This window comes from Gambusia affinis, linkage group LG11 (genome assembly GCF_019740435.1).
Source record: "Gambusia affinis linkage group LG11, SWU_Gaff_1.0, whole genome shotgun sequence".
Taxonomy (NCBI): domain Eukaryota; kingdom Metazoa; phylum Chordata; class Actinopteri; order Cyprinodontiformes; family Poeciliidae; genus Gambusia; species Gambusia affinis.
The window spans coordinates 21,754,957-21,826,492 of NC_057878.1; the positions used below are offsets into that span (position 1 = coordinate 21,754,957).

General features: G+C 37.4%; 5 protein-coding genes across 8 annotated transcripts in view; 1 reads left to right on the top strand and 4 right to left on the bottom strand.

Moving 5' to 3' along the window:
* The window catches only part of gmppaa (GDP-mannose pyrophosphorylase Aa), a 16,145-nt gene extending 15,022 nt beyond the window's left edge, over positions 1-1,123 (bottom strand). For 2 of the 3 annotated variants that reach the window (XM_044131543.1, XM_044131542.1), the window contains exon 1: positions 983-1,122. In XM_044131543.1, the coding sequence (XP_043987478.1) occupies positions 983-1,022 (40 nt within the window). In that variant the 5' untranslated portion in view covers positions 1,023-1,122. Of the gene's footprint in view, positions 1-982 lie in introns of all 3 variants that reach the window. The other variant, XM_044131544.1, reaches the window with a different exon arrangement.
* A 3,049-nt stretch (positions 1,124-4,172) lies between these two features.
* pnkd (PNKD metallo-beta-lactamase domain containing) lies at positions 4,173-15,081 on the bottom strand. The gene is made up of 9 exons (XM_044131545.1): positions 14,883-15,081; positions 14,513-14,628; positions 13,249-13,361; positions 12,973-13,031; positions 12,727-12,819; positions 12,268-12,431; positions 10,643-10,729; positions 9,577-9,692; positions 4,173-6,729 (listed from the first exon to the last, which is right to left on the bottom strand). Exons 1-9 carry the CDS (start codon positions 15,038-15,040, stop codon positions 6,556-6,558), a joined length of 1,080 nt encoding a protein of 359 aa, XP_043987480.1. The 5' UTR covers positions 15,041-15,081; the 3' UTR covers positions 4,173-6,555.
* A 607-nt stretch (positions 15,082-15,688) lies between these two features.
* On the top strand, positions 15,689-21,240 carry LOC122839872 (protein lifeguard 3-like). 2 transcript variants are annotated; one of them, XM_044131877.1, is made up of 12 exons: positions 15,689-15,803; positions 16,763-16,986; positions 17,087-17,154; positions 17,264-17,328; positions 17,441-17,494; positions 17,628-17,678; positions 17,764-17,803; positions 17,944-17,981; positions 18,698-18,785; positions 19,144-19,239; positions 19,371-19,424; positions 20,511-21,240. In XM_044131877.1, the coding sequence occupies exons 2-12, from the start codon at positions 16,776-16,778 to the stop codon at positions 20,658-20,660; spliced, it is 915 nt and encodes a 304-aa protein (XP_043987812.1). In that variant the 5' UTR covers positions 15,689-15,803; positions 16,763-16,775; the 3' UTR covers positions 20,661-21,240. The 2 variants fall into 2 exon arrangements, with proteins under 2 accessions (XP_043987812.1, XP_043987813.1); XM_044131878.1 differs by lacking the exon at positions 15,689-15,803 and adding an exon at positions 16,612-16,675.
* Positions 21,003-60,093, bottom strand: dars1 (aspartyl-tRNA synthetase 1). Its single transcript, XM_044131876.1, has 18 exons — positions 59,880-60,093; positions 57,089-57,191; positions 52,977-53,006; positions 52,634-52,691; positions 50,563-50,655; positions 47,828-47,930; positions 41,327-41,429; positions 40,688-40,768; positions 37,561-37,620; positions 34,195-34,306; positions 28,215-28,349; positions 26,395-26,542; positions 23,753-23,899; positions 23,472-23,514; positions 23,067-23,147; positions 21,900-22,011; positions 21,640-21,711; positions 21,003-21,569 (listed from the first exon to the last, which is right to left on the bottom strand). Exons 1-18 carry the CDS (start codon positions 59,900-59,902, stop codon positions 21,478-21,480), a joined length of 1,596 nt encoding a protein of 531 aa, XP_043987811.1. The 5' UTR covers positions 59,903-60,093; the 3' UTR covers positions 21,003-21,477.
* Positions 60,094-64,329: 4,236 nt separating this feature from the next.
* On the bottom strand, positions 64,330-66,299 carry LOC122839569 (C-X-C chemokine receptor type 4-like). Its single transcript, XM_044131277.1, has 2 exons — positions 66,165-66,299; positions 64,330-65,949 (listed from the first exon to the last, which is right to left on the bottom strand). Exons 1-2 carry the CDS (start codon positions 66,171-66,173, stop codon positions 64,825-64,827), a joined length of 1,134 nt encoding a protein of 377 aa, XP_043987212.1. The 5' UTR covers positions 66,174-66,299; the 3' UTR covers positions 64,330-64,824.
* Positions 66,300-71,536: the final 5,237 nt, after the last annotated feature.

The following is a 71,536-nucleotide window of genomic DNA, read 5'->3' on the forward strand; positions in this document are numbered from 1 at the left end:
CTTTCTCAAATTACAATAAGTAATAAGAATAGCTACCATAAATACACAGATGATACACAGCTCTACTTTACGATGTCACCATTTGAACCCTTACAAGCATTCAACAGATGCACAAAAAGAAAAAAGAAAAAGTCAGTGTGTAAAAAAGTTAAAGTGCCACAGCTGTCTTCATCTGAAACTGAAGTTGTTACTTTTGGACATAAAGAGAAACAATATAGAGTCAGCATAAATATAGATATAGAGTCTGTGAGTACACAGATTCTGTTGTTATATCTAGAAATGAGTGATCAGCTGTGAAATCTGGTTGTACTGATGGATTCAGACCTGAACCTTCCGAGACACAAAGACAGTTACAAAGTTGGCCTTCCATCACCTGAAGAATATCTCCAGGGTTAAAGGACTAATGTCCCAACATGATTTTGAAAAGGTCATCCATGTGTTTATCTTTATTCACATTGATCACTGCAATAGTGTCTTCACCAGTCTGCCTACAATGTCAATCAGACATCTGCTGATCCAGAACTGTGTCTCTTCCTCGCTACGATTAGAAAGTTTACATCATCAGCTGTGCATTTCTTTTTATAACTACACAGTATTTATGCTGAAATGTTGCCCTTTTATTCTTCCTTCAGCTTTTATATATTTCTGCTTTTGAGTGAATACATTGCCTGTCATATTGCTGCTGTTGCACAGAAATTTCCCCATTGTGGGAGAATATAGGATATACTTATTCTGTTATAGTAGCAAAATAAATCTTGTACAAGTGTAACTACAATAGAGTTTCTCCTTCAGCTTTAAATAGGTTGAGAGCATAGACGTGTGGACATTAAACATTACTAGAAGATGTCTTGATTTGTGTGTCTTCGGATTAAGCCACGTCAGTCACATAAACAAGCTCAGCCAGTTTGTTAGCATTAGCAGCTTAGCTTCCCTTCAATAGTACCGAGACCACCGGCTATGGACAAGATGCAGGCGGACTCACCTTTTTGGGGACCTCCGATTAAAATGACCGCCTTCAGCATGTTGACCGAGGAGCTGTATTGTCCCAGAACACCTGCCTGATGTCAACCTGTAACAGCTGGCTGCTCACTTCCGGATCCACGTACTACTTGTGACGTTACGAGATTACCGCAAAAACCCGGAGCAGAGTATGTGACAGGACGGGATTTAAGAGGTGTTGTTCAGTTTCTAAACTACAAATCTTAAAAATATCTTAAGATTTAGTAAAACAGAACAGAATTTGAACGTTTGTTACTTTAAATGTTCGTCTATAACGCAGATCATTGGTAAATATCCAAGATAAAGAAAGATGGAATCATTTATTTCTTAGTATTTTGTTGCAAAACATGCAGAAATGAATACAAATCTTCAAAAATCAACATGTAATATTATTCTACACAACAAAACCGCACATACAGCCTAAACATTAATTAACCTTGACTGTAGAAACTTTTTGTGCCTTTCTTTAAACAATGGTTTTCTTGTTGCCACTGATTTAATACGGCCAGATTTGTGGCTTGCCCAAGTGTCCTATTAACAGCTTCTCTCATCTGAATTGTGGATGTCTGCAGTTCCAACAATTTCTCTATTAATGCTCTTCTTGCCTGTTGGTTAGGTGAACAACAAAGTCTTCATAGGTTGGCAGATGCTATATGCTCCTTCCACTTAGAGTAAATGCTCAGAAAAATGCTTTAAGGTTGGGATGTTGTTTAATTTACAACCTAAACATGCTGAAAATGTCCCCACATTTTTAATTCTGACCTGTCTGGTGTGTTTCTTGGCATTCGGCATTCACTCTGGACAACCAATACATTCTTTAAAATCCCACATAGAAACTCACTTTTACACTTGGGTTTTAGTTTGACTTCAATTTAAGTCCAATCAGCTTCTTTATGCTCCACTGTTTATAGTTTTAGTTACTTTTATCATTTAATTTTATTGTATTTATTAAACTAATTGAAAACATTTTGCAGAGGACACAGATAATTATATATTATGTGGTGCATCAATTCTTACTTAAAACTAAATTTCACCAAAACCAACAATTTTAGAAAGTAAAGTTCAGATTTTAGAAAAAGTCCAGTCCACCACCTTTAGATCTCATTAAAGGAGAACCAGTGGAGCAACTTATTAGTAAGAGAGAAATTAAGGATGAAGAAAAGAGTAAAAGTGTTTTGCAAAATTAATGGTACTGAATTACATTATTTATCAGAAAGATTTTTAAAGAGAGTCACACAAAAGGCAACATTTATTAGTCCCCTGATTTCACACATAATGATGAATTTGAGGCCTTAACATCTGGAAAGATATTCAGAAATGGACAAACTCTAACTCATCATTCCATTATTTAGATATCTGAAATGTGATTGAGTGTGATTACTTTGATATTTTAGCCTGATCTTTGATATTTGTAGATATTTCTATCTGAATTTTATTTTATTTCAATTCAATTTACTGGTAAATACGTAATTAATCCCAAAGCAAAATTAAATGTTATTTTAACTCATATTATTCAGCATAACACAAAGTGACTGTATTTGTGTTTTTTATGTTTTTCCCAGTAAGAAAATTTTCTATTTTCCTACTGGGACAACAACAAAGTAATACTGATTCTGATAGTCCAACATTTTGGTCAGCCTTGTTGTTTTTCATCACGTTGAAACACAAAAAGGCAAATAACATTAAGATATGCACATCAAGCCACTACATTAAAAACCAAGCTTTTAAATTGATTCAAGCCAAAAATAATTTAAGGTATTCACACTTTTGTAAGTTCTTTTAATAATAATAATAATAATAATAATAATAATAATAATAATTTTAAAAAAGCAAAACAAAAGCTTTGTTGTTGTGATGTAATTATGTTCAGTGTAACCAGACACCCATAAATGATACATACAACCTGGCAATGATACAAAATGCGAGTACATGATCCCAGATTTTGGCATAATATTTCATGACAACGCTGTCACCTGAAACTTCAGTTCATTGTCTTGTTTCTCAGAGTATCTTTTGCACCAACACAAAGTAGGTTAAGTTGTTATTTAAGAGTTATTGCAGAAAGCAAAAATAACTCAGCTGTCAGTTTGAAAGACTCACAAAGACAGCAAATAGTGTGCAGTCATCTCTAATAGAAGAGTCTGCTTTCATTCCTCCTCATTAAAACATAACCTGAAGTAAAACAGTCTCCTGAGTGGTGGTGTTCAGAACTCAAACATATGCAAATAAGGTGTGAGTTTCCATCAAACAAAATGCAATAACATTTCAGTCACCAAGGGGTGAAGGGGCTCTGGTGTAGGTAGAGGAATGTGAAGCACTTTCAAAATATCTAAAGTTTAAAGATTTATTTATTTTATTCACCTGCTTCTCCGCCTAAACAGATTGTTTTCTTTTATAGTGCTTCTAAACAATGTTTTTTATAGGTTGCTACATTTTTGGACAGTTTTTTTTTAACTAATCAGGATGCAAACTGTGAATAAATACAAAATTTTTAACATTCAGTTCCAGTGGTTCTGCCTGTTATTGAAGATTAATAACAGGCAGACTAATAACTGATCCAGTTATTAGTCTGTTCTGATATGGTGATTTTGGTTCTGAAAGCTGGCAGATCAAAGTTGGGTCTAAACTTTTCCCATCATATTTCTTTTTACCTGTCAGATTAATGAACTGACCCAAAATGAAGCCATAAAACCCATTTCCCTTCATTTCTGAGAGACTGACACAAATATTTTCAACATTTATTCCCTCATTAAAGAACATCTTTATATTTTGTAGTGGTAGACTAGAACTAGTGCTGCATCTTTATAATCTAAATTTCATTTTGATTGACAAGGAATATTTGGCTGATATTTATTCTTAATTCTGACCATCAGTTCCTCTATAAGCTTGGTAAAACTTTATTTGACGGGTTGTGAATAAGACATTGTCATAAACATGTCATAACACCTTGTCATGAACATGAGTAAGTCTTCATGAATATTTATGACTGCTGTCATAAAGTGTCATTCGGTAAATCATGACACTTGTAATACAAAGTTGACATTTTTCAAAATGTCTTTGTTATGCCAACTTGACATTAACCTAGACAAAAATGTCACTGTTATGACAAATATCTAATTGGAGTACCAGAAAACTCACAGAGATAAAAAAAAACACACACACACAGACAAACAGAAAGAAACAATAAAAATAATATTTATTGAACATTTCTCAAAGATTTGATAGTTTCACACTAGTAAATCACTATTGTGCTAACAGGGAGGTCGCTCATAAGTCAGCTCTTGTCACAGCATAATTTATCCCTTAAGGTATTTCATATTTAGGGTGAAGTGGTCATGAAAGCCAAAGATATGTACATAACTGTTTCTGGTTGAGTTTGGTTCAAATAACGGACAACAGTTACATTTCTTTTTTTTTTTTTTTAATGCAGTGGTTTTGCTTTGACTCACTTTAAACATAAAATAACCCTCATAAAGAAACACAGAAATATAAAATCAGCCCAAGCAGTGATAGGTCCCCAAAGTAGCAGACAAAGTCACTTTAACATAAAAAAAAAGAATAAAAATCGCATTCAAAAATGTTTGTTTTGACTTATTTGGCCTCAATATTATACAAATGAACATTCAGTACAAAACTGAATATTGTCTAATGCATAAGTGCAGCATAACAATAATTCAATGGCAACAGTTACTCAAGTGGTGTTACAGCAGATGGCGCTGTTCAAGAGCCATCAACAGAGGCGTTTATGTCAGCTGGTTCCAAACACCAGCATAAAATACTTATGAACTTGCTCTCAGGACATTTCTTTCCATACAGCATCACTCCTCATCCGCTGTCGTTATATCACTGAAAACTAATTCTGTAAACTGTTCATTAAAATCAAGAAACCTAGTCTTTAACTTGTACATCATTATTATCAGTCATTCCTGCATTGGTTTGGTGTGGAGTGCTTTACTCGCAGTTTAATCAACCCGAAAGTGATAAACGTTTATATCCATCTTCTTCTGGATAAGTGGTCAATATATATATTTTTTTATCTGACTTCATATAGCCACAAATTAAATCTGTACCGCAATGGTTCAGTACCAAAATATTTATCATTTTACCCTTATTTATTAACATGAATAAGTTTAGTATCTACAGTTTTAAACTGGTAAAACATTCCTTCAGTCGATTCAGTGAAGATTCATCTTTCAAAGAGAAACACTGATCACAATAACGTTTTTGTTTTTAACTCACTTGGAACATTTAACTGCAAATCCTGTTTGTTTTAACACCAGTCTTCATATTAAATGCAGTCTCAGTTCTACATGCTGCTGTGCAAAATGTTCCCTTCAATGATAGTTCAGTAGGAGGACAGAATTTAGATCACAATACCTTCACATATTTTTGTTCACATTCATAAAGTGAAGCATTTTAAGATCTAAAATATTACTTCTGTTTTCTTACAAGTGAGAAAAGGAAAAGTATTTACCTGCAGTTAACAGCGATCAGAGTAATGGGAGATCAGATGATACAGGTGGAAAATTTGTGTAGTATGCAAGTCAAGATCCAGCATGAGGACTCAAGTGTTCAACTGGTAAAAGTGAAATCACTATAAAGTTTCAGAAGAACTGAGCACATGCTACCACATGCTCCGCACTTATTGCCACCCCTGGCAAAAATATATACAAAACCTGGAGTCGAAGTCATCCTATATTACTGCAGCTCTTTAACCCCATCGCCTCTTGTGTCCTCATCCAGCTTATAGTTTACCCCATTTGTCACAGTTTCTTTGTGCTTCTCCACCCTGGGAAATTTCTGATTCCCGTCTACTGCAGATAAGACACTGACAACTTGGAAATATTTCACACATCCCCTTCTTAAAAAAAAACAAGCTTCCAACATGGACACAGCTGAAAAGCAAAAAGCAAATATTCACTGATGAGCACACAACAAAAAAACCTTTAGCAAGGAAATACTGGTTTTCCATTTGGCTCAAATCAAACTGTAGAAAAATCCAAACTATCACTATAAAAAGGGAAAAATACCAACAAAAAAACCCCATCACTGGATTTGTTAAATTAAATTCACCATTACCTTTGAAGTTTACATAAAAAAAGCACACATGCTAATTCCCAAACTTTTAACAGTCAGAAACACACTGCTGGACTGTTAAACAAGGTCTGTATGGACACTTGTGTATTTTGTTATTATTAGCAAAAAGTCCTAAGAGTTCTAACTATTTAACAATTCAAAACAGGCTAAACTACTTAAAGCAGAAAACTGATTGTACCTATTTGTAAAATGACCAAACATTATTCTTGAAGGTCTACATTTCGTGTATTATTATGTGTATGATAATATAAGAGGAAAGTGCAATACTCTAAACAGGAACAAATTTATCATTAGACTACAATCCTAGGAAAAAAGAACTAATATGTTACTATTAAATAATAAAGATGGACTTCTATTCCTATTGGTCACAGATTCAGCTCAAAATGCCTTAATGCCCATTCATAAATTTTCGAACCAAAAAACTGGTTTGTCCGTTATGTAGTGCAGTCCTCTGCTTTACTACTTCCTGTTGAAGAGGTCTTTCCGTTTCCGTAGCTCCTCTAAGACCCGCGCCCTGAACTGGGTCCAGTCTTCGTCCAGGAACTGCTGGATGCCCAGAGCCTGATGGAGCTCTGCAGAGTGGCTGCGGAGGAAAGGGTTGTACTGCTTCTCCTCCCCGATGGTGGAGGGGCTCTGACAATGAAGTGCATGACAAAAACAACTCCATGTCAGAAAGCTCCAATCACTTTGTTCTCTTTTTGGCAGAAAGGAAATGTATGCAGCAAAGGATTTCTGCAGCTGAAAATCAGCTCAGATTCACATTTGTGGATGTCTGACCCAATTCGAATACTGCTTTGTGTATTCATACATTTTTGCAGCTGAAATATTTGGACCCCAAAGTGACTTATGTAGCTGAAGAATATGTATCAAGGGTATTAAAAAATATTTCTGAATAATCATTACTTACCAGAATTCATTCATTCACCTCCTGGCAAAAGTATTCTTAATGATTTTGTAAAGGCAGAGCCACAACATTCAGTATATTTTAAAAGGATTCCATGTGAAAATCCAACGCAAAGTCATAAATAATTATGAAAATGAGAGGAAAAAAATACATAGTTTTCCATTTTACCCCCCCCCCCCAAAAAATGTGCATCTGTAGTCAGCATCCTTTGGTACCCCTTAATTAAATCCATTGCAATTCAGCAAATATGTGGAGGAATATGTCAAGGAAGCTGCTCAAAGGCTAAGATGAATAATATTATGATCTCTAGATGTGCAAAAGAGGCAGACACAAATCTAAATATTTGATGCAATGGAAGTGACAATTGTGTTCCAAAATTACTTGATGCTGGAGAACCTGAAGTATGCAAATCTTTTAAAAAAAACATGTACAAAGTGGGCCATAAGTTTACATACATAGGAGAATGTAAAATTTATATTTCTTTTATTTTTCAGATACCCAACAAGATGTGTTTGACAAAAGAGCAAAGAATTGAAATCATACTGATGGCTGGATTGGGAAGCAGTCTCATGGTTGCACAAAACTTTAACAGAAAACATGGAACAAGCATCACACACACACACACACACACACACACACACACACACACGACACTCTGGCAAAACTTATTTTCAAGTTTCAGAAAACAGGAAATGTTGTAGATCAACCATGCAGTGGTCCAAGACATGCAGCGATTACACAGAGTCCCACAAAAGTAAAAACGGTTGTCCAATATAAAATGCTTATTTTTTCTATGTATGGAAACTTACAGCCCATCTATGCTCAACTCTGTGTTTGTCTGTGACATAAAATTCCTCAAAAATACATTTAAGTTTGCAGTTTTAAAGTGAGAAAAGCTATGAATACATTTTGCATAACAGACATGCGGCTTCATGAAAATCAGCCACAAACAGAAAACATGAGCAGAGCCTGAATCTCATTAGGCTGCTTCAGTGTCAGAGTCCTGGCGCCGTTCGTACTGGTTCACCATTACACTGCCATGGCTTAGAGGACACATGGATACACTGGAGTCTATGCTAATCTTATTAGTAACACCTGGCCTTTCCCTTCCATGAAAAGCCAAAACGCCTGTCTGAAGTCAGATGCGACTTTCTTTTCCAAAAGAAATTCCCGAATCAGGAGCCAATAACACCTGGAACGGAATACGTTACCATGAAGCTGCTCTGTTTTGGGATTAGAAACGAGTGAACACTGTCCTCTGATGACAGGATCCAGCTGTAGCATAGTAGGGATTTTATTTCATGAACAGGAAAATAATGGGCCAATTAGCTTTCACACAATGTCACACCTATACCGTAATTAAATGTGTTCATGCTTTTCTCCAATAACAACTGCCCACTGTATAGACAATGTGAAATAGAAAATCTTTCCATGCGCTGCTTCTTAAAATATTCGTACGGTTTTATATTTTTTTGATAAATTTCTGTAATATTACCAACAAAAACTTAAAATTTTATTGAGCTCTTATGTTATACACAACAGAAATGATTGTTTTAAACGGGCCTTTCTACATAAAAACATGAAAACTGTGGCATGCATTTGTCCTCAGCCTCCTTCTACTCTGATTTAGGACTGGAATGATTCCTCGAGTGATTCGACTACCTCGATTCTTAAAATTCCTAAAGGAAAATTTATCTGCCTCGAAGCTTCGTTAAATTATGTTTCATTATGTCGCACATCGCGTTTCGGCCGGATCATTGTTTGTGTTGGGCAGCGCGCTCACTGTGTTCAGTGCTAGCTGCATAATGTCAAATTTTCCAAGTTTTTATCGATTTTTAGGGGACCAATAAGCATTCTTAAATCGACTGGTGTGATGCTTGGAGTACAGCAGCATTTCCCCTCCCAGAAAGAGAGAGAGAGCTTTGAAAAAAAGAAAGAGAGAGAGATTTTTTTTTCCCGATTACTCTATTAATCATAATAATAATCGATAGAGTATTCAAATAATAGAATATTCTTTTGCAACAGATTTTCCCGCAATAAAATTCAGTTGCTGATTGGATTTTCACTGGTAGCGCTCCACACAGATGTTTCCTTTTTGAGTCAATTTCCTGATCTGCGTCTGATTGGTTAAGTCGTTTTCATCCACCTTGCCCACATTAAAGAAAAATGAAGCAATATGGAATGCAGGTGATCAAATACACAAAAGTTCAAGAGGTGCAAACGCTTTTGCAACACGCTGTATTTTGGAAATGGAGGTTGACAAAACTCCGGGAGGTAAAAACTAATGGAACAGCCTCTGCAGTCATGCTGTATTGATAAGAGGTAAAAAGCAATCTAAATTCCAGGTAAGACCTGAACCGAGAGCCTTTGCCCAGCTGCAGAGAGCATCACAGATGAAGCGCTACAGTAAGCCTGGAAGGTTAGGGAGGAGGGGTGACGGGAGTGTGCAGACCAGGCTTTGACAGCATGTAAACCGTATGCAGCGATAAGCCTTGTTTCCCGGGTGCAGGACAACACGAGTCCTTTCCGGGAAGGCGGGCTTGAGGAGCATAACAATGGCAAAATATCATTCTCACCGAACAAAGCTTCTGGCCTCGCTGCTGCAGCACCCACTGATATTTGTTTTCTCTGGCAGCGTTGTGTGGCTCGACCTCAGCAGCAAACAGCAGGTTGTCCTCTGCATACTCATGACCTGCGGGGTCGTCAGAGGAAAATTCACTGCATGTAAATGAGACTTTAAAGCTTTTAGCCGTCAGGGGATTGATGCTGGGCAGTAAGAGGAGAAAACGTAAAGTAAACAATCAGGAACCAGACATTTACAGAGCTGAGAAGAACTATTTCCAACGTTTAGATTTCTTGTGTTTTGCTTTTTTACTCTCACAGTTCAAGGTTTTATTTAAAATGTGGTTATCAAAAATCATTATTAAGGAATATGTGATAAAGTCCTAAACCTAAGAACTAGCTGTTCCCATGGTAACAGCAACTGCTATCGAGTGTTTGTCGTAACATGACTCGACTAAAAAAAACATACTTTAATCAGAATAATTTAAATGGTTTACTGTTAAAAGCAGGACAAACTGTCTATAGTTTGCTTCACAAACACTTCTGAATGACAACATGAGGGAAATGAACGGATTAACTAAACAGTGTAACTTTAATCTGATCGGTTTTCAGCCAACAATTCAACACTTTTCTAGACTTCTCAACTCTTTATGTAATTTTAAGGATGGACAGAAGGAATCAAAGAAAAAACAAAGACAAAAAAGAAGGTAGGAAGAACACAAGGAAGGACATGAGAAGAAAAGAAGGAAAGACATGAGGAAGGAAGAATGGAAGGCCACAAAAGAGGTAAAAAAGAAAACATGAGGGAAAGAAGGAGAAAAAAAAGACACCAGGAGGAAAGGAAAAAAGGACAGAAGGAAGGGCAAAAAAGGAAGGAAATGAAAGAAGGACAGAAAGGACAATAAAAGGAAATAAAGTATGGAAAGAAATACATTTCTAAATATCTATTCAGACCTGGGAAAAGCTGAAATTTCCAAACAGTTTATGACTTTGTAAGAACTCTTGTTTCTATAGTTTACAATCTGAAGTTTGAAAAAAAAAAAAAGCTTTTCTGTCTGACAGTTGAAGCAGTTTGCATACCTGGCCACAGTAAAGTATCATCACTTAAGGAACCGACTGTGTCCAGAGAGGAGAGCATTGTTGTGGCACTGCCCTCGAACATCCTCCCTGAAAACATTAAGTTCAAATCATCATGTTAGAGTAAATGTATACAGAGTATTTATCAAAAAAATTATAGAAATGTCCTTTATTGTCTCTTTTAGAGGGAAAATTAATGTGTACAAAAGCAAATGGGACAGTAAAGACAATTTTTTCAACACCATAAGAAAAAAATACAGTACAGTTCAAAGAAATGTGCAAATGAAAAGGACAATCTGAAAAAAAAGATAAAAACATTGAACCTAATGGGTGCAACAAGTGGTATCGTTCAAAAATGACAGTAAAGTATTAAGAAATACAAAATCAAAGCCTACCATTTGCATTTTGTCACTTTTATTTCAACAGCTGGCCTGTTTCCAGTTGACCTAACTTGTTGTGAAATTGATGTTTTTCAGCATTGCACAATCTTCCCTGTTTTCCTTTGACCCATGTCTTAACTTGTTCAACACAAGTTGAGGAAATAATGATGAATATCACCCAAAGGCAAAAAGGAAACCAATAAAAGAGTATGCAGGTGAAAAAAAAGCTCTTCATTTGGTCCAGTTAAAGTCTTGTTAAAGTGTCGTTAACATTTGTACAGAAAACTGGCTGGTATGTAGAAAGCATCTAACGGTTTGCTACAGTTTTCCGACAGAGAGCCGTAGAGGTTTACTTCACCTCCATGTTTACTTCACAATGTGTGAGAGCAAGATAAATGTGACAACTGGTTTGTCACAGTTCCACTTGTTGTTTTAAAGTTTTAAATTATTGCTCCGACTCTAGATATAAACAAGTTTTGACAAGCAGCTACTTTCTGTAGCCAACTTGTGACTTATAAAGACTAACACATGTCTTTTCCATTTCTGAAAGTGTCTAACAGAAATGTGTTGCGTCGTATTTAAACCCCAGGGGAATGGCATGCATTGGATTACAAATTAAAAGTTTCAAGACACTCTGATGTAATTTAAGTCTAAATTTAAAAATAATTATTGACTTGCCAGAGTTTTTCAAGACTTTACATTAATTTACGCAAACAGAAGAAAAACAGAAAAATGAAACAAAGCAAGAAAGAAGCGAGAGGAAAGGATTGAGGAACCCAAGGACTTGAAGAAGGTAGGAAGGAAGGCCTCGAGAAAGGATCTGAGGAAGGACACAAGAAAATTAAGAAAAAAGGGAAGATAAGGAAAAAAAGACCACAAGGAAGAAAAGAAGGAAAAGAAGCAAGAACATAAGGGAGGGAGGAAAGAATGGAAGGAAAACAGCTTTTATGCAAAGGGATAGGAAATAAAGTCTGGAAAAACCATGTTTTTTCATACTCACCTTTTTTTAATACTTAAGCAGATCCATAAAATAATTAAATGTTTTACTTTTCAGACTATATTACAACCCTACTGTAAGGAATTATTCAGGGCCAAAAGGTTTGTCAGAACAACTGCAAAGAAACTAGAACTCAAGCCAATGTGCCACTGAAATAAAAGATAACAGATGATAAAAAAATAAATGTTAAGGCTTTGAACATCTTTAAACAGAAACTAGCAAGCATTTATTAAAAAAGACGTGAAACTGACCACATCCTGAGAGGAACACCAGATCCCCAGAGAAGAGGCTGGAGGGGGAACCGACTGCCGGCCCATCCAGGAGGTAGATCATGTGGCCCACGGTGTGTCCAGGGGTGAACAGGGCCTTAAAGTGCAACCGACCCACATTTACTGTGTCTCTGTGTGAGAGTGGGCTGGGAAGAACAAAAATAAATCAAACTGATGTCCACAAAACTAATCCTGATTACCGTTAACGTAATTAGAAAAAAGTAAAAGCTAGAAAAAGAAAACAGGAAGTCGTTCAGCACGACCTACGATTTCAAATAAACCCCCGCAAGACAAACAAGAACAGTTTATCGCTGCGTGATAATTTACTGTGAAGTCAGCTGCTGCTGCTGCGAGCGCTGACGGAGGGAACAAGACACGACTCATTACAGTAAAAGGCAAACTTTGAAAGTCTGTGTGCTGCCCGTGCAGGCTGGTACTTACTGTGTGAGGCCAGGAATGTTATCAGCTGCGCTTCCGTACACATGACAGGAGCTGTGAAGCCTTTTCAGACCTTTGTTGCCCCCGCTGTGGTCCCTGAAAATACAAGAGAAGATAAAGGCCTTTGGAAAACAGCCAGAACTCACACATCTGAAAAGTTATTTAATTTAGATTTATTTTGTTGCTGAAAATAAGTTTTAAATATATATATACTTAAACGTATGCTTACCAAAATTACCAGATACTTACCAGTGCTTGTGGGTACATAATATAGCTTCTAACATTACTCCCTCTTCTTCAAGCACTGCCTGAAAAGTTATTAAAAAAAACCCAACATCAACACAGTGTGCCATTTACATGTAAACTGGGAGAACTATCTAATAACAAATGCTTTTACTTTAGCATTTCATCACTGGAGATTTTACCAGGAACCTGACAAAGTATACTTCCCACATTTGTCGAGAACACAGCTTCAGGTGTCAAAACACTTCTGCATTAACAAGAAATGACAGCTGATGTGTTCACCTGAACTGTCTGAGGGTCTGCAGGGTCGACAGCAACTGCAACACTGGAGGCCGTGTCAATAATAAGGTAGCTGTAGTTGTCAGACAAAACTGAGACGGGAATTATTTTTATACCTGTGGACAAACAAGAAGAAGACAGATCAGAATACACACAAAATCCATAAATACGTGGAAAATAAGATGACTTCCCTGCTGAAGCTTACAGAACAATGTATACCAGCTGAACCTTTTGTAAACACAAACATTTACAACATTATTCTGAAGAATACAACATTTTGTTTTTGTTTGTTATTCTGATGGAAGGTGAACCTTTTTTTAAAGCATCACAGCAGGATGCTGCCATCATGTAGGTTCATGGTTATGTGCAATTATGTGTAACTTTGCAGCCACTCATATATGAGTATGCACAGGGATCTCTGCAACCTTTACAATTTGGCTATTTAAGCCCACAGTCAAGCTAAATAAAACTTGATTATTACTGCAAAGTTTTTTTCAGAACCTTTAGAAAAACCTTTAAAAAACTATTATGATTTGATGTCTACTAGAAAATTCAATTTGCGAGACTGTCATAGAAAAACAGAGTGACTTCAGTCAGAGGTTTCTTCAAATTTGTTGTAATACAGGCCGCTACAGGAGATTGTTCTACCCATAGCCATCACTACCCACAATAATTCCTTAATTAAATGAGTTATATCAACATTTAATTTAAACTTAAACACAGACAAACACAAAAGAAAAGAGGTTGGATGCCTCTTCTTTTATGGAGATGTTGATATTTATCAAAAATTATGTAACCACAGGCACATGGTTTCCAACCTAATGGCAAGAAAAATAGATCTAGAAATATTAAGTTACTTTAAGTGTCTATGAAAATACTGCTGTTATTATATCTACATATAAAAATACTTGTTGGTTATCATTTTTAGCCATTGGGGAAATGTCCAGAAGCTACTTAAAAACCCCTGGGGTAGCCTCTGAGTTTACATGAGCGGCCAGGTCTTCGTTCACAGTTGTGTTGAATTCTTTGTATTTTTGACTAGTGGGCTTTTCAAGTCACTCCAGAAGAATATTAATTGTTCTGGATTTTATTTAGAGGAGTCAGAGTAAAGTGAAAAAAATACAAATAGATGGAGCGCTTTTCAGATTTTTGCTAGGAAAATAATTTCTTTCATTTTATGTCAGTGTATCATATAAAATCCTATTAAAATACGCTGCAGTAGTGGTTGCATGTGAATAATCCCTGAATGTCCATCGGTGCTATGTACCATTGAGCTCCATAGGATGAGTTGTGGAATGCCCAGCAGGATAATTCTCCCTGGCTTTCCTCATTTGCCTCTTGTAGTACATATAACCCAGCCTGGTCCTTGTGTAGAGTGTATATCTGGGAAAAAAAGACAAAAACAATAACCCCAGCTTTTTATTTTTGTTACCATGCTCAAAGATAAACAAAATATGCGTATGTTTTTTTTGTTTGTTTTTTTTTACTTTGACAAACAGTTGATTCATTAGCACGTAAACAACGTTTTCGGCATCCCAAATTTAAATGAAAATGTAGGCTTGCTACCAACAGCAATCAAAACAATACATGTCGCTAAGCCACACGGACTGAAAACTGATAACTTAAGTTGTACTAACGCGATTCGGAACAGCGGCTTCTCTGTTCGAGCCATTATCCTGTTCAGTGGCTTCCTGAAAAACGCCAACGTGGTCCGTCTGTACCGAAAAAATAGACACAAGAAACAGAAAAAAGATGCAGCGACCAACGATGTTACTATCCAGTCAGGAAGCGCCATAGCCTGCTGTGCGTTGAACTCAACGTGATGACGTCAACGTGATGGGACAGCGTGCCTTTGGGGAATTTATGGGTAAAGCCCTCTGATATCGTATATGTAATTATTAACGTTCTATGTTGTTCATATGTTTTTTGTTTGCAATAAAAAAAATAAAAAAATAATTTGAATTTAGTTGTCTGATCAAAATAAGGCAGAGGAAATAAAAATAAGAAATGCTACTGTTAATTCTTGTTTTTACAGTTGAAATAATGAAAAAAAATGCATGTACATTTACATTCAACTATACTTAAATTTATAATTTAAGAATAATTGTGTATTTCCTCTGTTTTTGAAGTAACATAAGAGCTAGGGTTTTCTTTGCTTTTGTTATATTAAGTTACACGTCAATATGACAAAAATAAAAATAATAATAATAACAAAACAAATTCACACCCATCATGTGAGTATGTTTAAACTTTTGCCCAGAACAGAACTATAATTATGGGAAAAGAATAACAACGAAAACATTTTGGAAATAAAAGTTAAACTTGAGGTTCAAATTTTGTTCCTTTTTTAATTTTTGTCTTTACATTTCATTGCATTCTGATCAAGTAAACAATGGGGGTAATAGTTGTGTACCAGTTGGCATGCTTTCTCTGAAGCAGCAGTGTGAGTTTCAGTGAGCATATCCAGTTACACAGAAGACTTGTTCCAACAATGACAGTCATTAAGCAGAGAGGACGGAGGGGCATTCTGCTCCCATCACAGGCTGAGACCAAGAAAGGTAAGATTCTATTTTTCACATTTATTCAGGTATATTCAGACTAAACTAAGATACGCTGGGGAGTTTAATTAGAACCATGTTCTCAGATTACCTGTTCATTTTGTGATAATAATACTGGATTACTAGACTTTTAAAGTTAAGTCATCAATGCAAACTTTAGTTTAAACATTGTGGTGATATTACTGGCTATATATCGCTATCCTGTACTCCTAAAAAATAAAAAATGGAGTTACTTTAAAAGTCAGCAGCAAGAATCCTGAAAATGGTTAAGGTAATCAGAAGGTGAACTTTTGTTTTTTTGGAATCAATATTAAAGTTTTTCTATTAGTTTTTTCTTTTTTACTGCCAATGTCCTCAAGTTATCTGGAAAGAAGGTTTTCTTAATACAGCCAATAAGAACTAAAGTTCATCAATATCTTATTATTGCCCTCATCTTGGTTACAGCGTTCCTGGAGATCTGAGGGCATCTTAGTGTTAATGTTTTAAAAGCAAACTAAAACCTTTTCTCTGTGATATTTGTTATATTAATTAATTTATTAAATTAATTGTTTGTTTAATTAAGTTTTATGTTCTTATCTATTTAATTTTATTTGGCTTGCTGTTATTTTGGTTTTATAACAAATATTGTGACTAAAATTTATTTTCAAATCACTGTACAGTAATTTTTGTGTCATTTCTTCGTAACACAGTTAAGTTTCCATTGTTTTGACCTATCTAACAATAATAAGAAATAATTTATTTACTAAAGTAGACATTTTAAACTTTTTTTCTTATGTCAGTCTATGTGTTTTAGCATGTGCGATGCCGTTGCTATTCCACTTATTTATATGAGAATTGCTCTACATTACAAGCACACAGTAATCATTACCTTGGTACTCAGAGTATTCTCTGATCAGCATAAGTTACAGTCATTAGTGCATAAATGCATCTCATATAATTCTGTTAATTTTCTTTTTAAGGTGGTCCAGAGAAATGTCTTCTAAAACCGATTCTCCTCCATCCTATGAGGACTCCCTGAAGGATCCTAAGTTTAATAATTACCCCTTCCAGGCACAACATGGCGCCCCTCTTCCCCCTCCGCCGTCCTACAGCCCCAGTCCCGGCATGTGTCCAGGCCCCGGCTTCCCTCCGCCTGTCATGCCCATCCCCACTCTGTCAGCAGGACTGTCTGCGTCCAGCCCAGGTTCCCAGGAGCTTACACAGACTTTCATCACTCACCTCTACTGAATTCAGATTAACTTCTGAAGCTTAAATTGCCTTTTTTGCAATTCTCCATTCTGCAGGAGAAATGGATGACTTTTTCAGCGACCAGTGGGAAAGCACGTCCGTTCGACATGCCTTCATCAGAAAAGTAAGGACTTTCTTTTGTTCTCTTCGCCAAGGTCAGGGTCTCAAACTGTTCCTCTGTTGTTCAGTGTGTCAGTAATCACTGTTAATCTAACCTCCATGTCTGTGGACAGGTTTACTTGATTTTGACTGTGCAGCTTGCGTTCACCTTTGCAGTCGTTGGTGTCTTTACATTTGTGTAAGTCTCCCTGTTCAGTCCAATAGAATACCACTTTTATCTGTTTAGTGCGGCTGAATAAAAGAAAGCATTGCTGGGCTCTCTGGTGACCCTGTTGTCTATGGTTTCACAGTGACCCAGTGAAGATGTTTGTCACCCAATACCCAGCAATCTACTGGGCTTCTTTGTGAGTTTACTTTCCATCAACAGTAACTAAACTTTTAACAAAAATGTCAAATTTTATTGTAAAAAAAATGAAACTTTTATAACATTTGACAGTCAGCCAAACAGAACCACATTCCTGATTTATTTCTCCATAGTGCTGTTTTCTTTTTGGTGTATTGCATTCTCATATGCTGCAAAGAGCCAAGGTAAAACAAGGATCATGTCCAAATAATCAAAAATTATTATGTGTTTTGAAAGACATCACATTATTTTCTTTCATTTTCTGTGTAGGAGGCGTTTTCCATTGAATCTGGTGCTGCTGGGAATATTTGTAAGTATTTCTCCTCAATCTGAAGCCAAAACCTGGGTGAGGAGTTGGGGCTTGAGCCAAAGACTGGCAGCAAGTAAAGGTGAAAGAATAAGACAAGCTCTTAATTAACAAAAAACATCTTGTCGTGTTTTATCTTGCAGACTGTTGCCCTGTCTTATATGGCTGGAACAGTTTCAAGGTTTGTTTTTGAACACCTGAATTCACTGCACAAGACTTTTTTTTACATTCTGCCAGGTTATAGACACAAACTTCAATGTGTTTTATTAAAAAAAGATCAACACAAAGTAGAAGAAGTAAAAATCTTGGAAGTGTGCTGCGCCATGCAGTTTTTCTCAATCAGGCCTTTTAGGAACCACAGTTTTTTTTGCAATTACCATCCTTTGGGTGTATGTAATGCCAAATGTTGTTTTAAAAAATACTCAAGCTCAGTCAGACTGAATGGAGAAGTTCCCAGTGATTCCCTTTTGCATTATCTCATTTTAACACGTGGATTCATGTGCTGATCTAAATCATTCTGTTGTTGGTCAGGTTGGATCCTCCCAACCATGTCTGTGGTTGTTCCAGGATTGTCTTGAATTTATCTCCCTCCATCAACTGTGATTAGCTCTTTGAGTTTGAAAAGCATGCCCATATTATCATTCTGCCACTACCATGTTTCACAGTGATGTTGGTTCAGGCTGATGCAGTGTTTTGCATGTATGTTGAAAAGTTTCAGTTTCATTGGTTCCACTGGATTTTAGCTGAAGGCGTCAAATTTCTATTTGTAATAAAATTGGAAAGCAAATAATAATCTTCTGCTTTCTGTCACACAAAATCTACATAAAATGCCCTGAAGTTTGTGGTTGGAACGTGGCAAAATGTTATATTTAAATCTGTATATTTCTGTTTTTCCAGCTATTATGAAACCAAAGCAGTGATAATCGCCATGGGAATAACAGGAGTAGTGTGCATAGCCGTGACAGTGTTCTGCTTCCAGACGAAGGTATCTGAAAATGGTTTTTCTCCTGCAGCTCAGCAGTCAGTGGCTTGTCAGAGGATGTCTTTGTTGTCAGTGTAAAAGAACTCCTTTGTCTCACGTTACAATGGGGCACTGAGCTCCTTTAAATATTTATAACATTGATGTGAATCCCATCTGATGCAACTCCAGATACATAAGTTACATGTTTTGGACAGTACATGGCACATCGAGCCAACTTTTTCTTTCTTTTTTTTTTTTAATGTAACTTCACTCAGAAACCTAAAAAGAAAAGAGAAAATATATTTTCACTGCTCCTTTATGTGTGGCTTGAAGCATATTCTGCCTCCCTTTCATCCTTTTAACGACTTGTTTCTAATCACAGGTGGACTTCACCTCCTGCGGGGGATTTCTCTGCATAGCTGCTGTTTTGCTCATGATCATTGGGATTGTTACATCCATCGTCCTCTCCTTCCAATATGTGAGGACTCTTTGGTCAAGTCCTTTAATATATTCTTGCTTCTCTGTGTGAGCTTCTGCATCAGCTCAACAGGGGTGTACATGTGTGACCAATTTTCACATTTAGAGAGCCTTTCTTATGTCACTCAACAGGTCCCCTGGCTGCACATGCTCTATGCTGCAATCGGAGCCATCATTTACACTCTGGTGAGTGAATGCTGACATAATTTCAAATCATTTCAGCTTTGTGTTTCTGTATGGTTCGGTAACAAAAGGCAAATTGGTTTCAAGCTATATTGAGAAGAGGTAAATAGCACGTTTGTTGTTTTTATAGGAATTGCAGCACAGTGCAACTCTATTTTTATGCAATGTTTCATTTCCAAATAACCAGAATTTCTCACAGAATCAATGCTTATTGATGAAATTGGTGAACAGTGTTTAGAACTGTGCTTGAAAAGGATTTATGACTTGTGAAGTGTAAAGTTTAATATACTGGGATTCTGTGGGATAAAATAGCACAAAGTAGCAAAAGCTAAAATGTAAGTAAAGGGAATAATTTGTTTTAAAATGTATATCTTCCAGTCTGACAACGTTTAACCGTTTTCTCACCAAATCTCTATGACTGTAGTACATTCCTAAAGATAAACCCTGACACTTTATCTGAGATTTAGTTCCTCCAGCTAAGAGCTGTTTACTTCGGGACAAATTGTGACAAACCCACTGGACTGATTGACAGGTGGCATCAGGTCAACTGCTGCTACACATCTTTCAGGTTTTGCCCATTCTTCTTTGTAAAATACCTCAAACTCAGCGAGACTGGATGGACAGTGTCTGTGAAGAGTAAATTTTACATTCTATCAAATTTTCTGTTAAGTTTTGCTCTAGACTTTATCTGAGACATTCCAGCACCAGCATATCTAAACTGTTTCATTGTAGTTCTGTCTGTTTAGGGTTGTCGTCATGCCAACGTGTCATCTATTTTGGGGTTTTCTCTAGGATTTTCCTGTATTTAGCACCATCCATCTTCTCTGTCCAGTTTTAGAGAAAAGCAAAGTTACTGTGCTGAGAGTGAACCAGTTTTGCAGTCTACCTAAGTGCTTGTTCTCTGAAATGTTCAAAGCTAACCCTGCTTTAAATTTCTCCACAACTAAATGCCTGATCTGCCTGCTGTTTCTTGGTCTTCTTGTTCATTAAGCTTCCTTAAAACACGAGACGCCCACTGAAAAAAAAAAACGTTAACACTAAAACGTTTCAGATTCTTCATGTGAAACTTGTTTTCTGCTCTTTTCTTAGTTTTTAGTCTACAACACTCAGCTTCTCATCGGGAATCGGGAGCTGGCCATCAGCCCAGAGGAGTACATCTACGGAGCGCTCTCTCTCTACGTTGATATCGTTCACATCTTCCTCTTCATCCTGCAAGTCAGCGGAGCGGCAACCGAGTAAAGCAATCACCCAGCAACATTTTATCAGAAAATCCTGAATGTACAGAGTATTTTGGGGAACAAAGTCACATGTATGCATGCGCACCAATCAAAAAAGTACTTTGTGTAAAACCTATTCACCATTATGTAAACTTTATTATAGTTTTATTTATGTTTGTAACACTGAAGCACTTTGATGCTCTCTTTGGAGCCAAGTATGAGTGAAGAGAGGCACTTATTTATGATGTAATATTTATGTACATAAGAAAAAAAAAAAACATGTATCTGAATTATCAATCCTTTCAAACCTAATTATTATTTTGGTAATTTATGTTCTTTCAGCTCCCAGCAAGAAACAAAAACATTTTTCTTTTAATTAGCCATTTTTATTTCCCATTAATTACTTATAAAACACATTTAGTTACAGGCAAACTGTTGAAAACCACAATCATTATACTTAATGTTTGTTCTGGTAATACAAAGGACTCTGATTTGTGTTACAGTTGTTCAATCCACATAATTAACCCCTAGAAAACCCTTGTTAATTAGAAGATTAATTAAACGTGTGCAGCCTCCTCTGGGAGTGTTCTGGCCCTTCCTTCCCTCTTCAACACGTCTGTTTTTAGTTGTTAGAAAACTATGCACACAAATCAATAAAGCACCTTCGATTACAACTGCTTCATTCTTCTTAGTGATAAACTTCTATCAGCCTGTTAGAAACAGGGGGTGGAGCTACATCCCACTCATTGCCCCCTTTCTAGATTGTGGATTAGTTGTGATCTCCGCCACCTACACCTTTGAGTCCGGTAGATATGGGATTCTCCCACAAGGTGCTGTGCTCAGGGTGTGAGACGTTTGGGGTCACGGGGGAACATGGAGGTCTGACGCACGTTGTGGAGACCCAGGTACAGCATGCAGACTCTCTCCAGACCTGTGAGGGAGGGTTGGTTGGTAACTCACCAGATCCAGCATCCAGTAAAAAAGATAAAAAAGCTTCTTACCAATCCCTCCTCCACCATGTGGGGGAGCTCCATATCGGAATGAGTCGATGTATGACTTTATCTTCTCCAGATCTACAATAATCAGAAAAAAAACAGAATTGTTACAAAGAAGCACATTAAACATTTTGTTTTTTTCTCCACAAATGCTCCCCATCCTTTTCACATTCTGCTATTGTAATACCTGCCATTTGTCTGTAGAGGGAGACAAATCCTTTCAAATACATTCTGTAAATGCGTTTACGTCTAAGCTTGCTTCTTACCAATCTGGTGATGCAGAGCCCTTTCGGTCAGCAGCTGAGGGTCGTGGACTCTCTGAGCCCCAGACAGAATCTCCTCTCCTCTCATGAACATGTCATAAGAGTTGGAGTATTTCTGGTTGGAAGAAAACCCAGAAAAAAATCATGTTATCTGTTAATTAATAGAAATCAGCATCAAATATTTACACCAAGTATATAAGGTCTTATATACAGTTAAGTAAACAACTTTCTGATTATTAATTAGGGTTAAATGAGTCTTTGTACCTCGACCTGCTTCACAGTTTCACTGCATAAACAAATGTTAGTGTGGTTTATGCAGATTTTTTATGATGCATCAACTTATATTATATAATTGTGAAGTGAAATGCAAGTGGACTTTTTGTTCCCCAACCAAAAACCCCCTGAAAATTTCTCCGTTTGACTTCATCCACTCTGAGTTAATGAAATGTAAAACAACCTTTATCTATAGTTGGAGCATTTTGAAACTTTTTTCCACAGATTCACACCTAGAATTAGGTCGGGAGTTTGACTAGACTGTTCTAATGCAGCTGTAAACTATTGGACCTTGGAAGGTTTCCTTCCAGGTCTGCTCTGTATTTATCTCCATTGACTTTGATCAGTTTCTTTACTCCAGCCGAAGAAAAGCATCCCAGTGGTGAGACCAGGGAAATTTGTCTTTTTTCTGCCACATGCAGCATTTGGCATGAAAGGAAAAAACAAAGTTAAATTTTGATCCCATGTGTCCAGAGCATCTTTGCTCTGCTTCTTTCAACAACTACAATCCATTTACCATTCCAGTATTAAAGGTCAGATTGGTGCTAAGTATGAGTAATGGACGTCCAGAATATCACATTTCAAAACATTTCTTTGTATATAAAAGAATTAACATTTCTTAAATTCTTTCTATTGTTTTATATTTTGTTGGCCATGAAAAGAAGTCAGTGGTTATAAAGTAACAACATATAAAAGGTTATTAATACTTTTGCAAGAAAGATTTCAATAAAATAGCTTTCTAAAAGTAAGAAAATATCAGTCATTTTTAATTTATGGAGCTTAAGAGGTCTGCCAGAAAACTTCCCTCTAAAAATGTATGGAAGCCGATTTGTTATTACATATTTTTGCCTTTTAGATGACAAGTGTTTAAGTGTTTTGTGTATTTGAGAAACTTACAGGGTTGTTTGGATCCGGCATCGTGTAAAAAGGCCTAACAGCCAGTGGGTACTTGTCCAGCACATAAAAGTCAGTATCATACTGTGGGAAAAAAAAACAATGGTTATGAAAAACAGCTAGTTGCATAAAAGTGAAGCAAAAGGAACCAAATCTTGAGTAAAGCATTTTTATTTTTGGATTTAAATATGGCAGTGACCAGCGGCTCCAGTCCTGCAACCTTTGGATGCCTACCTGCTCCAGCAGCAGGCCAGAATTAAATGCCTTAATTAACTCCTTGGCATGTCAGCAAGTTTAGCAAATGTCTCATCATTAACTGTCCATTTGATTCAGGTGTGTTGGAGCGGGGATGCACCCAAAAAGGTTGCAGAACAACGGCCTTTGAGGACTGGATTAAACTCTACAAACCTTTTCCTTGACAAGACGACCCAGCAGCTTCTCATTAGGAGTGCTGCAGAATAACAAAAAACATCAAAAAACATTTTATTTACTATCAGCAAAAACTTTCACACAACTTTCAAATTCTTTCATTTCCTGCTCAACAAGAAAGAGTTCAGGAGAACTGGTCTTATCACGAGAATTACATAAACATCGAGTTCCTTAAAGCAAATCCTGACTTCTGTATTTTCAAATTAAACCATCTGACAAAACATGGCATCCCGTGCAGAGGGTGTGTGACGTAACCTGACCTCAGGTCATCTTCGTCTCCCATCTCCACGCCGGCCTCGCGCAGCATGGCCAAGGCCTCCGTGTATTCAAGCCGCAGCGTGGGCTCCAGGAATTTAAACGGCTCGCTGGGGAACTGCTTGTTCACCGTCTGAATCTCAGTCTGGAAGCTGAAGCAGAAAAAACAGCAAACATTTTTAATTTCATCATTCACTGATTTTCAAAGTTTTAACATGAAATATATAATGCAGGAATAAATTAGGTTGTTTCATCACATTAAAAGAAAACAATCTTTTCAGTAGACTTTAGTTTTAGTACACCTCATGTTTTTGTTTATCATCAAATTTAAACACTGCACATCACTCTGAACACATTATCTCCCTGGTTTACAGTGGTATTGGTAGCATCATGCTGTAGGGATGGTGTTGCTGATGTTAAATTCACAGTATATTGAATTGATATATCATTGTCAAAATGGGCAAATACAGCTTGGAAAAAATGAAGAGCCCACTTAAAATTATCGGTTTCTCTGATTTTACTCTTTATAGGTAAATGTTTGAGTAAAATGATTATTGTTCTTTTATTCTATGAACTACTGACAACATGTCTCTGAAAGTCCAAGCAAAAGTTTAGTATTTATTTGCAGAAAATGAGAAATGGTCAAAATAATAAAAAAGTTGCAGTGCTTTCAGACTTCAAAAAAAAAGGAAAGAAAACAAGTTCATATTAATTTAGAAACAACAATACTGATGTTTTAACTCGGGAAGAGTTCAGAAATCAATAGTTGGTGGAATAATCATGAGGTTTTCAATGAGGTTCACTGCAGTGGGCTCTTCATTTTTTCCAGAGCTGTACATTAGATTTACAGCCAAAAGGCTTCAGCAATGAGTAGTTCAACATTGTATTGACTCAAAGGAGCTGAATACAAATGAATGAAGATCAAGAAAACATATTTTTTTCCTTTTATTTCAACCTTCATACCCTGTTTTGTACTAATTTTCCACGTAAAGTTTGTGGTTGTAATGTCACAACATGTGAAAAACTCCAATGGTTCTCAAAGTATTTTTTTAACAGGGGATTGTAAAGAAATTAAAATCCCTCACTATTTCCATAGACACAAAAAACATGAATCAGATGCTAACTGTTATATCTACTAATAAATATTCTTTTTTAAATTATGTCTAAACAGCATGTGATGACTGATGTTTCCAGAAAACAACAGTCATGAGTTGCTCTAGAGCCGGAGCGAGCGCTCAGAATAAGCAAAATACGTCAAAGGAAACGGTCTGGGAAGTCATGAGACCAGAAGTAGCAAACTGAACTGAGGAAAGAAAAGAGGAACAACAGTCATAAGGTAAAACAAACCAACAAAGGCAACTTGAACTACATTAGTCGGTATAGAACCCTGATGGAGCCAACTGTCCCTAGACAGATGCTTCAATCTGTAATACATGAAGTGGGACTTTATTGTTTATTGTGTTCTCCTTTTACTGCAACGCACCAACTGACAGAAATGCTGCAGGGCTTTATGTGTATGATATTTACTCTCTGATTTGGCTTCTTGCTGCATTGATTTCCACCACTAGGAGGCAGTAAAGCCACATCATATGGATCATATTACATGGTGCAACTGGCTTAACATGTTATTTTGGATCCGTTTGTCTTCCAAATCATCTTTTGTTTTAGTTTAACAAATAAAACACACAAAAATAGATACAATCATTTGCATACATATTTGAAAAATGATTCAACTCATTTTGAAAAGAGGCCAAGAGAAACTGTGTTTTATTTATTATTTATAATTAGAATCCAAAGAAACATGAAGTCATGGATTGTTTTTCAAAAATCTGAACAGTTTCTTACTGGGAGATCAGTTAGATCCCAGTAAGAAATTTTACAGGAACGGTCAGGGGTGCCATTACATATGACCCCGGTCATGATGGCTCCTTCAGGTATCTGGGACTGTTGATTTTAATTTCCCATTAAGTCACAGATGGCAGAATGTTGTTGAATGTTGAATAAATCTGCAGGTGTGTCTTCATTTAACCCAAACGTTGTGAATTATTCAGTCTACAAAGCTTTAGTATCACCACCTGGCCTTTTTTTCAAAAGAGTCCTTAGTGTATATAAACGTTTGAATTTGAACAAAGAAAAAAGAAAATTCACTTGTTTTTCTGGTATTTAGTAAATAGTAATCTTCTGGTAATCCACTGACCTAAAACAAATGTATAGCCTGATGTAATAAATAGAGAGAGATGAAAAATGGTTTTCTACACTTTTATACAGTATATGTGAATATACGTTTTCATCTGTATGTTTTCTTAATGTGTAAAAAAACATTTTTCTTAGTTTCTTTTGATTTAGAAAGTAAAGATACAAGAGAGTCGATACTCCCTTTGTGAAAACGAATAATGAAATATTTAAGCAAACATATGTAAAATTTATTAACCCAGTTTTCTGTTGTGTTCAGGTTTCTGGGATCCAACTCAGCTTGGGATACTTATGCTCATACAAAAACATTGTGAATAAAAAGTAGCATTATGTGTAATCTTTGGACACAATCCACAGCTTGAATAAACAAAGTTTCCATCACTTCCCAGCACATTTATTACCTTTTAAAGCACATCTAACTGTGACTTGGTAAATATCCTGTCTGACTTCTTACTTGTCTCTGAGGCCCTTGAATATCTGCACCATGGTGTCAGTGATGGAGTCGATCACTTCGTGGTAGTGGTAGTTGAAGGCCATCTCAATATCCAGACCCACAAACTCAGTCAGGTGACGGTGAGTGTTGGAGTCCTCTGCCCTGAAAACTGAACGTCGGACATTTAACATCAAAAGGAGTTAAAGAGAAGCAGAAACAGTTTTAAGAAATCACATGTTAAAAATGACAGAACTAACATGCAACCTGACTGGATCTTAAGGAAGAAAAGGGTAAAATAAATGTGGATTAAGAGTTATGTTAATTTTTACTTTACGTACGTAGAACTGAAACTATTGGATAACTATTAAAGGAAACAAAAGAAACGTTTTGCAAATATAAATTTTAAAAGTGTGATATACAGTTCCTGAGTAAATATTTTATAAAACCATCTCTTACTACAGATACAGCTGAGTTTTGTGTGCCAAGTCTCTACTGGACTTTAGAGACTTAAATTCTTACCAATCGGCTCAAACTAACAAATCAGAAACAGCACCTGTGCATTATTCAAAAAAGGAAAGCACACAATTCCAAGGATCCACATAGTATAATGCTATGGTTTACTATGGTGATGGTGTGTTCAGTGTAATCTCCTGTAATAGTTTCCAGTCACACAAAGTTTTTAGCATGTAGGTCAAAATGTCCAGCTGTTGTCTCCTCTGATCAGAGCATCTTTTTACATGTTTGATGTGTCCCCTGCATGGCTTAAGGAAAAACTTTATGGCTTTCTTTCAACGATGTCCCGTTTTTTTCCCCCCCACTCTTCCATGAAGACCAGAATAGTGGAGAGCTCAGCTAATTGTTATGTTGAGAGATTGTTTTTCAAATCAACTCCTCTGACGTTCCTCCTTGCTACTTCTCTGATTAATAGTCTACATAATACTTTGCAAACAGGCCTTTCTTTAACTTTTTTACAACTTGATATCAGTTGTCTTAAGGACAGTGTTCCTTGGTCCTTAACATTAGTTTGTTCACTAATGTTCCCAAATAGCTTAGAAGTTATATAACTGAAAGTGAAAAAGTTTAAAGGGAATAAAGACTTTTACAAGGTACGGTATCGTGACAGTGGAGATAAATCTTCAACCGGCTCATTTCCCTCCCTGAACAACCAGCCACATACTGCAGTTTTTTCCTCTTGCTTCATTTCTAAAGCACACCATAGACATAGGGGCTAAAGCTGAACAAAGCTGGGCTTCTGACCATTTAGATATTTGAGCACATTTGACCTCACTTCTTTATACCGAACCTGCATGACTGTAACTACGGCAACAGCAGCGAGCACAATGATCCCTGAGAAGCAGTAACGATCTTGAGCCCTTTAATACCTCAGGTGCAGCCACAGAGAAACTGGGAAAAACACAATCCACCGAGTGGTGTTCGCTTCCTAAATATATATCAAACAAAGTGTTTTAGATAAGAACGTCTTTGTATAAAACCAGCTATGCATTCATTGAAGCGATTTAAGTGTTTGCTCACCTAATCAGATGGTGGCAGTATTTGCTCAGCTACAAAGCATGAGGTTCTCCCAAGTCTGTGTAAAAAAGTATTTTACAAGTCCCTTTATGTCACTAACGGACCAACTACAAGCTCTGTCCACAGTTACAAGACCAGTGGGATGTCTGTTAAACTTTGACATTCTTAAACACATTTGGAGCCATTTTAAACGTGTCATCTCAGTTAATAGGGTCTACTGTTTTCATTACACTCCTGCTGCTCATTTTCCTATTATGCCCGTGAGGACTTTGCCAGCTCATAAGGTGTCAGACGCGAGGCATCCCTTTTACCTGGGCCGACGCAGAAGACCTTGTCAAAGTCAGCACAGATGCACATCTGCTTGTAGAGCTGAGGGGACTGGGCCAGGTAGGCGCTGGATTTGAAGTAAGACACTGTGAAGACGTTCGCACCACCTTCGCTGGCAGCTAGGAAAGGGCAAAGACAATTTTCAGGAGTGATGGGAGGATTTTTTTTCAGCTCAACCTGCAAAAAAAGATTACTGTGACCTGCAAAGGCTGAGAGTGCTTTTCAAAACTTTACCCAATCTTACCTGAGGCATGGCACTCTACAAAACTCTTGAACATTTTCTTTATATTTTCCCTAAAAGGAGCAAAGAAATGCCCTGCAATGTTTTCAAGTTTTCCTTGGAAACTATTTTTCAAGTAGTCTGAAGACAATTCAAAGTTCCTTGACTTTTTTTTAATCCTGTTTGACAAATTTCAGACCTTTTTGTGTTTTTTGAGCCTCTTACTCTCACTGAAAAATTAACCCGGCATAAAAGGGATTCTAAACTCGAAAGTATGAACCACTGCTGTGCCAAAAAATATCTAAAAAATTAAAATTGAGACTGACAAACTAGCCCAAAATCAGCTGGGATTCCACTGTCCAAAAGGACGGTGAGCATAGCAACGGTTTCTATTTATCTATTTGATGCTGGAATAATTGTAAGAGTTAAATAAAATCAAATTAGGGAGTGATGAGTTCCAACTAGAAAGGTCTCAAAGCAATTAACTAATATTTTATAATCTGGAAAATATCTGCTCTTCCAAATCAGAGCTGGAAACATGATGAATCATGATTGCTTGAAATGTCTCTACACCCAGATCCATAGAGGGTAGAGAACTTTATCTACATATAATGGACGGGTAGCACCAGTGTGCAGAACACTAATAGAGCCTCAAGTTTAATTATAAAGAAAATCATATTAGTCTCATATTATGAAATGTATCACCTCTCCAATCTATCAAAACTAATGCCCAAAACACAACAGATCCGTGTTAGCATTCGATCCAGCAGAGATGCGGCTCTGACGATGTAAGCATCAATTAGAAGATGTTAAAAATCAATGGAGTTTAGTGATTCCCTGTGAATGTGTCTTCGACTGTCTGAACAAGACAGATACGTAGCAATTTGATGGAAATATGATGAGTGAACCAGGAAGTGAGCCACATTACAAAGATAAATGCATCCACTTTTGGGTGGGGGGGAATACAAATAAGAATATTTTACTTATTCATGGTAGGAATTCAGCCCTGCGACAGACTGGCGACCTGGATGGATGGATGGATGGATGGATGGTAGGAATTCAGAAGTACAGAGAAAAAATAATTAAACAGCTATCTTCTCTGAGCTGATTTGAGTTTACTACTGGACCAGCTGATGTTTATGCTGGTAGAATTTTCTAAAGAAACAAAATAAAGAAAGCAAACATCAAATGTTGGTACTTCAACTGGTAACACTTTATTTATTTTATGTGTATAAAACTGTCATGACACTGTCATAAACATAACACCTGTCATGAACATGAGTAAGTCTACATGAATATTTATTACTGTTGTTATAAAGTATCAATCGGCAAATCATGACACTTTAATACAAAGTTGACATTATTCAAAATGTCTTTGCTATGACAATTTGTCATCAACCAAGAAATTATGATCTAACGTAAATTTGTAATAAAAGTATTACTGATTAAACTTTAGCTTTAATAACATAAAGCTACATAATTTTTAAAATTTATGACGGTTTCATGACAGTCTTATTCACAACCCATCCAATAAAGTGTTACCCTTCAACTACCTGAAGGAGGATAACCTTCATGCAGCTGTCTACCAATGTCTCTCTCTGAACTGTGAACTCAAGGTTTTCATGCATAATTTCAATTCTCAATATCAGACTCGGGGAAGGTTTGGAAGAACAATACTTGGAAAAACTCCAGGAATGTCCCTTTTGGTCGATCAGATCAGATCACCTTCAACTGCAGTGTCTCCTCCCTTTGGAAATCAAGTTTGGACCTCAGCAGGTCCGACCTCCGACCTTTCTAAAGCTGTCAGCGGAGGAATACCTCGACACTCAGGTTGGCTTGTGGCCTCTCTCCTGGCTCTGACCTCAGAAAGTCTCAGTGGTTTCCCTCACTTGGAATTCTGAACCGAAATGTAAATTCACTATCAAATCTGAAATGTTTTTAGATAAACCAACTTCTGGTCTACAGCAGGTGAATGTAGACACCTGCAGAAACGTTTAGAGAAAAAGACGGCAAACAAAAGCCGTCTTTTCCGGCCGTTGAGAAATGGTTCTACTGGTTCTGACTGCTGTCTCCACACCTCGCATTGTGGTATGTGAAGGGGTGTGCGTGCGTGTACGTGTGAGTGCGTGTGTGGCTAAAAATAATTTGTTGTTGAAACTTTGTTGTTTACATTTTAGAGATGGTTTCATGCCCTAATACTGAAGGTCTCAAACACACACTGAACTATAAAACAAGGCTGCATTCAGAAAACAAGCTTTAAAGTTATTACTGATCATGAATTAATTATGGTTTTAAAGTAGCAAGAAAATAGTTGAAAGATTATTTTATGTGTATTGGTTATGCATCTAAAAGGTTAGTCATTTTCTGTCTCAGATTATCTTATCTCACTGTCATGACCAAGGGCTTGATAAGCCTAAAAAAACTGACTTCTCACCCTTTACAACACTTCAAGCAGCTCTGCAGGAAATGATTCTGAACAGAGTTCGCTTCTTTTTACCACAACGTAGATGATTGATAAGCAAGAAACTGATCTCAGGCGAAAAAAAAAAACCTACTGATTGAGGGTGGGAAGAAATGAACAAGATAAAATAAAAATAATCAGTCTGAAGAATCGGCCACCTGCTGCTCAAATCCATAAACAACAAATGGGTCATGGAAAATGAGACTTAAAATTTTCATACCACTTTTCTGTTTAAGTTTCTGGAAAAACTGTCACCTTTCTATTATCTTCAAAATAATATTCTAGCAAACACAAAATGACGCTTTTGCTCATGTCATACCTAATGTTTAAATTGGCAAAAGGAGAGCCATTTTGCCAATTTAAAGTAATTTTCTACATTTGAGCTATAACTTAACTAAGGACCATTGGTGGGACTGCATTTAGTTCACCTAAGAATTAATTTTGAATAGGTTTTTCTGAAAGTAAAGGATAGATTAAAGATTATTTCTTTAAACACTTTGATCTTTGCTCAAATAGAAACTGGTATAAGACAAATGAGGGTGGAGTCATTTTTAGCTGTGATTTGAAGGTGAACCACAAACCCGTTACGGCGGTTAATTGTGCTCAGACTCAACTGTGCTCTGATTCCAGGATTAAAAAACTGTTAAATTGATTACGTTGATTACAATTTGAACACTAATAGACATGCAGCTAATTTTTTACCTCAGAGGTTTATAAAAATAGTGTTTGGATTCTGAGTCTAATGGTTTGTTTTCTGGTAGGAATGAAGCTGCTGCTGACAGTCTTGACCAGGTTTCTCTTGCAAAAGAGATTTTAATCTCAATGGGATTTTCCTAATAACAAAGCCTTCTAATAAGAATAAAAAGTAGTATCCTTTGTATTACTCAAAGCCTATGTAATATCTGCACAGCCAAATCTATAGAATGTGAATGGATATATTTGAAAGGTTGAGTGTGAGAAATAACTGGATGGAAATATTGCTCATTAGCTGCTCTTATGTTTAAACTTACATTTTCCAACAAGGGTTTGGCTGAATTCAACTAAAACACGTCATACTTCACCTCCTATCCTCTTGTTAGATGAAGACTTTGTATCTAACAGGCATTATTTTTGGTACAGCAAAGATAAAAAAAAACAAAAAAAACAAACAAAAACTCAGCTAAAAATAGAAGAGAATAACAAAGTCCCCTTCAAGGTCACTGCGCAACAGCAAAGTCTCCAAACCTAATATTCAACTACTTCATATAAGTTTTCATAATGCGTACAAACTTATTTTTAACCTTCACCAAGACTGCGGTGTGGTTTTATTCAAAAACAACAAGTTTTAGGATTACATAACGACCAGCCATGCAAAACACATCTGCAGCTTTCTGTTCGACACAAACGTCATCAAGGAGGACTCTATCTGATGTTCTCGTGCCATAGCAAAAAAACATAATAGGGCGTGGGTAGAGGGGATTCTCACACGGCACAAACTGTACGCTGCGTGTGTGATGGGTGTAGCCAGGCAGGAAGATGCGGTTTTGCAGAAAGCTCATCATGTCGCTTGGTAGATGCCGCCAAAAAGGAAAAACGCGGCAGTTTTAAAATGAGGCGAAGACGCAGCTATTGGCTCCCACACAGTAAAAGAGGAAGTGAGAGCAAAGTTGTTCATTTCAAATGTGAGAATGACGTGGGAGTCCATGGATAACACAAAGACACTGCCCTTTTATGCAACATGTTTTGGAGTTTTTTATGTAACATGCTTTTGCCGCCTCTGTCTCAGGTTTTAGCTCAAGTTGAATATTTCTACTAGAATAAAAAATAAAATACCAACAGGAGAAGAAACAATTCAAAAAGCTCAAAAACATTTGAACTCTGATATGAAGAGAGAGGAATCTTTTTTCTTTTTGTTTTATATTCTCTCCAGCTTGTAACTTCTTCTTTATCTAATTAAAACCTTGGAGTGTGAAAAAATATGAGAGTGGAGAGGTGAAGGTTTGATGCTACAAAAACAATCTTCTGAAAAGACTTTGACAGGAGCCATGTTTCCCAATCCTTGTCCTGGAGGCACCCTGCCCTGCATGTTTCAGATGTTTTCCTGCTTTAACACATCTGATAATTGCAGTTCAATAAAAGTCTGTTAATCGCCCATCAATTAAAATCAGGTATGTGTGAAGCAAGAAAATTATAACTTAGGGAAACATGGGGTTATGGTCATGTTCCAGTGGCACATTGTTTTGTTATACTTTTGTACTTTTCCATCAATATTAAGGAATTATTCACTTAAATCAAGTTCCTATATACTGAAAAGCTCATTTTAAGTTGGTTTTGCTTTATTTCAAGTGTACTGAGATATTTGCACAAGAAACTAGACCAAAAATACTGAGAATTTGTGTTTCTGCAGTGCGAATGAACAACAAGCATTGGTTGGTTTGGTCTGCAGTTTCTTTTATGCTTTTGGCTTTTTTTTTTTTTTTTCAAAGTGGCTTAACTATCGCTACAGTTGAAAGCAAAGCAGGGCAGAGCATTGTTAAAAATTAACCTTCAAAACAAAATTGTGTAACAGGTGAGTGAAAGAGCACACTGAAACATGAGAGCATACTCCCTAAAGTAAAGGCCCGATTTGTGGATGAACAAACAGCTTCTCCTCCTCCAGACTTGCCATGGGCCACTTTGACTCTTTCCACTTTCAGATGATGGATAGAACAGTGTTCAGTGGATTAAACCATGAACTGTGCTATGTTTTCCTTGGTTTTCACAGTTGTGAGACTTTCTTGATGCTACAGTTTTAGTATGTTTGCTTTAAGCAGTTGAACATTTCTACTATTTTTTAAAGTTTGTTGTTGTTCTCCATGTAGGAAAAGCTGGTAACAATTCAAGGAAAAGCTCAAATACCTCTGACCTCTGAATCACTGATAGAAGAATTGTGTTTCTTTTATTTATTATGTTCTGAAGCAAAGGTATTAGAGTACTACTACAGTAAAACTTCCCTTCTCCAAATATAAATGGGTTTCACTTAAAATAAAGCAGAGAGGCTAATTCTTTCACATTCCAAACTGTTTTATGTTTACATGACTGTTTTGGTTTTATGACTAAAGCTGGGAGATTCAGCTGAACTTAATGTTTGGTTTATGATTTTAAAATGCATACTAGTAGAGGAAGTGTGATTTACAACCGTCACTTCATGACTCACAGGGCACCTGCAGGCGGTGGGATGGAAACGAGGGTGCCTCCACTGAAATATCTTTAAAGAAAAAAGATCAGTTTCCCCAACTGGGGGAAGATAAGAAAACAGTTTTACCAGAAATTATTTTGGGGGTCTGGATCTCCACAAAGCCCTTTTTGGTGAGGGTGTCTCTGAAGAGCTGGCAGACTCCTGACTGCAGGCGGAAGATGGCCTGGCTGGTGGTCGTCTTTGGGAGGAAACACACACACACACACACATAAAACATTGAACCACAAGCAGAGCAGCGTTACCACACACAGAGTGATTCATTGGACTCATTACCCAATCGTAACAGATGTGCAAAAACAAGATTGCCAGTTTTTTTTATATATATATTTTTTTATATCTTGCACCTCCCATCTGCACGAAGGTTGAAACATTTATTTGCCGGCAAGGGCGAGACCTGCATCAGAGCCCGGTGGGAGCTCCGGGAATGCAAAACCTATCATTACCAATGTAAATGCTGACAGCGATGTAGGGAAGATTACTGTTAAAAATTAACCCCCAAAACCAAACTGTGTAACAGTTGAGTAAAATAAGCAGACAGAAACATTAAAGTACACTCCCTAAAATCCTTTGACTCATCTCAGGTTACCACAAACCTCTACAGTTTACTGGCCTACGACTACAGTTATTACATATCAAAAGGAGAGAAACTGTTGCTACTAAGACTCATCTGTACCGACGGCCTAAATTTGAATAGACATCATGTCTACTTTTTGACAAAAAAGTGAAAAGTGATAGCGTGTGAGTACAGGCCAACTTGTAACTCTACAGACGACGCTTTAGGGATGTCTGACTGAAATCTGAAGCATCAGGGAGAACAATTGGTAAAAAGAAGAAGTGAAAAAGATATAAAACTTTCCTGAGAATTTTTATCAACACCTTTGCAAAGCTGCCGAGCAGAATGCCTCTGACTCATTTTTGCTGTGCGTCATACGTTTGGGCCCAACCTTTCTTTTAATCTGGGGGGAAAAAATCAGCGAAAAGCCAGTCTGAGTGAGACCACGCTTAAACCTTCGAAAGCGCTTCCTGTTGACAGCAAGTCTGTAGCGAGAAGGTGCGATGTAGGTAGCAGTTGGTCTCCTAAACTGGCAGCTCTTCTGATGCTGCGGTAACTTATAAGAAGCACCTGAACATCACTTACAACTCAGAGGCAAACTCTACGGTTTAGAAACCCAGCTGCGGTGATGAGATACCACAGACGGGTTTCAAGGTCCAAAATTTAAATTTAAGTGCGGTTTCAGTCCCACGTTTCAAGACGAGCAGAAAATTCATCTTGTGGGAATTGTTTTGCCCTTACTATAGTAAACAATGACAGACTCCAAAATGGTCAAAATACTGTTAATACTGAAATTTGATAGTAATAAAAATGTCTGAAGCTAATCCAACAACTTAGTTATGCTTTTAAAGACTTTGTGAAATACCTTAGAGAAATTATAAAACCAGCTACAGAGAACTGCAGAACACCTGCATTGCATAGTTAAACTTCTGCATTTCATATTGTGACATATTAACAGATAAAAAGTAGTGTTGCAAAATATATAGGAAGTTTATTTTCTTTGGATAAAATCTCAATATCTTAAGGAAATGCAAAGTTATTAGTGAATTATACAACTATCACATTCATGCTCACTTTGCCAGGGATGCATTTGGTGACACTTGTTTAAAATAGCAGAACAATTTTTTTAGCTGACATTGAGATGTTTCAACTTTTCAATTAAATCATGCATTTAGGAGAAAAAGTATATATTTATTATTGTTTATTTTTTCCAACATTTTGGGTAGATTGTTCACTATATAGGGTCAATTTTTGCAATATCCCATTAACACATTCACCAACGTCATCACAAATTGAATGTTTTCTTGAAGACTCTTGTTGAAAGTTACCATGTCCTTGCAACCATTATATTTAAGCAGAAATTTACCATTCTGGTTTATTTTCAAAACTTGCATGTTGTGATGAGGTGAGAGCCAGTTTTGCTCTGATATGTTCATAAGTATAACTACAAAAAGAAAATCTTTTTGCCCATCATCTGATCAACTCAGTTCCATTTACAGAATCATTTTGGAACTTTAAATTGCTTATATTTTTTCAGTTTTATACACTTCTCTTTCAACAAAGAGTTCCTGTATGTGAAGCTGTGGATGAACTTGTTTAAATGATCTCCATTTGATGCAGTTAAAGCATAAAATCAAATGAATTCAACCAATTTGTTATTTGTCACCCAATAGAGCACAGGTGTCAAACTCCAGTCCTCAAGGGCCGCTGTCCTGCAGTTTTTAGATGTGCCACAGGTACAAAACACTGGAATGAAATGGCTTAATGACCTCCTTCTTTTGTAGACAAGTTCCCCAGATCCTTGCTAATGACCTAATTATTCTATTCAGGTGTGGTGCAGCAAAGGCACATCTAAAAGTTACAGGACACTGGCCCTTGAGGACTGGAGTTTGAGACGCCTGCAATAGAGGAACTAGAAACAAAAATATTTTTAAAAAATGTTAAATCTGCAATGCTGTTTAAAATTAACAATGGCACATCTAAAAAAATCATGATGCAACAGTCAAACAGCAATCAGCATACATATATTACTCAAAATGTTTTCTAATGCACTATTTCAGTCAAAAAAAAATAAAAAATTCTGCAGCTATTTTACACAAAATAACTGAACAGATTGCAAGTCCAAGCCTTATTGCACTAACTAAATTAACACAACTGAACTTTCTCTGCTTTTTATTGTACGAAGCACCTGATGTTAAAGTATCACATGAGAGAAGTTTCATAGAAACTCAACTATTCTTAGAGGAGCTTTATTGGTCCCTCATCGAGTGTTTGTCTAGCAGAGTGGGAACCGCTTTATAGCTTCACCGGGCCCTTAAGTGTACAAGTGATGACAGACCCTCGTCTGTGAGCTTCAATGTTACTGAAACAGGTGGTGTTGTGAGCCTTTAGAGCGCCGTGTCTCTGCTGTGGTGTTGCTGCCTTCCTGCCAGCCGTATCATCCATACATATCAAAACAATGCGAGACTCGGCGGCTGTGTGCCTTCTGCTGCTCGTATAGATTTAGCACGTCTCCCACACAAAGCGGCAGCATGCTAAATCACAGATGAACGTTTTCTCTTTTAAGGTGCAGCGGTTTGCTCAGTTGTTTTGAAGTTATTAGGTAGTTTGCTTTCTGTTTGATCTAAAGTACCGCGCTTCAATGCTATGGCAGTTTTAGCTTAACCTGAAAAGTCTGAATGAAGACGTTTCTAAATTTAGACAACGGAACGTAAATGATAAGCTTTGAACGGCATTGCTTGAATTTTTTTTACTGAAAAAGACACGGCATCTAGCATGCTTTTAGGAATGTAAACAGATTTTCTTTTCCTTCACCGACAGTCACTTTAAGGATAAGATCCACCAACTGATAGCTTTGACACATTTCTGTTGTCTCTTACCCTGAGATCAATCACCCTGTTGTCCAGTCTGGTATCCTGGTTAACAGTGGCTCTTCCTTCCTGAGGGGAAAAACCATTATAACATCACAACCAAACATTCAACTTATGAAATATTCAAAAGAGCTGATCTGCTCTGCTCCTGCTCTTTACCCCAGGGTGTTTGTATTCAGTGATGTGTAAATATTTTACAGGCTTTTTAAAGCTCACAAGGGATGAAACATAAGGAGTGTTGCATATCTGGATATGTTAGGATGTAAAACATATAGGGGTGTTCTCAGTAAATTAGAAAAAGTTACTTCATTCTGCTAATTCAGTTAAACTCAAACATTCATTATACAGAGCAAGATGTGTTTCAAATGTCCATCTGTGTTCATTTTGATGATCATGGCTTAGATAATAAAGCTCAAAATGGACTTTTTTTCTGAAAACATAAACATTACATATTATGCAATAAAAGTAAAACAGACGCCTCATGTTATCACTAAAATGGAAAACACTGCTAACTTGAAAGTTATCCAGTAAGACGATATTAACATCCTCCACAAGAAAGATAAGGCGCCAGAAGTGTTTGCTAAAGAAGCTTGCTGGTCGTCGGCTTATCAATGTAATGTTTAGCGGAAGGAAAAAGTGTGATAGAAAAAAATTAAAGCAGGTTTTTATCAGCTTTATGCCATAATCATCCAAAGAAGAAGAATTTAATTTTGATGATATTCTAATTTGTCAAGAAACATAAATTAGCAACTGCAACAACAGAGATGTGCTAAGTAGTTTCTATTAATACATTTGAGTGAAAATGTGTAAGTGTAAGTGAAAGTGTAAATAAAAATCTGTCTAATTTTGTTTATATATTTGCATGCAAACGTTATATATTTAAATGCAAACATTCTTCTCTATCTATCCATTTCAACACAACTAAAAATTAAGAAAAAACCTCTGTAAGTTTCTTTAAAAATTAAGTAAAGGAAATTCAAAATCAAGTGAGAAATAAGTTAGGGCTATCCAAAAATATATTCCTATATAAAATAGAATAGAAATATTCCTTTATTGTCCCAGTGTGTAATTTTAGCCATTTTAATTTTCCCACAAAGGTGACAACTCGGTATGCTAAAGATGATTTGTGTCGTTTAAACTTCAGACTGAGAGATGTCAGAGAACTTAAAATAAATAAGATTGTAGCAGCTAATAAGGGCTCATAAAGATTTAATAAGGCCTAAAAAATTTTAATCATCTTTTGCATTGTACAAAAACTATGAAAAAGATGTGAATATAAAGTAAGGATTGCAGCAAATTTCTCACTTAAGTTATTTTAGCTAAAGGAGCTAATACTAGCTATTAGGCGATAGGGTGACCAACTTTTTTCCCTTAGACAGAAAATAGATTTTTGTTAATATATTCTGTTTAAATAAGAAAACACTAATGTGCAAATAAATTATTTTCCCTGAGATAAATAAAACAACTCTAAATAGACAGAACACTGACATGTCCAAATATTTTCACATCCTGTGAGAATGTAGGCACCAAGCACTAAATGGGAAAAATGGTCAGCTGCTACAAAACATCTGCCGTTCAAGACAATAGGAAACCAATTCAGAAAAGGGAGAAATATGAATAAAAATGTAAATGTTTCATCACAGGACTATTGCTTCCAGGGTCATGTTGTGCTTCCTCAGAATGTCCTCTGGGGCGTGAGTTAACAGCCCATGTTGCTACATCCTGCCCTGCCTGCAGCCTCATACAATGGGGAAAAAGCGTTAGGCAGACAGTCAGAGCCGATCTGGCCTCCGTCTCTGGGGACGGCAGGTGCTGCTACAAGTGTGTGACTGACATGTTGAATCCCAACAGAAAACACCTGAGAACCTGCTGCAGATGTGAAATGTAGCTGGTGGATACAAACAGGTGTGTTCACTGCAACAAGGCATGACCCGTGTACATACATGCACAAATTCTTTCAAAGCCCTGTTTGAAATGTGCTAAAAAGTCTTTAAAAATTTCACCCTTCACTCCAGTTTCATGTTACGAAATACTGTAACCACCAAAAATAACATTTATGATACCTGCAACCATCCCTTCGCAATAAATAACTTCACCCTTGTTTCTTATTTTATTTTTTTAAGTTGACCAGTTTAAAAACGAGGAACTTCTAATTATGAAGGGATGTTTTCTGTTACCCTCAGTAGAAATATGCTTGTGACAGATGCCCGTTTTTCTTTAAAATGTCAGACAACTTCCTCTGTGATGTGCTGGTTTAAATATTCTAGAAACACCTACAAGAAAACAGCTGCTTTCCTCGTCCTCAAAACAGAGCTACAGTCTGAGAAACAAATAAAGTTCAAAACAACTGCAACAGGGACCCAAAACAGCTGTCGAAGCTTCTACGATAATCAGATGCTTTCTATGTACCATCTGTCCTAAAATAATAAATACTAACTTAAAGTGTACTTTAAGTAGAATATAGTGTTCTGGTTGGATACAAATTAAGTGAGCTTGTAGCCCAAAAACAAGAGACAAAACAGAACAAAGCAAAAAACCTCAAGGTAGGTTAGATGCAACACGAAGAATGCACACTGTTGGATACAGCGGAATATATGCAACAATGTGGGCCTGCTTCTCTTCCAAAGGACATGGGATTATTCTGAGATGGGCATGGTGACAAAAATTTCAAGTCAAAACCAAAACAGTTCACAGGCATTTAATAAACATTCTTCTCTATCAGCAGAAATAAAGCCTATGGAAAACTTGTGGGAAAACAGAGATAGACTGTCCTTGTATGCTTTAATCATGTGAAATCATATCACTAGAGATAAGTAGCAGCCTTTTATAAATCATGTCAGAACAGCTAATATTGAACCAAAAGTTAAACTGGTGCTTTAGTTCTGCACAACTGTAATATTTAACTAACTTTCTAACACAACTTGAATCTTTTCCCCCACATTTGTCACAATGGAATGGCATCATTCCTCAAAGTTTTCCCAACGAAAAATCTGAAAGGTTTGTATTCCAAGCCCTCCTATATAAAACCACTTCTTGAAGCAATTGCAGTTCTTTTGACGTACACCTCTACCAGCTTAGAGTCTAAGGCTTTTTTTGTTTCTCATTCTTGTTTGAGAAACAGCTCAACTCAACTCACCTCCTCCCCATCTCCATCCGGCCTGACTGCGTCCTCCAGCTGCAGGGGGAGACGAGGCTCTGCCTGGCTGATGACAAAAATCTGAGAAAAAAAAAGCAAAAGAAAACAAAGCTTAGCACCATAAAATGTCTAAAAAAAAGCTGCAATGTTTACATAAGGGCACAAGAAAATGGAAAGTACCTGACCTCCAGACATCTACGTCAAAGTGAAAGCGGATAAGAAGTGACACCCCCCTCTGTTTATGTGAAAAGCTGACTCCAGCTGACAAACGTGTGCGTTTATTGTGATCGGTTTGGATATTATTTCAAGTGTAGAGCCTGAACACCTTGTCTCGTAGCTGTGAAATTTTATTTCTCCACATCTGCTAGAACGAGGGTTACCTGGTCAATGGTCTCAATCTGCTTGAACAATGAGTTTTAACAAAGAGGTAAACATTAGGTGCATTGTTTTACCTACTCTAACAGCAGCTGTGTGCTTCCTGTGAGAGGAGCTGTGTACCTGCCTGAATAAAATTAACTATAAAGGCCAAAAAGTCTGGATGCTTTTATGCTGCCAGGCAGGAAAGATGTACAACTCTGTGTGTTTATTTGGGTGTGAAAGGGAAGAGGGTGCATGAGAAGGCCTTGCAGGTGAGCTAACCCTCTCGATGTGCAGCTCCACGTCCTGCTGTGAACAGCTCTCGATCTTCTGCTCCACTTTCCTCACCATGGCCTCCACATCTACGATGCTCTCCTTTGTGATGCTGCAGAGTGAAAGTAACAAGCTGCACTTAGAAAACAAACTCTACGCCGGCATCGAAGCCACATTTCTGTTAAACTCTGATCTCAACCTGCAGACATGAAGGAAGGCAAGCGTGTGGGACATGGGTGAGTGATTTTTGACTTGATTGTGCCATTTTTCTTTTTTTTCAATCAAGCTGGAAATACAACTGTTGAAGTGACATTTGCAGAAAAGTGAAGAGGTATTTCAGATGCCACGTGCACCTGTGGCTTTCATATCAAAACCACCTTCCCCTATTTCTCCCACTGCTTTAGTCAGCAGGCTGCAATGACATGTACAATTTTCCTACAAGCTCATTTAGAACAAAATACAGACAGCTCAGGTAGTTTGAGGGAAACATTTTTTTTTTTTTCAAATTTAGAGAATTTGTAATGAATCACAATAAATTAAAACATTTTTAAATATATTTTGGGTCATTTCTGTTCATTTCAGGGGTTGCGTTAACAGAATATTTTCTGTATTTGAACAGAAAATTACAGAAAAATCTGAAGGCCCGTAGCAGAGAAAAATACACAAAATACACAGGGATAACTGCAGCCTTGAGATTATGTAACGTAAAATCTATTTGATAGATTTACAAGGTGAGAACTGAAGCAATAGTGAGTGCTTCAAGAATTGCTAGATGCAGACACAACTGTGTTAAGTCAATCCTGAATTTGTGACATCTATCTAAGCATTTTACCTGGGCTAAGGAGTGAAAGCAATGGATTATTGCTGAAATTGTGTGTTGCATTTGAAAATCAAGGATTTTAAGTTGCTTAAGATCTGGTGTGATGTTTCTACAGGCAGCAAAGATTTGGGGAGCCTTGTAATCAGCTGGTGTTGGTCCACTTCAGACTTTAGTTACATGGAGATGCCATTAAACTAGTCTGACCTAAACTTCACAGGGTTTCTCTCAGGAAGGTGAGAGAAAACTGAACCAAAAATCCAGACAAGCTTAAAGCAACTTGGGCTTTCCGTTTTGCTGTACTTTTACGGCATTAAATGCAGAAATATTCAGTGCATCTACTGTACAGTATATGGACATATATGGACAAGTAAGGGTATATTTCTGGATTATAATCCTGTCTAACTGGTATTCACTATCATAATTTTATGAGAAATAAATTTGGTATTTTATTTATCTGAGAGGCATAATAATAATAATTAAAAAAAAGAGTAAAAATAAATGTTTGAAATATGTTATCAGTGATTCATCTGTGTAATGAACCTGTAATATAAGAAGATACATTTCCAGATAGAATTATGGAAATACATTAACCTTATGGTGACATTCTAATTTATTGACAAGCATCTGCATCTACTCAACTCTACCCTATGTAAGATTAACAGCAGATTATGCAAACAACTGAAGCCTTGATTTAAGAAACAGAAGTAGAAATCAAACAAGAGGTACTGAGCGCTTGTCCAATTCTCAGAACTTGAAAAGAAGAGACTGTCACTCAATTATAACACCTAACGTAAGGAAGAGGATGTTTTCAGTCTTCAGAATCAAGCAGAAGTCGTCTAACTTCCTGTGCCAACAACTACCTGAGAAAGAACTGAACATCACTGATAAGATTATATGTTGTTTTTATTAATCTAATTCAGCTTTAACCTTCTGATACTCAAATAATTTTGAGATTAAACCATAATTGTTTAAAAATTAAAAGTTTCAATTTTCAAATAACAAAATTTGGAGTTTAATAGTTTTAAGTGTGCATAAAATAAAACAAAAGCATCAGGGTGAGGAACTGCATCGTATTTCAGGATGTAGGAAGTACACAGCTATACAACAAAATCATCTGGGTTTTGTTCCCATTGTGATCATTTTCCTGTCCTACATTAAATTTAAAGTAAATATGCAGGAGGGCCATTTTTTATTTTTACTTGATCTTTGTTGGTTTCAAAACCAACCCCTGGCCCCTAGATTCAAGCTGGTGGAAACTCAGTGTACCGTGTCAGAAAAGCGAAACATCCCCCTGCTTGCCAAACAGCGCCGGGCCAGATGGGAGACCTGCTGTAATCCGTCACTCCTCCTCATTAAAAAGCAGTAATGAGGGACTGAACGCCGGGGCACTGCTGTCCCTTCAGCCCCGCGACAGCTGCCGCCATAGTCCTTCCCATCCAGGAGGAGATCAGTAAAATAAATAAATCCCCTACATTAATGACTGTCTAAGCTTGCCCCCAAAGACTCTGAGGATACACGACACGTAACTGACATCACCGCATGGAAATGAGTCAGGAGAGAAGGGAGATGGACTTGAGTAAATGACCCAAGGAAAACCAAGATGGTCCGATTCTTCAACTTGACGAAAACTGTCCATGACATGGGTTCAGTACTTATGGGTTGTTTCCAATCCCTTTAAGAATTTTGAGGAAAATACTTTTGATTCAACTAATCCAAGTCTGAAGCTAGGGTTTAAAACTGAGGGGAAAAAAATGGTCTGCTCCATACACAACGAAGGTCACGCTCCGGCCTTGACTACTGATCAATTATCTTGGAGTCTTGTTCTAATTAACTGGACCTTGTCTGTAGAAATGTGAGCACTGATCTGTTATATTATGGTTTTAAAAAATGATTAAAAGTGAAGCTCGTGATTACCTGCTCTGTTGGCTTCTCAAGAGTTACTGAGGAAAACAACATGAAAACCTCTGAAGAAAACATGAACGCAACTTCTTTCTTCACAAAATGTAAACAAAAATGGACTGGCGGTTGTAGAATTTATATTTTGTCCTTGGTTAAAGACCATGGCCCATTTCTCTTGCTAGCACTAGAATCTTGTTATTGTTTTGGTTGCATTTATCCCAAATGCCCTCCTCTATAGTCTATTTTCTGCTTTTGGAAAGGTCTCTAGCGTTGAACGCATTAGCGATCTCCAAGCAGACCAGAGTTCACTCAAACCAAACAGACTTAGGTTTTTAAGCAGACCGGTTTGCTTTTTGGGACCACATCAGTGTTCAATTGCCATTCACACCTCCCCATCCAGGCCTTCTACGCAAGCAAACTATTAATATACCTCACTTGGTAGAAAACATTTGTTAGACATCAAAGGTGCCAACAAAAGCAACATATCAGTGAAGTAATTTGTAGAGGACTCCTCCTTCCACTATCTAATAAAGGATTAGGAGGTCTATTCTATAGAAAGAAAACTAAATTACAGTAGAGTATGGGTTGAATTGGGGACTTCACATTCAGCTCCGCTTTGCTGGCAGGATAGTAGAGATTGCAGAGCTTCTGGAGCTCTTAATTAAACTGTGTGTGAGAAGAGGATGTCCTGGACATGGGATAAATGAAAGGCGACTTCCCACTATGATGCCACCTTTGGCCTCGGTATGATTATGAGAGGATTTCCTTTTAATCTGGGTTCCCACTCAGCTTGTCAATCATCAAACCAGAGCATGTGAAACTAGATGAGGAGGGTAGAAACCCAGCAGTTGTGTTCTGAGAAGTGGTAAAGTTTAGTAAAAACATGTTGCTTTGACAACCGTGTCGTCACTTTCACTTGCTCCGTTGCTAGGCGCCATGTTTTGCAACACAAACCAACTGTCTTCCCACAAACATTGCAGAACTAGATTGAGGAACCGTGATAAGTAAGAGTTGCAGATAGACTGACACCTAAAGAAATGCTTTTTGAAATACAGTACAATAAGCTTTGAAGAGAAGAGTAATGTTTTAACTTTATTCTATTGATAAGTAGATTTTACTTATCTTTGATATCTTTTGGTTATCTGGCTTAACCAATCCTTACTATCAAGATCTTTCTGAACAGTAATATGTTGTTTGCTATCTACTTTATCTTTTCTCACCCGTAATATTTTTTTTCCAGTAAAAAAATGAACAGAAGGGCAAATGTTAGGCAAGGTTTTCTAAGCCCAAGATCTCTTTCCCATGAAGATCACTTTATGATTGAAGATGAAATGCTTTTACAGACGAGACAATTATTCAGGACTCTGAAGACATTTTTTTTTCTCTGTAGATTTAACACGACAACAAAGAGCAAACTAAGTTCATGGCCGTGAGAACCATCGGTTATTTTGCAGAGTCATTATCCCGCATCATGGCAAAGTACAGCCCAAAGGTCATCTAAAGAGGAACTGCAACAAACATCAGGAGTTTGAGCCATACGCTCAAACTGACGTCAACACTCCAGTCTGAGCATCAGTAGGTTCACCACCATAATTACAGTGTGAATCTATAAATAGCAGAACAAACTGCAGAGATTCCATATAAAACATGGATGTGGTAAGCATATCTCGGATGTAAAGTATGTGGAGAAGGACTGCTAAATTTAAATATTTTTTTTTTAAATAAAGTAAATTGTCATTTATTAACTAAAAATGCTGAAATTGCGCGTCATCTTATTTCTTTTTGAGTTCCTGCCTAACAACAAATTTCTGTCAGATACTGGTTTTGTTTAACATATAATCCATATATCTGGACTACTAAATTCAAAGGAACACAATATTTGGTTGTGGTAGCCTTGTGTCATGGGTTTTTTTTCTTTTTTTGTCATTGAGGACATGTCTCGTTAAAGGAGATAAAAATAAAAACTATTCAAAAAACAGTTTAGATCCTGAACATAAAATCAAATGTCTGCTGGAAAACTTATGTGTTGACATCACAGTGAGTCCAGGCATACATGGAAATTAACTTAAAAGATGTAAGAAAATTTTATTTTGGCATAACTTAGCCAACATCAAACTAATACTTGTTAGATGATAAGATGTTCATAGTCTTTGAAGCTCTGCAACAAAACAGTGGGTCTTGTTAGAAATTTAATTTGACAAAAAATAATAGTAATTTCCTAGGGGAAATTAAATGTTGATGCATCTCATAACTTTCCTCATAGTTGTTGTAGATGTTGACGGCCGTGTGCAGGAAGGATCTTCTATAGAAGCCTGTATTACAACAGAGTCTAAAGAAGCTTCTGACTGAAGCCAGTTGGCTGTTGCACAACAGTGTCAAGAGGAAAATGCTCAGAATAAATTATTTAATCTAACACGAAATAATTCTATGAATTTAATTGTGTGTTTTAGCAAAGCTTTAGGTTGGCCTTTGAATACTTATGCAGTCAGGTGTTTGCACTTTTTAATGTTTTATTTTCATCCGACTGTCAGAAGAATTGATTACTACAATAATTGCTATTTGCAGTCTTACTTGTTTATACCACTGAAGTTATAACTCTTGCTAATTTTCTCAATCTTTAAGTCAAGCCTTTATTTCCTTTTGCTAAAATATATAGAGCAATAGTCTGGTAATATCATTGCATACACTGAGCAAATGGTGAATATTAATGGAAGTGAAGATTATGCAGGTAATGCATCCAAAAGTCTATAGGACTTTTACTTGATTTTAAGAAAGGCTCCTGTAAGCAGATGTTTAAAGTTTCTTTGAAATGTTTGGTATTTATTGATCTTTCGTTGCTTATTTTAAAAATAACCAGTGAGAGAAAAAGAGGCCGGGAAGGCCAGCTCAGATCACAGTGAAGATGTCAGAACCTGCAGAGCTTATGAGGCAACTGTCTGAAACAGTTACAAAGCTCAACATGTTCTATAAGCAGGCCTGACTCTGCTCTATCTGAACTGTCTGGCCAGCTGCCTTTATTTTCTACCATTTGAATGGCTTCCTGCAAGAATGGCACAGCATACAAACCTAGGGAGGTGCTTTTGAACTGAGCTATGGCCACATCTTAAACGGTGTTAGTTACTGCAATACCTGAATTGCCAAAGCCGAGCATCAACCGCCTTTTTCATGTGGTCGATTACAGCTGTGGGTGTCACCGTTGGACTAATTTGGCAACATCCACAGAAAAGCCATTAACGTTGCATATAATAATTAAGGTCTCACACGCGGAATTCACTAAGTACAGGGCGTAAAAAAGAATGCTTGTTTTGAAATCAATGTGTTGCATATTTCCGCACATGTGCATGATTTTCATCATGCAGCATTTTTCTATCTAATTCAAGCTCCCATTATGAGTTATTCTATAATCAAGCTCTTGAGTGAACCTCTAATGTGAGCCTCAGTCAGCGCTATTGTGTCCCTTCCTCTGTCCTATAAAAATTGCTTTCATTCATAGACTAGCAGTAATGGGCTACAATTTAGCTGTTAAAATGACTAATGATGTTTTGCACTTTAGTGTGGCTTCCACACCGTTGTATCTGCCATCTTAACAGGAAGTGCTCCATTAAAAACTGCGTCGTATTCCGCCCTGTTAAAAGCCAGCCTCAGCTGTCATGTGAAAAATGACTGATTGCCAACCCCCTCCTCCTCTCATGGTTTAGAATGTGTGAAAATGGACCAGCGGACGATTAGAGCCCAGGATTTTCCCACCATTGTCTGCACCGACTGACAGGAAAAACAGTCTCGGTACTCACTTTGCTGCAAACTTGACCATCTGCTTGCTGGCACGATCTCCCACTGCGACCAGCGCCTGCACGTTGAACTGCTGCTGACGCAGGACCAAGAAGCATTGCTTCCCTGCAAAAGCAAAGCAACAACAATAGGTGGTGCAGGCCACACAGACTTATCACAAAAAATAAAAAAAATAAAAAAACTTAGTTCGAAGCAGGGTTGGTTTGCTGAGTGAAATAAAAAGGAAGACTGGTTCCTGCAGCTGCAGAGTCAAACATTTGCAAACAAAGCCTTGTGTTTGAACAGCACTTTGTGGAGAACGTGTGATGGCTACCTTAAAGTCAAACACAACAAACGAGCTCACAAAAACTCAGGTCTGCACTTAGAAGGACCACCCAGATACTTTGATGTTTGCTGGGTGAGAGAAAGAGGGGAACGGTGGGGACAGCACTGATGCCAAAGTCCCACCACAAGACAAACCTCATCCAACACCAAATCAGGATGTTGTTCTGCTCACACGGACATCCCACAGCGAGCATGGTGAATTAAAACACAAGTGGATAGGAAGCGACTCTTGACCCTTGAAGTTATCTTGAAAGGAAATAGTCAAAAAATACAATCATAGGATTGTATATGATGTCAGTAGGTCTGTTTGTGATGGCATGTTTAGTCCAGCAGAAGAAAGGTGGGGTGTTTAATGCAGAGGAGTAACAAAGTCAAGCTTAGGCAGTTCATTGTATTCAAACTCAAAAGCTCCAAGGCTGTCAGTTGCTGGAACTGAGTTATCTGATCTTCCTGTTGGCAGTGATAAGCCAGTCAGAGAATGATATTAGAAAACACCCTCAGACTGTCAAACTGCTTGACAAGGAGAGGGTGGGAAAAGGGAAACATTGTAGGCAAATAATGGGACAAGTCCAATTCAACATAAATTCTGTTTGGTTTGAGATCTTAGAAGTTTTTGATGGTTTTTAACGGTTTCCTTTAAAAAGTATTCATACCCCTTCAATCTTTACATATTCCAATATTAATCCACCAATAGTGAAGTTTAATAACACATAATTTTCAAAAGTTAGGTGTACTTCTGTATTAAGACTCTTCACTCTGATACCTGTAAATATAATCAAGCACAATGAATTGCCTTCAGAAATCACCTTATTAGTAAACAGTCCATCTTTCTGTAATTTAATCATCCTAAAATGGAAAGGGCAAGGCAAAGCTGAAAACCTACTTGGCTGTCCACCTAAACAAGTTTAGGGAAGGAAAGCATTAATCAGAGAAGCAGCCAAAAGGTTCATGCCAACTCTATAGTGAAGCTGCAGAGATGCAAAGATCAGGAGGGAAAAATCTGTCAACTTATTTGACAGGTGCAGTTGAATTAAGGTAAACTGAACCTTAATCTGACCTCTATGGAAGAATGCCCACACAAAAGTCATTGTTGAAGGAATGCAGGGTTTCCCAGGTTTTCCCATAAACTTGAGCAACCAAAACAGTTTTTGTGAAGCTTATTAAAATCTTAACCGACACGAAATGGAAGCGCTACTAAAGCCCCATTAGCAGCATTGAATTAAATCTCCCATTGTGCAGCTGATTTAACTCATCGTTTAGGTTTGGTCCAAGACTGTATGAGGCCTTGAGCAGAAATTGACTTAGGATCTTCTTTTGATGCTAAAAACAGCTTCTGTGTTAGATTTAGTTACATCTGGGAGAGGGGGAGTAGTTTAATTGGCCATCCTAAAAAGCAGTAAGTTATAATTGCAGTTTACTAATTTGTATTTGTGAACAAACAGAACTCAAGCTCAAAGATTAAACTAATAGCATCAGATTGTTGCTATGATAACAAAACTATGAATATTGTTCTTTTAGTACCAAAACACTGTGCACCCCCTCGGTGCCCTGACAACCAGGCTTAGCAAGTTTTCTTGGGGAAACTCTGGGAATGTAATAAGTGGTAACATTTTCAGGTTGCCACCACCCATGTAGGAGAATACAGCAAACATGTGGGAGGTGTTTGGGTCAAATGAGACTTTTTGGTGTTGAAAGAACCATCAACAGAGAGAGAAAAAAAAGCTCTGTTAGAGGAAACATGTTAAAACAGACTGCAGAAGAGTTGAGGCTCACTAAACTAAAAATACAGCCAGAGCTTCAGTGGAATGATTTAGATCAAACTGTTTTCATATGTTGAAATTGCCCAAGACTTGGGAAATGATGCTAACAGACACATTCCATCCAGTCTAACAAGTGTCGAGGTAATTTGCCCAGAGTTAGCAGACATTTCCATTCCTAGATGAGCGAAGCTGTCAGAGACATATCGCAAAGGACTTGCAGCTGTAATTGCAGCACAAAGAGGAAAACACACTTTAGATTTTTATTTGCAAAACACTTATTTTTCCTGTATTTCACAACCTTGTATTCCTTTCTCTTCATTTATGCATCAGTTAAAAGTTCAAACAGTTTCAATACATTTTGTCTTGTGTAGATAGCAGTGGGTGGTAAAAGTAAGTATTAAAACTAAGGGGAGTGATGTCAGTTGTTGAGGTCATAAGAAATCCAAGAAGTCCACATCACTGTCGGCTGCCTCTGCTGTTTGATCTTGAACTAAAAGGAGAGCTGTGGAGGAAAATGGCTCAGGGGCAGATGATTTAGTCTGCAGAGTATAGGACACCGAGGATAAGCACAAGGGGGGCATCTCAGCCTGGCTCTTTGAGTGCTCTGTTATAAAAGCTGAACAAAGCGCCCAGAGGCAAAGGAGTGATCTCACCTTTGGCTCGGCTGGTGTGGACCCGGGCACGCAACCAGATCAGCTGGTCAACTTTCTGTGGAGTAAGGTCTTCGACTCGGACCAATGCCCTGTCTGGGTCAAATAGACATACAAGTTTTTCATTAGTTCAAAGAACTCCCCAACTTTTGAGGAAAAAAATAATAATCTCCCTCGACTATCCTGTATACTCCCAAAGGTAGAACAAAATGTGAAGAAGCAAGCGTGTGCTTGTGGTGAAACAGGCAGTAAAACTGCTCAAATTACAGGCATGCCTAATAAATAAGACACAGTAGAAGAGCTGCTGAAAGCTGTCTAAAATTTGGCTATTCTCCCTGGGCTTTATGACAAATTGAGTCTAGTTTCACTTGTATCACTCTAAGGCATGCTTACTGCTGATAATCACGCAGAGACACTAAAGAAAGAGCTGCCCCTTCGGCTGAGAACTCTCCGTCAACTCTCCCACTCCCCAACCCCTCCCGCTTCATCCCTATGGCTGAACTTAGCATGCAGGTGAGGGAGGGAGGCCCCACTTTGTCTGTTGCCACTGATGCTGAAAGAATATGCAGACAGATGGACGGCAGCAACAGGTCTGTCTGCTGCTTTCCCCATCTAGGGAGTTCTCAAACACAGACAGTTTGATGAATTATCTCAAGTATCGATGAAATTGCCGCTAGAGGTGACTCCAAAGCGGTTTTTTCGTGATGTTTATCATAAGCCTGTTTAATCAGTTTGCTTGACTGGAATACGTCTAGCTCTGCTACCATGCTGTAAGATTTGAAGCAGAAAAACAGGTTGAAACACTCTGGTTGCACGTACAAACAGCTGCACAACCTGTATTTCTCAAGTGTAGATGAAATGTGTGGAACAATAACAGGTAATTTCCTCATGTCTTTGTAATGAGTGTGGAAACTTTGTAATGTCACCTTGGTAACAAACAACAATGAAAATTAGCACTCAGAGCTTTAAACTGGTATAGTGCATCTCTCCTATTGTGGTTAACACATCTTGTACATCATCTCCGTTTTAAATAGATACAACATCATACAACCTTTAAACACAAATACATACATACCCTTAAATATTTTCACATTTTGTTGAATGTATTTTATTCAGATTTTGTGATAAACCAAAATAAAGGTGTTTATTACAAAGTAGAAACAAAAAAAACTAATCGTTTTCAACTTTATTTATTCTTTTGCTGGAACAGAGACGGTTCTAGACTAAGTTTAGGTAGGGCAGAGGTAGAGTGAACTTTGATCCAGAACCGCACAGCAATCTGGGGGATCTAGGCAGAGGAGAAGAGCTTTAACCTCTCAACCTCTCATGTTGATCTAAGCAAGGTTTGTGGCATCAACTAACTCACTCTTTGGCTACCTAGCAACAACCTGCTTGGTAACATGTAGTTTCAAGTTGCCCCAAACTTTGGTTACCTAGCAACAACCTGTTGAGTAACTTGCGCAGTAGCCGTTTCAGGTTCTGCCACTTTGCCTCATAATTGGGTTGAAAACAGAGGTAGGTCATGCTATCAGTTTGGCAGTAAGACTAATCAATAATTATCAAAATTGAGATTTATTATGAAATGCCTGCATCATGATGGGTTTTCCAGCCATATTGTCTAGCCCTACTGTGTCTTCAGGTACTTGTTCAAATACTGTGTGAATCTTGACTTGTTCAGAGAAGGGCTCAGTGTATTGGGATCTGATGACCCGTTCTCCGACGAAAGAATCGTCTCAACTGTCTTTGTTAAAAAGTATTTCCATTTCAGGTTGACAAACTGTTCATATTTGCATTTGCAATAAAATATTAAAGACATTGTATATTTCTCTTCCATTGCACAAACATGCATTTTGTTTGTGCAATTGATAAACTGCTGATGAGTCGAGGTTTATCAATTACATAAAATTAACATACAAACTTGAATGACGGTAAGAAACACAGTATTTAGAGATATGCATAAAAGTACTATTTATTTTTGGTTTCCGTCAGCTTATTAAATTGATGATTTATCAGTGTTTTTATTCATCGTGAGGGTTTAGATGTGCTGGTGAGTCGAGGTAGCTCCGATACCAACCAAGTTTTTGCTGCGATTGCACCATAGCCGACACCCCATATCGGTCTTTGGCAAAGTCCTTTAAAAAGAAGACAACAAAACACATTTTAGTACATAACGCTATCACAGTTGAGACAGTCTTTTCACTTTCTTGTAATGACGTCAGTCTGTCTACTACATCTGCGATAAGAGACACACCGAAGGGCTTATCATGATCCTAAGGAGAAGTTGAGCAGCAAAAAAACAGGATCCAAGAGTCATGCGTGCAGGTATTTGCATACCAGTTGTTGCAAAAGAATACCAAAAGACAGAAAAGCAAAAAACTGCCTAAAAAATAAGCCAGAGGTCATTTGAGGATACTTACGTCTTCATCTGTACTTTGTTGTTCAGCTGCCTGAAAGAAAAAGGAAAGCAACAGGAAATGTCAAGGGGGCATTGCTAGTAGAAAGTCATCTTATTATTTCCTGGCTGTTAAATTAGAAAACAAAACACAAAAACATTTGCCTTCAAATGGAGAAACATTTTGCTACAACAGTCATGTAAATTGCGTTTCCATCTTTTGCTGTTGAGGATTTGAATAAAATTAATAACTCATCGTTCAACCCAAGAGCCGAGCGTCAGATCCCTGGATTTCACAGCTCTTCCACACATTGCTTCGAAACATCACGGGCAATGAGTAATGGCAGCACGAGATATTACTATGTAATAGAAACAGTGTTAGTGGACGGATATTCTTTATCTCTGCATGAACTTCCAGGCAAATGGCTCCCAGAGTGCGATGAGATCCAGCCATGGCAATGCTGTGGCTCTATTTTCTATGCAAATTGATATTGGGGCACGGAAATGGCTGCTGGCAGTGGAGTGAATTGGAATCACCCATCCTTGATATAATAATTCAGTCACATGATGGATGATATTGCAGCTTATGATCAACTGAATATAGACCCGCTTTAGCCGTAAAGCGGCCGAGCCCCACAAAAGTGACAAGTGTTTGCAGAATGAGAGTAGAGCTAGTAGGGGCGAAGAAAAAAAAAATACCGATGTTCACTCAATAAACATTCAACTCAGCTTTCAGATCTTCCCTGAGGCGATGCCTCGAACAGTGACAGCAGCCTCTCCCTCCATGAAATGATGCTGACTGGTTTAATTCAACTGGAAGATGACACTTCACTGCTTTCACCTTTCAAACGTACCTCAGCTGTGACAACGCTGCACTCTATCTAAACTACATCTCTAATTTAGATACTGTTTAAAATACTTTGGTCAAACTGTAAGGTTACAGTAATTAGGTTCTATTTCATTGCCTACCTTTCAGTCTGATTTTAAGGATAACAACTGGATACTTTAATACATTTTTTTTCTTCTGCTATTGACAGACTGTAAATTAAGCTAAATAACCATGAAGGAATGATAAAATAACCCTCCAGGCATTTCACGACAGCACATAGCAAATAAACAATCAAGGAGCAGGTTGTAGGACCTCAAGTGTTCTCAAATATTTACATTTTTCCTGTTTGCAGTTTGCCCAGAGGTAATTGGTAATGATGTATTTTTCTTGTGTTATCTCATTGTTAGTTGTACGTTAAAATAAAACAGGTTACTAAGACAACACTCATCAAATACAAACACTAGAGTAAGATAGCAGCCAGCCAGGCGGGTTATAAACCGTTTGGACCATAAGGTTGTAACTTTTCTATGGCTTATCTGCTGAATTTATTTTACAAGGCTCTTAAACTGTTTGCAATCCCAAATTTTTTGAAACACAAATCTGTTCTCGGTCTACTTTTGCATTTATTTAAAAATATATCCAGTTCATACCAAGTGTACAGCATCTATTTGTAACTTCAGGTGACATTTTTGAAAGCAGAAAAGGAACAGAAAACAGAAAAACAACCTGGAAAAACAATCAAAAATCAAAATTCAACTTCTAAGAAACTGCTAGAGTAGAATATTTCAAAGGTAAAATATTTAGAGAATTTAAAGACGAAGTTGTATTGAACTTGAGAAGTAGAGTGTTTTTCTTCAGCTAATATAAACTCCTCACTGAATGAGTTATTTTCAAACTCAGAGATCCAAAAGAAAGAAACATGCCTGCGTTTTGAGGTAGTCAAAGAGAAAGTGACATTTTTCAGCATATTCCTCCTTTCATGTTCGTTTCCCTTTATCTTTTGATAGAAGACAATAATTCAAAGCAACACACATACAATTCTGAAACATTTGGAAGGAGGGAGTCAAAAGAAAAAAGATGAGGAATAATCATATAGAAAACTAAATGAGTTTTCTTAAAAATGCTGATGAACTAAATTGCACAGCATTCCCTTTTAACTTAATCAAGCAGTCAACCTTTTAAAAAATCACATCTGTAGTCAAGAAAACCAAATTTGATGTGAAAAAAATCGACAGAACCTCTGAGAGAACTAATGAAAAAGGACTTAAAGGGATGCTTTGATCAGTGAATGCAGCAGTGTGTAGCTGCAGAAGGTGTGTATATAAAAAAGTGAAGTTTATGGTCTCTTTGTTGAAACTTCAGTAGCAGCAAAAATCTCATCTCCAGTATGGCAAAAGGTGGACAGGATAAGTCTTATAAATCCTCCATCTTGAAGCTTACAAGTACATAAAAGAGAAAAGCCACCAAATGTGTGTATTATAATTTATGAAGTTATGAGGCCTTTGGTAGAAGGCAATGGATGTCAATAAGGAGCCAGGATATTTGTATTCTGTAGAAAAGTCCATAAGTGACTGGACATAAGGTCTGTTTACATCACTACGAACATTTATATGTGACTTTTTACACACATTTTACAGTTTTCTTTCAGTACCTTACTTACTTCATGATTCTCTTATAGCTGGCCAGACACTTTCTTATTCTGCACTGATATCATTCTGAATCCTGACCATGAAACTAGTTTGTCTGAATGTTTGTGATTACATGTTAAGTAAATGGCCTGTACTTGTATAGTGTTTTATCTAGTCCAGAGGACTACAAAGCATATCACACTACTGATATTCTTTTATCCACTCACATGCTGATGGAGGTAAGCTACACTGTGGCAACAACAGAAACTGATAAAAGTGAAGGACATAATGACTGAAACGTTGCTCAGACCTACAGCTATACAATATGAAAAGAATAACTATTGCATTGACGATAATATTGATAAATATTGCAATAGTATTATCAGTTGTAAGTATGCCAATTTTGATTTTTCCTCTCATTTTCATCCCGGCTTCCAACACTTCCTCAACACCGTTGGCCTCTGCTCATGTCCAATTGGCTAAATATGACACTTCCACATAAAATGTGAGGTCATAGCACTTGGACAATATAAACCAGGAACTACTGCACTTCAAACAATCCTTTGTAATATGAGGACAGTATTATTCCCTGACCTGCAAGTGAAGGTGAAGCCCAATCAAGTTTGGATGAAGCCCAACAATCTTATCAGAGTTCAAATGAAAGAAATGTTTGCTACATTGCAGTTTGTTATTTTTGACTTATTTCTGCATGGAGTTCCTGAAAAAAAATCCTTTCATAACCAGAACACAGTAACTTTTGTATTTAATTCTGTTTTGGAGTGACCAGAGAGGGCAGATAAGCCACCACCTCCAGAAGCATGATGTCCTTCAGGCTTTCAGAATGCCCTCGTTAGCTGAGATGAGAAACGAAACAATGATATTCACAAGTCAAGAGACTCAGACCTGTTCACAAAGACATGACACAACAACATCCAGACCACAATAACTCTGCTTGTTTTGCTAAGGCTGTTCTGAGCTGATAAATGTGTGAATATTTGAGACATTTAATCAATTCTAAAAACTACAGAGAAACCACCAAGTAAGTTTTAATCAGTCATATAATATTTTGAACATGAATTTCTATTTCATAAAATCATCTCTTAGCTGTAGGAGTAGATCCTAAACTGTTGGTGTTTTCATGTTATTTTGTTTGTGCTTCATTTTTACCTACAGGAAACAGACCTTAGTTTGAATAAAACGAAATCCAACCGTCAGGGATGTGTAATTAATTTCATACAATCTAAACCGTAAGTTTGATAGATATATAGTTCATCTTTGCTTTTTAAATTGGCAAAGAAATTGTTCCTCAGCATGTTACAGAAATGTGTAAAAAAATCTATGTACTTTGCAGAAACCGTTCTTGTTGTTAGTTATCTGATTAAAATGATCCAAACATATCTCCATAATCCATCTGTCATAAATGCAAAAGTGCTTTAGTAAATATGAGCATTACTGCGTAGGATGTGGGGATGATTCAATAAGAAAATAACACTACGCATGGACATAAACATGACCGAAATGACAGGAATACTTGAACAATAGAGTTCAACCCCCTGTTGGCTCACCAACCCTGCTGGGCCAACAATGCCCACCAGAACAACACATCACATCGTCAACAGCTGTAAAATTTTTGGCGGATGTGAAACATCAAAACAGAAAAAATCCAATAACAACACTGACCAGCTTGGCCTGTTTCTCAGCCTTCTTAGCAGCTTTCTCTGCTTCCTTCTGCTGTTTCTTTAGGGCTTTCTTTGACTGAGCCTGCTGCTCCTCCTCCGTTGCACTGAAACAGGAAGAAAGACACAACATAAACATGAAAGTCAACTTCCACCTCCTATTTCTCCTGCATCCCATGAGGAAGTAGTTGAGCGCCTGGGAAAATTAATTCTGAGCCATCACCACCTCCAGCTTTAAAGTCTGGACTCCCTTTAATCCTATTGTTCTTCCAAACAAAACAGCTGGAGATGAGATGAATGGGTCGGAGAGAGCTAAGAGAGCAGTTAAGATTGCAATGTCAGAAAGTAAGATTAGGTAGATAAACATTACAGTCCGAGATAGACTGACAATCTCCAATTCTGAAACTGTTTGTAGAGAACACAGATTATCCCATTATGATAACATAAAGGTGTCTTTATTTACCAGATTAAAAATTCTTTACTTGGACTCTTAGGGATGTGAAATGTACCTACAATTAATAGTATAAACAGGATAACAAATTGTGACGTGACAAAACCAAGAGTAGCCGAAATTACCACAAATGTACACAAATACAGAGCATCTACACATGTAGAGATGTTTTAGTTCAGGTGCTCTGAAGATTTTGAAGGTGCATTTCAAGGGCCGGAACCGTTTACAGAAACTACTGTAGAAATAAATTAATTTGAATATTGTACAGCATTTATGTTCTGACATATCAATTAAAGCTATCACAACTTCACAGAACTGTTGATTTGTTCACAATTATTTTCTAAATCTGCAGGTGCATCAATAGCAGCTGCTTGGTTTCCCAAAACACCAGGAGTCTCGACCTGAAGGAAGCCAGTGAGATCAGGAAATAACAGGGAGCAGAGGATAGCTATGAATAGCAATAAAGCCCAAACAAAAGTCAAAAACAGCAACATATTATGACTTCCAAGGGAGGAATCAGATCCCAGTTCTACTTCCTCTGTTGTTTAATGTGTCATTTATACCACTGCTTTAACAGCAAAGCCAACAGTCCAAGTTCTCCCTCTATTAAACCTGAAACTAATCTTCAGTATATGGACATCTGTGATGGGTAATGGTTCTGATACAGCAGTAGTAGTATGCAACCATCTAAAATGTTGTTTTATTGATGCTTTGATTCTGAAGAAATTTTCTGATTCTGAAGATTCATATTGTGCTTACAGAAAAACTCAACTATTAAACAAATGACAGATCAACAAAATTAAAAATAACTATGTAAACATGTCCAGGATCCAACAGCTTCAGTCCCCAAACAAAATACCTCTTCTGCTGTAAAATAGTAAACATTTCTAACATAACTACATAAAACAACTATAAAAGGTGGGGAGCAGATAAATATATAACTAAATAGCATCAATTTTTGAGCAAAGTTCACAAAGCTAAAGTCAAACAGAATGAGAGCCATTTCCTATAAAATGAAATTAAACCTAAAAATTAAATTTTAAAGTCTTCATTTGAGTGATTGCTGTTGAGCTAGCAAGTAGCTTTTGAACAGCGTTCTTACATGTTTGGGTGACCACAAAAGGTCAATAGAAGTTCAGCATTTTGTACTTTTATAATCTAATGCAGCAAAATTAAATTATATTTCAGATTGAAACGTCTCAATAACTGATCAAAAATACTTTAGTACTTTCTAAAATACATAAGTACTTTTATAGATAAACAAGAAAAAATGTCTCCTATTCATTATTGGAGCTGAGGATGTACCACTGTCTTAAAGCAGTGCTGCATGTTTATATCTTAAACAGGAAAAAAATACTTTTGCTTGCTTTTCCTAAATCCCTAAAGGTCTGCAAGGTCAAGTTTTTAAAAAAATCACTAATGTAATATTTGCTTTTAAAATTCCTGAGAAATAAATAGCAATTTAATATCAAAATTATTAACCTAGACACACTAACTTCAATTTAATTGAGTTTTTAAGCTTTTTCAGTCTTGAATCTCAAATCACCAGAAATATAATCGAGAAAAAAAAACTGCCTACATAAAATATCTATCAAATTTCTGGTGAAAAGCCATAAAACGTTCATTACTCATAATGCATCTTTCATGTCTACCTCTAACGTCAATCTAAATGCCCAATTATAAACCTCAAATAAGGTGGCGGAAACGTTGATTATATATATACATATATATATATAAAATAAAATAAAATAATACACAGTGAGAAAATTGGGAGCAACTATGATCACTATTGTTGCCATAATTAGATAACAGTGCGTCTTGTGTATGGTACAATTAAAAAGCACATGATGAACAAATTTTACGAGATTCCTTTAAAAATGTTTACAACTAAGAAAAGTTTTATTGGAAAACGGAGAATCAACAGTCGTTTCTTGTAATAATTATGTAAATTTTGCTGTTGAATGATCAAAAATGGTCACAAATTGTAAATACGTTATATCGTTTTTAATTTTTTTTAAATCATTAGGTTTTAGCACAATTATGAACTTTGTATTGAAAACAACCAGTTAAGTTATGTCAACTGTTGGTTTCAATAATTTCTGGCATTAAAATATCCTGCTTTCGTATGTAAACCGTGGCATATTGTTTTCCGTGCTTTGTTGTATGTGGTCTTCCGTTAATTTCAATAAGTTGCTAAGTTAAACTTTATCAAACTGAAATGAAACTGATTGCTGATGCAATTTGTTGCAAGTTAGCTGCTAGTCGTTAGTTAGCATGTTGGTGAAATCAAAATGCCGCTCTGAGAGCTGTGCTACAGCAAACGCTACATTCACAGCGCTCTTACCCGTTTGCTTCTTCTTTCGTCATCTCCAATTTTATTCTTGGAAAGTAGGGATATTTTTTTTTTCTTATAGCTGCTTGTTAGGGGAAGAAAGACCGCATCAGCTGTTCACAGCATGGACGGGACCAGGAAGGAAGGAGATGTTTTGACCGAGCACAGTTCCGGCTGGAAACGAGTCACAGACTGTAGTTCCGCCTTATTAGTGTTTGTCCGGAGCAGACAAAATACATCAAACATCTGTAGGGAAATGCGTCTGGAGTAATTTCCTCAGGCTGTGCAGAACTTCATAGCAACAAATAATTTTACCATCAAATTAAATTACAGAAATGAAATCATCTAATGCCCGGATTTGCGGAACCTATTTTGATTTAAATTTAGTTCATGTCAATCCAGTTCATTCCAAAGTACCTTAAGAATCAGGTCAAATTTAGTTCCAAATACAATACAATTTAATTAAGTTAAGTTTAATATAAAGTAGTAATAGGCCAAAAAATAAAAAGGCATTTAGCTAAGAAAGTCTAGCTGATTGCATGAACTTATCCAGTGTATAGAATTTCCACCTGTCAAGGAGTGGGAGTAATATTACAACAAACCTATTTATATTAAGGACCAACACAATTAGTGAATACTATTGCGCTATAAAGAAAAAAAAAGCATTCTTTTTGTTTGTTTGTTTTGGGTTTTTTTTTGTTGTTTTTTTGCATATACAATGTTATTTTGTCATTATTTTTTGTAGAATAAGTCAGGCTCAAACAGATTAGATGCAGACCATCCATAAACATCCATCATCAGGTGTTGCATCATATTCTCAGTTGTAATGTAACTCTGGACTTTGCCTAGGTCATTCTAGTCTTAAACATGAATATATTTTGACCTACCGGTACAAAAAAAACGAACCCTTGTCCCAGTTTTTATTTTTTTATGTATCTAGCAAGTTTTAATTTCTTTTTGTCATGTATTTTCCTCCATCTTGCTTCCAAGTAGGTTTGAGCAGCTTCCATGTTCATGCTGAGGCAAAGAACTCCCTTGGCAAGCATATGTGCTTCTTTGTCTCGATCTATCCACTAAAGTCCAGATAAAGTATTGCTGTGATATGTAAATGTAAAGTTCAATGGATGTGACTGGCCTAGTGGAACACAGCTCACTTCAAATCATCTCAATACATTCCAATCCAAAAACTCATAAATGACTTTTTTGAACATAAACAACCATGAAAAGTGCCTCATTTTCTTTGTAGTATTTTTAAGAAAAATCAATCTGAAAACATGGTATGTCTAAAGAAAAGACACCTGCTGTCATCTGAATCTTAACAATAAAATCTTTGCCCAGTCTATATGAGGAACTGCAGCATTGCATTTGTGGTTGGCTGGTGGTCTTATCGTGGGTTTCTTCTTCTGTTTTATGGGCTGGGGGTTAGACTTTGTAGATTGTTTTTGACCTTTTACAATGATGCCACAGTTAATAATTGACTTCAGAGACTTCAGAAAACATACTGACGCAGCAGTGATAATTTTGAAAGACTTTAGTACCATGTAAAACACTTTTTAACTACACTTAATTATTCTAGCAGCAGGTAATTAGCATGTGGGGGCTGCTTTCCTCTCACAGTAAGTGTAAAATTCAACTGCACATTCACACCTTTGCTTGAGTGCTCTAAGTGCACACAGGTATCCAGTAACCTTTGCAGGAGCGGACTGGCACAGCGAGTGAAGGTGGTTTGAATTCAGCGGGGGTGTCTTCAAAGCTTTTCTCAGGCTGCTGGCCACAGGAGCTCCTGATGCAGGAAACAGGCTTCCTGTCATTCACTTTCCTCCCTAAAACAGTATAATCTTTGCGAAGCGTGTCACTGCACAAAAGGAGCACTGGCTATTAGTTGTTCTTTTAAACCTTTTTTGTTTTTACAGTGCCCAACATTAACAGTTAAGTAAGCCTGAATAATTTTACGGAATCCAAGTTTAAAGCTTCAGGTGTGGAGGTGTAGAGATAATGAATCACCAGTGGGAGCAATTTCCTGCTCTCTCCAACAACTTTAGCCTTTAACCCAGGATACCGACCTTCCAGTAGGGAAATGTTTGAATGAGTGTGTTTTAACTCATCAAATGTAAGTTTAAAACATTCAAATTGAACATCAGTTTTCTCCATTTACTCTTGAAACTTTTACATTATAGAAGGTAGAAACATCCTGAACCGCTCCTTTGAAGGAGGCGCTAGAGGTGTGTGATGTTGAATATTGCAGTTTGCCTTTGCACAGAGAAAATGAAAGCTTTAATAATGAATGGTAGGGGACATTCTTGTACCCAAGATGCAAATTCCTAACAGGACTGCTTATCTAAAATTTAAGCTTTGGGGACTAAAGTCGGTTTGTAGAGAAGCAGAATCCATTCATCTCCTTACTTTAATCATTGTAGACGATTAAAATTTGAAAGACAAACTTCAGTGCGTTTTATTTGGATTTTATGTGACAGACCAACACTATTTGGTCAAATTTGCAAAGCAACAGGAAATAGATAATGCTTTTATTAATCAAGCGTTTAAAAGCGAGGAGTACATAGTAAGTCCTTTTTATTCTGATGTCCCTAAATTGAATACAATGCAAAATGTGTCAGAAAGACTGAAATAAAAGTCAAAAATGTGTTGAGTGCATTTGTATTCAGCTCTCTTGTGTTAATCATTCACTTTTCTTCACTCTTCTTTGGAAAAGCTCAAGCTCAGCCAGATTAGATGGGAGAGGATCCATGAATATCAGCATCAAAGTCTTGCACATCTTCTCAATTGATCTTTAGAGTTTATGCTTTGACTGGGCCATTCTAAGACATGAACATCCTTCCATCTACACCATTTCATAATAAATCTGGATGCATTTTGGGGGGTTGTTTTGCCGTTGGAAAGTGAACCTCTGACTCAGTTTAAAGTCTTTTCCATCCTATATCAAGTTTTCCTTCAGGATTGATCTGTAGCTCCTTCCGTCTTTTTATTAACTCCTTGCAACTTTCTCTCTATGCTGAGGACAAACACCCCTTCAGCATGATGCTGCCATGAGGTTCTACTTTGGTCTCATGTGAAAAGAGAAACTTCTTTTGTATTCTTTCTGGGCCCACTATATGGATTGTGTCAAGCTGAGAACAGAACTCTAATCTCTGTTTTCTTGTCACTAGTATAAACCCAATATGTTACCAATACCACCACCACTGTGTTTTATGGTCTGTACTGCTTTGAATGTGGCCAAGAAAGTTCAACTTAGGACTCATGCTGAGGACACACTGCAAAACTTACAGCAGTACTTAAAGCAGAAGGAGGTTGAGATAAATAAAAATACATGCCAAACTTTTCAGATTTTTAATTGTAGACACATTAAAGTTTGTTGTAACAGAAAAAAAAAATGAAATAATTTAAGGGAGATGAATACTTTTATGAGATTAATTCCCCCCACAGCAGTTGCTGTATTAATTTAAACTGTAAAAGCTGTGCTTTTTTTTTTCCAGGCTGGGAGTTAAACTTTCTCTCATCTAAGCATAAATGCAACTGAAGAGAAGAGATCTCCATGCACAGGATGAGGTCTTATGCTAAATGAGGCTCATTTGGCTATATTTCCAAGTTTAAAAAGCTCCTCTTGTTTTAAACTGGTTCACTGCACCAAAACAGGCATTAACACTTTGACTTAATGGAATCACTTCACACTGTTTTCCTCTCCACGTAAAGATATGGAAATGTATCTCCATGGGAGTTCAGAGTGAATGCCAGGGCTTTGGTATTATACAAAGGGCATTTGATGGCTTCATTCTCCTTGACATCAATTGTCGTCCGCTTCCTTTGGTCTCCCAACTTGAACATCAGTCTTTGTCACTAGCTCAGCGCTGATTACATTTATAACATATATCTTAGTTAAAAGAGATTAATGTGGATAAATGTCCAAAAACAAGCCATTTCAAGGTCAAATGTTGCCATTATCTTGTTGCAGCAAATTCATGCAAATGATATATCACAAAACCCCTCATGAGAGACAATGCCTGTCTATTTGCATCTACTGAATACATTTATTTCAGTTTTTGTGATCCATTTAATGGTTAAGCTGACCCGATGACCCTTTTGATGAGTTGAATGAGAATATTGCTTGTTTACAAGCCAAACATAAAGAAGGCAGTATATCTTGCAAACTGGAAAAGAAAGAAAATAAGTCAGAAGGAAAACTTAACATGCTAATTGCTTTGTTTAGGAGCCATATGGATGCTAATTCCAAGAGATTTCTTTTGCTTTTGTGTCACTGTCTGGTTAAGATGTAAAATGCACAGATGTTCCTGCAATTACAGGGTCTGTCTGTGCAGCCCCTCTGCATTTCAGGCCAGTTCAGGTGGTGACATTTGTTAGGAGACTTTCTACCCCCCACACCACTACTCACTCACAAACTCCCCAAAGGGGAAGGTTGGTAAAACCCCCTCATCAAACAACAGTCACGGAAAGTACAAGACACTTTTATTTTTACAGTAAAAAACAAGTACAAAAACAACTTTCTTAAATCAAGCATAAGCCCAGTGTAAACGACAGCAATAAATTATAGCTTTCACTTATTCACGCAACGTACGTGCGACAAACACACACAAAAAAATGCTACAAACAGAACTATGTACAAGGTTTGCAAAAGCAGCTACCAGTGGAGGAAAACAATAAGATCCACAGAGGAGCATCACAGTCTGTGAGGATAATACAGATAATGGATCTTGAATGTAGATAAGTACTGACACAATCCTACTTCAGAATATGAACAATTGGGAAACAAAGGTAACAAAAAACACACACAACTGCAGTTTTCAACTGCAAACAATCAAGTATACAAAAAACTATTCTTTTTTTACATGTGTACAAAATGTAGTAAGTTCTTTAAAATAAAGCTTTTTTCTTTGTAGTCTCTCCTGAGAGTGTAAAGTCAAGAACTCCCAACAATAACTGCCAGTTAACTCGATAAAACGCTGGAAGACTCGGATTCTGTGGACACAGAAGAAATCTGCCCGCGCTTTTTGGCCATGAGTGTCACTTTCTGGCTTGATTTGCTGCTATTTGTGAGCGTGCTCCTGGCGGTTTTGTTGAACTTCACCCCCAGGAAGGCATAGAGGATGGGGTTAAGGCAGCAGTGGAAGTAGGCCAATGCTTCGGTGATGGAGATCCACGTCTCCACCGCCTGCTGCAGCTCACAAGAAGTGTGCACAACGTCCAGCATTACAAGCGTGTCCAAAAAGATGCCGGTGCAGTAGGGCAGCCAGCATCCAAAGAAGCAAAGGATGAGGATCACTGTGGTCTTCAGAGCTTTCCTCTTCAGCACCTGGCCCTTGGAGCCTTGGGAGAGCTTGGAGATAATGATGCAGTAGCAGATGAGGATGACCAGACCGGGCAGGACGAAGCCCACCAGGATGTGCTGGAAGCGAAAAACCACAGTCCAAATCAGACTGCTTTCTTTAGGGTAGATGCGCTGACAGACAGTTCTGGAATCGGCACTCTCCATGCTGTTCTCCGCAAACCAGTAGTTGGAGGAGTTTACATCCTGGACTCGGGCAAACACCAGGTCAGGCACAGTCAGGATGGCAGCCGGAAGCCACACTGCCACATAGATCACTTTGTTGGCCAGCAGCTTCCTTTTGGCCTGGCTGTTGGTGGCATGGACAATCGCCAAGTACCTGTCCAAGCTGATGAAGGCCAGGATCAGGACGCTGCTGTACAGGTTCAGCGTGTAGATCACGTGCACCGAAACGCAGAGGAAGCCTCCAAAGTACCACGTCTTGGCTGCATCCACGGCCCAGAAGGGCAGCGTGAGGACAAACAGGAGGTCAGCCACAGAGAGGTGGACCCGGTACTTGTCTGTCATCGTTTTGATCTTCTTCTGGTAGCCCATGACAGCAATGACCAGTCCATTGCCGACAATTCCAAGGATGAATATTATTCCAAAAACCGTTGGGAGGAAGATCTTGATGAAGTTGCTGCTGAGTAATTGACCACATGGCTCCGGGATGTTTAGATCAAACTCTTCAAACTCCTCGGAGATGTTGTAGGTGTTGTTATCAGAATACTCAAATGAATAGTCGTCCTAAAAGGAAAATAAAAATGTTTTTCAGTTTTAAAAAATAAAATTGTTTACAAACTCGGTTTCTAACCACAACATCCATCTTAATTTAACTGTTCTTAAGAATAAAAGAGAAAAAAGATTAAAAGAGCTGTAAATCACGTTTATAATGAACTCTAATTAATATAGCAAATAGGGAAACAACCTTTCCGTCAGTTAAGAAAACCAACAAGACTCACCTCTTCCATGTTTAGCTTTCGTCGAGCATGAAAAGTTTTGGCAGCAGGGAACGTGTGTTTGCACGTTTAGCGAGGTGATTAGATGTGGCGATCTGTAAGCGGACCTACCCCATTAAGTAGGCACAGTCAGCCGGCCCCCAACTCCGCCTCCCCGATGAGGAAGAGGAGGATGGGGAGGCGGGGCTGTGCTGCACACCGGGTCTCCAAAAACAGCTTCACTATAAAACCCGAAAACACTCCGCATGTGGTAAAGGCGGAACATGTGAGACTTCTCTGTCTGCGGAAAAAGACGTTAAAGCATTAAAATAACGGCCCCAGACAGGGGCGTTGCTGGACACAAAAAGCACAAGACCTAAAATATTAAAATAAGGAAATCAATGAAAGATTTAATTAAAACAACAAATCTAAATTATTAATATTAGAATGTTAACTTATCCTATAATTGATGTTTTTTGCTTTTATGTTAAGTTATTTGCAATTGTGGGAAAGGCTGATGAGGGGAAATTTGTCAGCAGAAAGTAACTTACACCCTCCAGAAGGAGGACAGGCCACAAAATCAAAGAGCTTTCCTCCCAGCAGTTGGGACCAGTACTGCTCCCAACAAACCAGATACTTTATTTGAATTCCCACTGTTCCTTGCACAAATCTCCATAGTTTTGTACAGAACATATTTCTACATGAACATATAAATTTAGGATTTTCTTTTACTATTTATGTACACCTGCAAAGTTTTTCACTGTATGTTTATCACAACTGTATTATTGTATTTTATTCTATTGTATAGCTGTAAAGGATGGTTACTAAAGAGACTAGCTCTTCACAGTGTTGTATTCAAGAATATTGAGAATTGACTGGAAGGGAAAAGTAGGGCAGAAAGGTGCATGAGGTAACTTAGACAGATTTCATTAGCAGCTTAAGTCACTGCTTCACTGGATGCAACTGCATTTCTTTTGGTATGCCACTTTTTTTTTTAGAAAGGGATAACATTAAGAGCATTTTACTCCGGTTGAGGAGAAAAATAAACCACACTGTCGTACAGTAAATTTATTATTTTCTTTATAATTCAAAGTTTGAAAGTCGGAAGGAAGAGTGAAGAGGTTCACAATCCAAGTTGCTTGAGGTCCTGTGTGAAGTTTCCAGAGTAGATGATTTCTTGTGTCATCCTTTGTTTTTGTGCTCTGTGTTTAATCAAATCCAGGTCAAAACCAAATCAGTAAATGTTGGGAAACTTTATGCTTCTCTCTGCTGACCAGCATCATTGCAGATTTTATATTTCCAACAGAACTTAGCATCTACCCACACAGTCAAAATTACCAATCCCTGCTCCTTTTTCCATGGTGTCACTGTAACTGATTCACCAAACTGGTCTCACCTGAGCTACATACAGATTACTGAAAACAGGAAGCTCACCGACAATAAACACAACACTGCATATTAATTAAAAGCCGCAAGTTTAAGTTTAACACCTTAGCAGAGCATTTAATCACTTGGGAAACATTTGAAACATACATAGTATTTGGCTTTGTCTCATGATTATTAAACCAAATATTGATTTTTGAACTCTTCCTGAGTTAAAACATTAGTATTGTTGTTTCTAAATTAATACAATCTTGTTTTATTTGAGGACTGAAAGTAAAGCACTGCATCTTTTTGTTATTTTGACCACTTCTCATTTTCTGCAAAGAAATACACAATTTGTGCTTGGAATTTCAGAGAAATGTTGTCAGTAGTTCATATAATAAAAGAGCAATGTTCATTTTACTCAGACATATACCTGTAATAATTAAAATCAGAGAAACTGATCATTTAAGTAGTCTCTTCATTTTTTCCAGAGCTGTATACTTTATGGGAATCAAACAGATATTCATGTTTTAGCCCAATATTTGACCAGATAAAGCAAACTGCTCAGGTTTTTTTAATTTTTTTTGTTAATACAGTCAAGCACAAAGCACACATGCGATCACTTTACCACAACTACAAGTCAAACCTTGTAAAAATTTTGTATAGTTTTTAAAGAATCCTAAAGTCATAAAAAAAAAAGAGCTGAAGAGAAACGGTGGAGGCCGTCAACAAAGCCCCTTTTTGGAAAGTTTTATGCAAATCACAGCAATTTAAAGATTACAAATGCTTCTCAGGCCTCATCTCTGCAGGCTCAAACATGCATTACCTCTGCCTGAAGTGAAGGCTTATGTTACAATTTTTGGGGTCCTTTCCAAATATACATTCCCTCTCTACAAGCCACTTCATAGCCATGTCTGATGACAGTTTTCATCACAGGAGGATTTCACGTTCTGTCACTTCTCAACTGCTGTTATGTCTGAGTCCACAGTGGATGTGAAAAGTGCCACACACCCAGTGACGTGTGAGTTTCTTTCAAAAACGGCTTTGGGGACTTGGTGTGCTGAGCATTCATGCTCTACGGGGTTCAGTTAGGGTAGTGGTGGCACGGCGAGGCCACACGAAACTCCCCGCCCTCCTCTCTTTGACACACAGAGGCTGACGGTTGTTTGAAACTGAATATCCTACTTGAGTCTTTGATATATGAGAGCAATGACAGATCCAGCGACCTGATCTGCACCATTGATTTCTCTGATGCGTCCCACTTGATAGATTCCAAATATCTACTCGCATCTGCTTTAGGTAGGGGATTAGATTTAAGAGACAGATCACAATTGTTTCATATTGGACAGAGCAGCACTGAAAACATTTGTCACAGATAAATGGTTTGTGGGAGGTTTATCTGTGAAAACTGACTCTATTAAAGGTGCAGTGGATCTTGAAAAATACACTGCAGCTCTTTACTGTTTTTGAGTGTGAAATCCACAGATACAAATGGGGAAGTTCTAGGGGGAAAAGGCTGTTATTATTACTGATTAAAAAAAAAATCCAGCTATCAAATGAAACTCTGACTTGTTTTCCTTGGAAGAGCTGGACATTACTGATTGTGTTAACACGTTTCCTCAAACATTAAAGACTCCAGTTCACTATGACCTATGTCATATTTCTTCATCATATGACTTGGAATCATTTGGCTGACAACCCTTTCTGTTTCCCCTGATACTGTGTCTAAAATCCCCCAAAACTTCAGAGATGTTTTTTACTTTCTGTTTGAATGTGGTTTGCAGGGTTTGAATCGCACCTCGGTAAATACCAAAGTTTTTCAAGCTGTAACACCTAGATAGGTCATGTTTACGTGTAGTGTACTCTGTGCTATTTGACTGAAAAGAGAACAGAGATGAATTACGACATTCCTGTTGTGTTTACCACTAACTTTGAGTGGAGGCTTTTTGTACACGTCCCACCCTCCAACGTTTAGCGCCACCTACAGGTCTGGGGTAGTAAAAAAAAAAAAAATCACTTTGGGTCATTGGAGGCAACTAGTTTCAGAAAAAAGATGCTTCAGTTTAGAGCCATGTTAATTAGCAAATGCCAGTAGTTTTTCAGTCTGGAATCCAAAACACTGTTAAGTTGTACTTCATGTCATTCCCAAATAGGGTTTTGAAGTCAAAAACTCTGTTGTTAGTGCTTATTTTCTCTACGATAGTTAATTTGTTCAGTTTAATCTTGCAAAAAATTGATGCCAACACTTCCTGAGTACTACTAAAGTCGCCCAAAATACTAACAGTGGTTCTTGTGTTGACAGTTTGAGAGCCAATTGATTGCTGTAAAAAGAACAGACAATTCATAAATGACAGAAAATGAGAAGATCTGCATGTATTTGAAGTGGAAGTAAACAATTATAACTTTCTAATATAAGAATGTGCAGCAATTTAGACAGACATATAATAACATAATGTAGATATAAAGGGATGAATTCAGTAGCTGGATTAATCTTGAGCATGTCGTCCTTCAGATCTGCCTGCAGCTGCACTCCTGTGGAGAAGAAACTCTGTCAAAGAAAGGTTTCTGTATGGGTATGAAGCTCTTATCAGCTCTATTCAGAGGCAGGCAGTTGCTACATTATCTGACTGCAAGCAGAACACTGGCATTTCATCAAAAATACATGCAGTGTTACACTAATGACACTGTCCAAATTGCTTTCATTACTGAAGGATTTGTTTTCTGATGCTATTTGAAATGAGAGAAATGCCAAAAAACCTGGAAGATTTTGTAAACTGTCAAAACTCTTCAAAAGACAGGGTCTTGATTTTCTTTATTTCAGTTGTAGGGTGAAAAATGGCTTAGTGACAGATGTTTATGTTTGTTTCTTTTCTCATCTCAAGTTACTTTTAATATTCAATTTTTTCTTCACATCTAAGTGTAATTTAACATATAAAGACCAAATATGTCATTTTTACACTGGCATAGCTCTAAAAACTGTCTTTTGCAAATTTTTTATCACCTCTTAGTTTGATATGCACACATCACTTGGTTGCATTACAACAAATTTCACGCTTCTAGATGTAAAAGGTATTTATTTTGGCTCCAGGAGGATACCTACAGCCCCCCTAGTCAGCATCAGAAGTCAGATTGCGATCGGCCTGGAATACAAAAGATCAGCAACCTACTTAGAATACAGATCGGGAAAAGTGTGAATGACCGCAAAGGGTTCTTTCTAGTGAAGAATGGCTATTGAAACGAGGCAGCAGAATGCCGGTGAGATAAAGAGAAGAATGGGCAGAGCTGCTCAGCCAACAACACTACTTCTCTGGTTCCAACTCATCCCTGCAAGTCTGCACGGGATCATTTTTCATAATGATAGCTTGGCTCAAATATCACTTTATGATGTTTTTAAAAATCAGAAAACAGGGAATAACATCCAGGGTTTGTCAGTCAGGCTGATTTTGGGCGTTGGCCACAAAAGCACTAAAAGATTTGACTCAAAAACCTTTAATCTCATGTCTGGACTCTGAAAAGCATGTTTGCATTTTGGCTCAGTGCGTGCAAAGAAGAATTGCATATTCATCATAAACAGTAAGAGACGGGTTTTTTTATGTTTGTACTCAGGAACGTCTCTGTTTGTTGTTCCATCAGTATGGTTAACCTCATATTATTCTGTTAATATTCACACAGTCTGAGTCATGTTCAGAATCTGTTTTGGGTATAACATATACGTTGTAGCCTCCACAATCCTCTTAAGCTGATGTGTGAACGCTGCTGTTTCCCAATGACTTTAAATGATCTGAATGCATCCCGGCACCTCCATGCATACTTTGTTCATTATTCAATTGGAATGCTTATCTTCCTTATCTATTCATCAGACAATGTTCTGCCGCCTTGATGTTGTTTTTTCTGTCTGTGTGGCCGTTCTTTCAAGGCAGAAGGTTTGTTGTGGTGTGTTTGTGTGCACGTTTGGTGGCTCAAGGCCAATAACCAAGAACCATCCTTCACATGCTTGGTGCCTTTGTTTGGGTTTCGTCTTGTTCAAAGAC

Bases quoted from the DNA above. Each gene is read 5' to 3' on its own strand.
- pnkd (XM_044131545.1), bottom strand. From the start codon at position 15,040: ATGGCGCTTCCTGACTGGATAGTAACATCGTTGGTCGCTGCATCTTTT. The intron at 14,629-14,882 runs GTTAGTACAACT...TTTTTTTCCCAG, and splicing joins AAGCCGCTGTTCCGAATCGC to ATATACACTCTACACAAGGA. The intron at 9,693-10,642 runs GTATGCAAACTG...ACGACCCCGCAG, and splicing joins TGATACTTTACTGTGGCCAG to GTCATGAGTATGCAGAGGAC.
- LOC122839872 (XM_044131877.1), top strand. From the start codon at position 16,776: ATGTCTTCTAAAACCGATTCTCCTCCATCCTATGAGGACTCCCTGAAG. The intron at 17,155-17,263 runs GTAAGGACTTTC...GTCTGTGGACAG, and splicing joins GACATGCCTTCATCAGAAAA to GTTTACTTGATTTTGACTGT. The intron at 18,786-19,143 runs GTATCTGAAAAT...TTCTAATCACAG, and splicing joins TGTTCTGCTTCCAGACGAAG to GTGGACTTCACCTCCTGCGG.
- dars1 (XM_044131876.1), bottom strand. From the start codon at position 59,902: ATGACGAAAGAAGAAGCAAACGG. The intron at 50,656-52,633 runs GTTGGTATCGGA...TATTTGACCCAG, and splicing joins GCAATCGCAGCAAAAACTTG to ACAGGGCATTGGTCCGAGTC. The intron at 34,307-37,560 runs GTAAGAGACAAC...TTCCTCCCAAAG, and splicing joins ACAGGGTGATTGATCTCAGG to ACGACCACCAGCCAGGCCAT.